This window comes from Nerophis ophidion, linkage group LG08 (genome assembly GCF_033978795.1).
Source record: "Nerophis ophidion isolate RoL-2023_Sa linkage group LG08, RoL_Noph_v1.0, whole genome shotgun sequence".
In the NCBI taxonomy this organism is placed as follows: Eukaryota; Metazoa; Chordata; class Actinopteri; order Syngnathiformes; family Syngnathidae; genus Nerophis; species Nerophis ophidion.
Genome location: NC_084618.1, coordinates 47,355,662 through 47,427,750, shown reverse-complemented (window position 1 = coordinate 47,427,750; position 72,089 = coordinate 47,355,662). Strand labels below are relative to the sequence as shown.

The 72,089-nt window shown below is 38.4% G+C and overlaps 3 protein-coding genes across 3 annotated transcripts in view; 2 read left to right on the top strand and 1 right to left on the bottom strand.

Moving 5' to 3' along the window:
* The window catches only part of reep3b (receptor accessory protein 3b), a 50,199-nt gene extending 32,533 nt beyond the window's left edge, over positions 1-17,666 (top strand). Inside the window, exons 7-8 of the mRNA XM_061908709.1 lie at positions 11,609-11,742; positions 11,817-17,666. Coding sequence (XP_061764693.1) covers positions 11,609-11,742; positions 11,817-11,888 — 206 coding nt within the window. The 3' untranslated portion in view covers positions 11,889-17,666. The remainder of the gene's footprint in view (positions 1-11,608; positions 11,743-11,816) is intronic.
* A 2,493-nt stretch (positions 17,667-20,159) lies between these two features.
* Positions 20,160-39,508, bottom strand: nrbf2b (nuclear receptor binding factor 2b). The gene is made up of 4 exons (XM_061908708.1): positions 39,302-39,508; positions 35,148-35,232; positions 29,630-29,670; positions 20,160-25,362 (listed from the first exon to the last, which is right to left on the bottom strand). Exons 1-4 carry the CDS (start codon positions 39,392-39,394, stop codon positions 24,676-24,678), a joined length of 906 nt encoding a protein of 301 aa, XP_061764692.1. The 5' UTR covers positions 39,395-39,508; the 3' UTR covers positions 20,160-24,675.
* A 223-nt stretch (positions 39,509-39,731) lies between these two features.
* LOC133557850 (NHL repeat-containing protein 3-like) lies at positions 39,732-52,619 on the top strand. The gene is made up of 3 exons (XM_061908707.1): positions 39,732-40,178; positions 40,245-40,444; positions 47,670-52,619. The coding sequence occupies exons 1-3, from the start codon at positions 39,926-39,928 to the stop codon at positions 48,285-48,287; spliced, it is 1,071 nt and encodes a 356-aa protein (XP_061764691.1). The 5' UTR covers positions 39,732-39,925; the 3' UTR covers positions 48,288-52,619.
* The last annotated feature ends 19,470 nt before the right edge of the window (positions 52,620-72,089 follow it).

The window sequence follows — 72,089 nt, the reverse complement described above, 5'->3', positions numbered from 1 at the left end:
ATGATTTTAACAAACACACCTCACAATTTACAACAAAAATGCTGTCATGGATAAATATAATACACATTAAGTTGATCTGCCAAACATAGTGCCCACCTTAGTGACCGTGTGAGCAGCTTTGATCACTCCAAAGCCACTTTTTAACTTCAATTGTACCCCGCGTTCCGCCCGATTGTAGCTGAGATAGGCGCCAGCGCCCCCCGCGACCCCAAAAGGGAATAAGCGGTAGAAAATGGATGGATGGATGTAAATGAAGAGTAATCTGTTAACGTTTTCAGGTTTGTTGTAAGGTCGTTCTATTCCTTCATGGCTTTATATGAAAAGGCTGATTGTGCAAAAGATGTTTTACATCTGGGTACGCTACACTGCCCCCTGGTGGAGGCTCGTGTGTTTCTAGTTGTCACAGCAGATGTAAACTGGACAAAGTGCTTAAGTGGCGCTAGTGCAGTGTTATATAGGATTCAATAGGCCATTTGAATTGATGCTAATCTTTGAAGATTAGATAAATTTAACAATCTATATTTTTGGAGAACTAAACAGTGATGGTGATGTTGTGGTTTTTGGTCAAGGATTTTGAGCAATTGTTTGTCCAAAGTTTCCAATGGCCTCAAAATGATTTTGCTTGCCTGCGACCAGCATGTTCTCCAATAATAAAAATGAGACATATTCATTGCATTAAAATAAGTTTGTACATGTGTGAATTAAGAAGTGCCTGTTTGCAAATGCATTTTTTATCTGAGTTTGATACATTTTGTGTTATTTGCTCAGCTATGTTATTTTTATGTAGAAAGAGTATTTTTCTATTTTATTTATGTTCTGTAGTTCTGTGCTACTTAAACAGTTTTTTTCTGTGCTGTTAATACCCATCTTGACTAACTGGGTTAATAAAAGTGCCACTGACTGTTTACAGTACAGTTGTCATTCAGTTCAATTTCAGTGAATCTCGCTCAAAAATGAATATATTTATATGTATACTTTTACCGAAAAATATATCGAGATCTATATCGAATATTGAGTTTAAGTAAAAATATTTCGATATATACTATTTCTTCCATATCGCCCAGCCCTAGGAGGTTCCACTGTATTCAAAGAAACAACCTAAACATTTTTGTTTATTGAAAGTGTGTATTATCTACACAGTAAGCAAATCACAACTCATGAAAGATACTGTATAGCTAAACATGTCAGGTAAGGTGCAACAATGCTTTCAACAGGAAAAGTAGACAAACTTAAGGACAAATGTGATTTTTTTTTTTTTGTCTTTTCTTTGTTCCTTCCAACCTCCGTTCCCTGCAAGCTTAGACCTGCAGGTTGAATGGCATTTCAATGAAAGCAATCTGTGGGCTTGTGCATGTGTGCAATAGTGGGAGTGTGTGACTTCCCAGCAGATGGAGGGGATGAGATGAGGCTGAGTGGGATGCTGGTAGAATGTCAAACACACACTCTGGCTCAATTCCCTCTGTCAATGTCTCAGACAGCCTGTGAGTCATAGTGAGGGTGTTTGGGGTCAGATGGGAGGAGAGGACAGAGATTAGTGATGTGTTGGTCTTGAGAGAAACAGCTCGTAGAGCAGATTCTTTGACGATCAGAGCTGGCTCTAGCTTGGAAGCCTGAGTTATAGTTTTTTTTGCCATGTTTTTTTTCTGTTAAAGCTTGCCTGGTGATTGGTTTTACTCAGACGAGCCATAAAAACCGTCTCTCTTGAGAGAGACAGAATTCATAATCACCAGTGTCTGGAAAGTATTGACTGCTTCAAAATTAATATCAATAAATCTCCTTAAATTTTACACTCATAATGAGACATAAAGTTTTCTGTGATGTTTGCAAATGTATTAAAAACAAAACTAAAAAAATCACTTGTACAAACATTAGGTAGTCAGTCTTTTCCATAACGCTAAAAATTAATTTGAATTTGTGTGAATGTGACATATAGTGTATAGTGCTTTGGGTATCATGCAGGTATAGTAAAAACACTATATAAATACAGACCATTTACCATTTAGACAATATATTATTGGCATCCTGTTTCCACTGATTGTCTTTAAGATGTTACTACAGCTTAGTTTGAGTTCGACTGTTGTAAATTCATTTGATTGGACATGGTTTGAAGAGAGACACAGGGTTTAGAGTGAGCTATGCTACGAGCTACATAGCTAACGTAAAAACGGAATATATTACTTACTCGTCCATTGCCAAACACAGTAGATCCAATTAAAAGTAGTTTATAGAATAAACATTATTTATTTTGTTAGACGATGGTGAAGCTGTTCTCTTATATTAGATGGCTAAGCTAGCTACACAACAAATCAAGCTAACATTGCTAACGTATTATCCACACATTTCTAACCTACTGTTATTACTTACCGTTTCATTGTCCCCTCCATTGCCATTAACAGTTGGCACATAGCCTTTCATAAAAGTAGTCCATACACCCATTTTTACTGCCTGTCACTTTCAGGTGCGTGGGGGGCTGGAGCCTCTTCCAGCCGCATACGGGCGGAAGACAGGGTAAACCCATCCATCCATCCATTTTCTACCGCTTATTCCCTTTTGGGGTCGCGGGGGGCGCTGGCGCCTATCTCAGCTACAATCGGGCGGAAGGCGGGGTACACCCTGGACAAGTCGCCATCCATCTTTATACTGGCGCAGGTTTGGGAAGAAGCACTTTCGAAGTAGTTTGCTTTGCATACACTCGAAGTGGCTTTTTCACAGTTGAAGGCACATTACCACAAATAATAAAAGTTAAAAGTAAGACACTTTATACCTCAGATGTGGCTGAAAGTTTGTGTAGTGACTTGCGCTGGTAAAAGCAACCATCAAAAGTGCATGTTCGTTCATTGGGTTTTATTGTGGACATGTTATGGACTACAACAGGTCCTACATAAAATAAAAATGGCAGACTCGCGCAAAAATGTTAAGTTAAATTTCTACCATACATGGATACTCCACTGACGTCACAATTGGGGAACATTTCTAACTTCTCATTTTATCAATCAATCAATTCCTTTACTGTCATTGTCATTATAACACAAATGGTAAATGGGTTATACTTGTATAGCGCTTTTCTACCTTCAAGGTACTCAAAGTGCTTTGACACTATTTCCACATTCACCCATACACACACACACATTCACACACTGATGGCGGGAGCTGCCATGCAAGGCCCTAACCACGAACCATCAGGAGCAAGGGTGAAGTGTCTTGCTCAAGAACACAACAGATGTGACGAAGTTGGCAGAAGGTGGGAATTGAACCAGGAACCCTCAGGTCGCTGGCACGGCCACTCTCCCAACCGCGCCACGCTGTCCCAAGTCATACATGTCAATGAGATTTTGTTGGAGCTTAGACTAGCGGCATAGAAACTGCAGTGATGTGCAGGTTGACCGTAATTCCATTACCAGTGTAAAGAAGATAGAGATAAGTGGGTGCGGGGTGGGCGAACAGTCAGATGTCTGAAGAGTGTTATGTCGATGTTTCAGCAATACAATGCCCAGGGCACAACTATTGAGGTGGTGAAGAGTGAGGTATTAAGATGGACGAAGGCTGTAAAGGGGCCGGCTGTTAATTTAGCAGTCTCACAGCCTGGGGATACAGACTGCTAGACATTCTGGTGGTCCTGGCGCAAATAGAGGGTAGCAGGTTGAAAAGGCCATGTTCTGTGGGTGGTGCCTGTTCCTCAGGATGTTGCGTACTCGCAATTTTGGCAAAAGTATGACTGAAAGCAAGATTGTTTTATAAATATCTCTGCAACACTTCCACAGTTTCAAATTTTCAAAACTGATGCAGATTTCCAATACACATAAGCAGGTACCATCAGGTTAGAAAAGTTGTTTTTGCATTATAAGGCCCCTCTAAAGAAGCAAAATTACTAAATGGATCGCATTATATTGTAAATAAACTGTAAGAACCATAATTTGGAACAAGACAAACGCATGAACAATGTGATTGTGACTGGGCTCAACATTAAATGCATGTCTTATGCCAGGGCAGATTGCAACAAAGGAGGTGTTATTCAGATTAAAAAACTCTTGAAGCTGTAATTTCTGCTTAAAGTGCATCATCAAAGTACACAGCAAAGGCTGTGAAGAATGTTTTTACAGCAACTATGACTGTTTTTATTTTTAATTCATTTTCAAAGCTAAAAATAACTTTTCATGTTGTTTTAGGTGTGCTTGATAAGTTCTCTATCTTTTTGTTTAGAATTTTAAGGACAACATTTTCCTAAAGGATAAGACTAGTGCTGTCCAATGTTGGGATTTAATATTGGCACCACCCACCATGTTGTGTATTTGTCACACAAAAATAGCACATGCAACACAGTAAGTGTATGGTTTGCTAAATTGTCACTCTTTTGTATGCGGTGCTTTGATCAGAAAGGTTTTTTTACATGAATGTTAGAGAAATGATAGAAAATAGAAACGGAGGAGCAAAGAGAGTGATGCTTGATAACCTACCGAGAGAAGAAAAAGATATCATGTATTCAAGCTCAGCAGGCCGGGAGAAAGACAAGGATGAGAGGGAAAGTAATTTCTCTTTATGGTTCCTCTGCTATGGTTTGGGGAAGTAGTCTTTTGTGCTTTTGTGTTACGCTCTTTGGCAGCTGAGAACATTGTTGTTGTTGTTGTTTTATCTCCAATTGCTTACTTTGTTTATTGTAAACAGCTCCCATACAGTATGTACAGTTTTTAAGGGGGTGGTTGTGCCACCCTCTTCACTACTCTTGCTTTTGCCTGCGCTCAAAAAACTGATCCAAGCCCCTCTTTGTGGTCACATATTTTAAATCTAATTTTATTAGGTAAAATATATTTAAAACAGGAGGAATGCACCATTCTAATAAAATCCTAATTGCCAAAAATTGCAATTAGCTATTCGATTTGTGATTTTTAGATTTTATTAAATGTATAGAATTGTTAGAAAGATAAGTGAAGGAAGACCTGTTACTTTTAGACTGTTAATCAACATATTCTTCTCTCAAGTTGACACATATTAGAACAATATCCAATAATCCTATTAAAAAATATTTGGGTTTACATATTCAACACCCATGTTGCTTACGCCGTCCTTGGCCACTTATTGTAGCCTCCTTGTTGTCCACCCATTTCTGAACCAAGTTTACAGGCTTCCTACTGCTTTCACCTTTTTGTACTGTCACAAAAAACTTTTTTCAAATACTGTACAGTAATACAACACAAGTGGTGTGTGTTATTAGCACACTAAATGCATTGGCTGCATCACACACAGCGTTGTTTCCAGCAGGCCAAGGGTGCAAAGCTAGACAATTCTGATTCAATTGGAAAATGGAGAGAGAAAGTAAAAAAATCTCACCCCTTTTGCGATTGATAATTGCAATAATTATAACCTCAATGCCGATTAATTGTGCAGCCCTAGTTGGAAATGTATCTTAAGAATAGTTGATTGTGATGTCATCATATCAGGTTGTCCGATAAGTAATTTTGCGTAACAGATTTTATCACATTGCAACGCAGCGCAATGTAGCTTTTTTTCTTTTAGTAAATCCTGATGAACTCGATTAGATGCCATGCTTGGTTGCATTTTGATGCGATCAGCACAACAGAATTTCTATCATGTCCAAAGTATTTACAGTATACAATTGCCACCACGGCCACGCCTTATATCAAATTTAGATGCAATGTAATAATATACTCACTGAGATGTGATGTGATGCTCTCACCACGATAGCTCCACATTTCCCCTACGATGCCAATCGTGGTCAAATGATGAATGTGAAAAGGACATACAGAGTTATTCAGGATAAATGTTCAACGCAAACATATGTCTGGATGGATGGACATACAGTATCTAGTCAACACAGCTGCAGTTGTTCCTTAAGGACACACTGCCCCCAGTGTTTTGGAAGACAAATACAAGTCTGGCGCCACCCCCAACTGAAGAGCTATAACTCAAACAAGGCGCCGTCAGGGGGCGCAAACTACGCTACGCAAACTACGTGACGCAAGAGTATATTAACCCAAATAGAATATGCACACAGGAACGTAGCTGTCCCAACTGTTTCATTTATGTATTCACCCAAAACCTTAAATATTTCCTCTATGTAGGACACAAAAAAACCCTCAACTCTGTTTTTAATCTGCCAGTTAGTATAAACTTATTGAGAGTTTTGCAGGCCTGTGTGATGTCATCACATATTTTTAACTATTATAGGAACTGCACCAGAGGAACGTTGGCCAGAAAGATGCTGATATTTGTGTAGCACAAGTATAAGTAATAAACAAAATTCCTCATTAGGGAAGGTAGCTATTATATTATTGTATTTGTAGGGTTAGCATTAAGGTATTTATCAAATAAGATGGATCATTATTGAAAATAATTAGCATTCGAATTGTGTGGTAGTAGTTGCCTGGGATAGGCTCCAGCTCCCTGCAACCCCAAAAAGTGATGGATGATGTTTGGGTTGTCACATAACAAGAGACAGGAATAAAGCAGAGGGAGCTCTCTGCTGACATCTGCTGGTTGTGGCAAACTCGCTGTAATGCATCTCTACCATGAATGCATTTCTTTTGGGTTTGGTTTGTCAGACTTTTAGTATTCTTTTGAGAAGCCTGCTGTGTGTGGACAAACATTGACGACACAAAACAACAGCGTGTGGAAGAACAGTGATCTGCTAAATGTGTGGCGCATGTTAAGCCGCGCCAACTGCTCCCCTCACCTCCCAGGGGGTGATCAAGGGTGATGGGTCAAATGCAGAGAATAATTTCGCCACACCAAGAGTGTGTGTGACAATCATTGGTACTTTAACTTTAACTTTTAACTTTAGAGTGGGGCCTTGATTTACTAACTTATTTGCAAATGAACTTAAAATCAAAGTTCTCCATAAGACAATGTAAACATGAATAATGGGTTCCAGCCTTGACAAAAGTCCATCATTTAGTAAACGTTTGTACACTTGGCACACGATATGAAACGCTTTATATTGTATATCAACCACATACTGTCTAACAAGAGGGTGATTGATCAAATGTCTATTTAGTAATAAAGTTGAAATAACCAGCTGAACTGTCCATATATGCAGCCAACCACACGCATGCGTGTACACACACACAGTCAGTAGACATGTGGTGCACTCACAGCCTGAAATCATGAACATTTCTTAACTTTAACAGCCAAGTTGCTACAGCGATTAGGAATAAATAAAAGAAAATCCAGTTTTCCCTTGTTGGTACATTTTCTTGGCGTGCAGCGGAAGAAAGGAGTAGGGGAAGGCCGTGTTGACAACTCTGTGGATACGTCCAGAATGTTTCAAACCACACCTCGCTTGTCCGTTGCTTTCTTTGGACTCATATTAAGGTAGCAAAAGCTTGACAAATGTTGTAAAAAGGCTTATATATATTAAAAGCACATAAAGTAACACAGGTGCTAACGACAGCAGCTGCTGTGCTGACTGAATGAGCACTGGGTATCGATTGGCCCGCCCACAATGGCAATGCTGCTGGGCACAAAATGGCTGCACTGTCTGCACACAATGGGTGGATGAAAAGTTTGTACACAAAGACAGAGTTCGTACACCAAGGCATATTTTTATTTAGTCTGTGGTTTGTTAATGGAAAAGTTTGTACAATGAGGGGTTCGCAAATCGAGGTTCCACTGTACATGTTTTGCAACTTTGAGGTGCGTTGGAAAACACAAACCTCACAGAATACACCAAATAGTTTTTAAAATGTATTTAGTAGATACATTCCTGATGATAAATGTTCATAAAAATGGTCTTTATTTACAGTGATATCATAATATTCCCAAATATTTCTGGAATAAAAACATTCCAACACATTTCTAGAATCAAAATACTACCAAAAAGTAATTTTTTAGAGTGGTGATCGCTGTTGGTTTACTTTTTGACTTTTGTGCTGGCAGCAATGGTTCAGTCCCCACCCAGTGGCCTGAGTGTGAAGGATTGTCCTTCTGTACACAAAGTAAAGATGATGGAATCCGTTTTTCATCATTTTCACGCATGCCACCTACATAGATTGAGGTACACCTAGTCAGGGCTCTGCAACCTTTACGATCAAAAGAGATTGCTGCCTCGTCAACTAAATAAATATATTATAGAGCCACAAAATGTATTTGGTTGATTGATTGAAACTTTTATTAGTAAATTGCACAGTACAATACATATTGACCACTAAATGGTAACACCCGAATAGTTGTTTCAACTTGTTTAAGTCGGGGTCCACGTAAATCAATTCATGGTAACAGTTTATAAACTTTTAAAAGTCTTCATATTTAAATTTTTTTTTTTTACTTCACAGGAAAGGCAATCTTTATTTTCCTTATCTCTTTTGGCAAGTATTCATAGTTAGCTTACACAAGGGGTTTGCACACTAGGGCTGCAACTAACGATTATTTTGATAGTCGTTTAGTCTTCGACTATTTTAACAATTATTCGACTATTTGGATACTAAAGCGTACACATATTTAATGGCTCTAATTTTTCCAGTCGATTTCTGAATGCAGCTTAAGGAAATTTTAGGCATGAGCTTACAAACAACAAAGATGACTTATTCGTTCGTAAATATTTATTCATACTGTAACTGTGATGCTCATTCAGCTGTTATAAAAAATTAAATGACTATTAAAATGTTGTCCATTTAAAGCAGGTCTGGGCAAGTATTTTGACTCGGGGGCCACATTTAGAGACAAAAATGTGTCTGGGTGCCGGTATATCTATTTTTAGGAACACGAATACAAAACCTCACAATAATGTCTGATTGAATGCTAAAAACGTTATGACAGACCGCCTTAAAAAACGTAATGGAATTTTACATTTTTATATGAGCGATAAAACACTGAATATTGACAAAATATGAATGTCACGCCCGCTTTCGATCGACATATTTTACAATCAAGTGAAACGCAACAGAAATGCAACAAACAGTGAAATATGAACGCGAAGGGTACAAAATAAACCCACCTACATTCTGATATATTTGATATTTGCTGAATTCCCACAAGGGATCAATAAAATACTTTCTATTCTATTATATAGATAGATAGATAGTACTTTATTTATTCCTTCAGGAGAGTTCCTTCAGGAAAACTAAAGATTTCAGCACAATCCCATTCAAAATCAGACAAACATTACAGGTAGACAGAACAGGATTGCTGACGGGTCTGCCAACTTTCGGCGCCCCTTACAAAAAAGGTGAGATACAGGTAAACAATTGGTGGGGGGATCGGGCGGGCGAGGGCAGAATGGGGGGAAAAAATAAAATCACTAAGCTTTAGAACTTTGTTGAGAAAATCTTCTGCGTCTGTGGAAACCCTTCCCGCCCACACTGCTTGGTGCCTCGTCTGAGCTACTGTGACGTAGATGACCATAGTAACTAATTAGATGACCGTAGTAACTAATTAGATTACCATAGTAACTGGTATATCATACATAGGCGCAGATTCCAACCATTGAAATACTTTGTATAGTTGAAAACTATACTAAGGTCATTAGAAAACACCACTGCACATCATAATGGCAGCTACAGTTTCCATCTTAAACATCTGAAACAATTATTTAGGAATGTCCGGCGGGCCAGATTGAAAAGGCCATATTTGGCCCCCGGGCCCTAATTTGCCCAGGTCTGATTTAAAGGAAAGGCAAGGCAAAGTGTTAAAACAACAATTAACCTTGTTTAGGTATTTAAAAAATAGTTAAAATAACAGCAATGAAAACAAACAACAAAACACAAAATCTAACGACCTCAAAAAATGTTTATATTGTGTGATTTTTAAAGAGTTGCACACTGGTATATTGACTATTGATTAACTCTTGGCAGTTTTAGCACTCTAATAGACTCAATGTGTAGAATTATACGTTTGATTAATTCTTAAAATGTTGGCTATTTAATAGATTGTATGTTTAATCTTATGAAACCTCCGCAGTGGTGCCTGTCTGCGTGCGTGCGTTACGGCATTGCAAAATGACACTGCTTTAAAATGTACTTGAATTGATAAAACAAAAGTTAGTTATTTTTCACACAACTTCGTCTCGCTCTTGTTAGCTAGTTAGCAAAGTAGAAGCTAAAACTCTTACCGAGGTTGAGAATGCATCCTCCCTCCAAATGTCCGACATCTTGCCTTTGCTTTAAATGCTCGCCTAATACAGATGTACTGCCATAAAAACAAGGTCCGCTTTGCAAAATCAGCAAGATATTCATGTTTTTAACAAGAATAAGAGGAACTATCCTCACACTTAAAATGTTAACTCTCGTTGTTTTTGTGTTTTTTCCCGCCCGGTAAAACACGAGAGATGACGTCACGACGATTGCCGACAAATATAATTGTCAGCGACAAATTTTATTGTCGATGTTTATCGACAACTTCAACTAATCATTGCAGCTCTATTGCGCACTCAAGAAGGTGAACGGAACACACAGGCTTCCAGTCTCTTTTACTTGCCTTTTTGCGCCTCAGTACTCAGCCTGAGCGAATTCACGGCTTCACAGACAGTAAGGAAATTACAAAACTCTCTGCTAACTTTTCTCACTCCATGGGTACACAAAATCTGAGAGAGCCACAACAAAGACGCTAAAGCGCCGCATGTACTGTAGCTCCAGAGACGCAGGTTGCAGGCCCCTGCCCTAGGGTATTTGTACATTCTCACAAGTTATACATGTGACAACAAGTTAACCCCTGGGATAAGCAATATAAAAGAAACGGTAATTATACACTCAGGGCTTGATACACTAATATCTAATTACCACGCGCTAAATAGCGTGTGCAATCTATAAAATAATGCAGGGCTGTCAAACTCCTCAAATGTAGGTGTTTCGAGCTTGTGGCATCGTATTAAAAATGACTTGTAATTGATGACGAATGTGAATCAACAAAGTATTGAGCAAAGACTGAATACTTATGTACATGTGATTTTTTTTAAAATTTTTTTTAACTTCAATACATTTTTAAACTGAAAAAAAAACAACACAAAAAACTTTTCACTTTGTCTTTTTGGGCTATTGACTGTAGAATTTTGAGGATTAAAATTAATTATTCCATTTTGGAAAAAGGCTGTAACATAACAAAATGTGGAAAAAGTGAAGCCCCGTGAATACTGTCTGGGTTGCACTGTATGCACCTTACACAGCCCCCAGTAGAAATACTATGTAAATACTGTATATAAATAATATCATTTTCATGTTAAAGACAAAATAGATCCCTTTTTTTCTGCTCCTGTGAGAGAGGGGAACTAGTATCGGTCACCGAGACAATATGTTCAGCATTCATTCATGTTTTATTGCTTATCCTGTTCAAGGACACGCCGAGTGAGCTGGAGCCTACCCCAGTAATGAAATAATGTACAGCATTTACCTTGACGAGTGGACTTCGACGGTATCTCCTTCCAGCCATCAAACACACCATCAGGAAATTTTAAATGTTTGCCTTCTAAAAATGATTTAATCATTCTTAGACTCCTGCTCCACTGTGGTGCCAACGAGCAGTGACACACTCCAACTGCTTGGCAAAGTTAGCGAGCTACACGTGATTTCTTCCTTTAATTCAATGGATATTATCCTCTTACTCTTCTGTGTGTGGGAGCAGTGAGTCTAACACTGGAAAACACCTGTGTGCTTTGTGTTTGCAGAATACTTTTATGACCAGGACGACGTGAGCGACGACGAGGCAGAGCCAACCCTCTCCGAAGATGAGGCTCTTTCTCAGAGAGGACTGAGGCGATCTCAGAGTGTCAGGCTGACACGATCCAGAATCCGCAAAGATGTAAGAGTTGCAATCTTTTGGTAGCAAGAAGGTCAAAGTCGTCACCGCGACTCTTTTGTTTGCTTTCCTTCCAGAATCGCTATGGATCCTTGAAGATTAAAGGCAAGAAGAGACCAGCGCTGAGCTCCGTCAACTACGCAATGTGAACACTCCTCTTGGCACACACCCACACACACACACACACACACGCACACACACGCACACACACACACACACACACACACACACACACACACACACACACACGACCACACTTGTAATTAGATTTCTTAATAGGTTTGCTTCCTAAAAAGGTATTTTTCATAATGAACTACAATTTTTAAGTAAGTCGCTTTGTTTTAAGTGTTTTTAAAGGCCTACTGAAACCCACTACTACCGACCACGCAGTCTGATAGTTTATATATCAATGATGAAATATTAACATTGCAACACATGCCAACACGGCCGGTTTAGTTCACTAAATTGCAATTTTAAATTTCCCGCGGAGTTTCTTGTTGAAAACGTCGCGGAATGATGACGCGTGCGCGTGAGGTCACGGACTGTCTGGAAATATTAGAATATTAGCGCAGCACCATTTGCGGCTAAAAGTCGTCTCTTTTCATCGCGCAATTAAATGGTATTCTGGACATCTGTGTTGCTGAATCTTTTGCAATTTGTTCGATTAATAATGGAGAAGTCAAAGCAGAAAGATGGAGTTGGGAAGCTTTAGCCTTTAGCCACACAAACACACGGTGATTCCTTGTTTAAAATTCCCGGAGGTGAAGCTTTACTATGAATCAGAGCGGTCAAACGAACATGGTTCCCGACCACTTGTCAACTGGCAGGTTTCGGTGAGAAAATTGTGTTAAAAAGTCGCCTCTTACCGGAAATCTGTGGAGTCTGCGCCGTCCTTGTATCTGCCGTGACTTCCCTCAGACACTGGCCTCAAGACACCCATTAACAAACCCCTCCGATTATCAGGTACTATTTAGTCTCACTAAAACACTAGCAACACAATAGAAAAATAAGGGATTTCTCAGAATTATCCTAGTAAATGTGGCTAAAAACATCTGAATCCGTCCCAATGCAATCGCCTCTTTTTTTAAAACTTTTTTTTCTTCTTTTTTTTCTAGTCCTTCGCTATCAATATCATCATCCACAAATCTTTCATCCTCGCTCAAATTAATGGGGAAATTGTCGTTTTGTCGGTCCGAATAGCTCTTGCTGTTGGAGGCTCCCGTTATAAACAATGTGAGGACGTGAGGAGCCCTCACCCTTTTGACGTCATCGTCTGCGACTTCCGGTAAAGGTGAGGCTTTTTTATCAGCACCAAAAGTTGCGAACTTTATCGTGGATATTCTCTACTAAATCCATTCAGCAAAAATATGGCAATATCGCGAAATGATCAAGTATGACACATAGAATGGACCTTCTATCCCCGTTTGAATAAGAAAATCTCATTTCAGTAGGCCTTTAACTCACACAGTAATATTTTTACCATGACTATTATTATTATGAGACGAAGAGACCTAATGCCTGCTGTTGGTCAAAGTTGTGTCATCCAGTATGGAAGGCATTTACTTTTTCAAGGCACATGTGTGTATTTTTCTCAAAGAAGAAACTATTTGAACACTTCCTAATGGCTTTACGAATGGATGGCATATTCTCTCCTGAGAGGTGTCGTCTGGCACCGGAAACACTCCTCATCACGCCTGTGTGGAATTGTCCCAGCCCAGACTTCCCCCTAAGACACTTTTTGGAGTTTGAATGAGTCACACGTGGGAAAAATCCCTTCTCTCTTCGTCTGACATCCTTTCACAGTCAACACAAAGATGACAGAAAATGTAATTTCATGAAGCCCAAATCTCTTTTTTTTTTTTATTAGCTTCGTGCACATTTTAAAAATACAATTCCAAAGAGCAAAAATGAGGGAAAAGAAGTAATATCAGGAGAAAAAGTTGGCATGTCAATGCTAATAACACAAAGCTAACATGTAGGCTGTTTTTTCTTAGCGTACTAGATTATTTTTTACAATATAAACATTCCCCGGCAGTCATTAGATTTTTAAAAAATTGTTGTGTGAAAATGTCTATTTATATATACATTTTTGGGCTGAAATCCAAACTCCATCTCTTCAAAGGTGACTTTGTTGTCAACACCATAGAAATACTTCATTCCAGGTTCTGGTTGTTCCTTTTCAACTTTTCATGCCTATTATCCTGGTTTGCTGTTATATATGTATGTATTCTGTGGCTCAAAAGGGTTTTATGTATAAATACTAGTTATTTTTGTCAATGCGTCTCATCCCAAAGCTTTTTGTTACTGCTGTTTTGTTTGCTGGTCATCTCAGTTTCAGTAATGAAATGTAGGTCACACAGAACAACCTTGTCTTTGATCAATCGTCAGCAATTGATCAATCTTTTTAATAGGGGTGTCGAAAATGTTTTATTTTCAGATTAATCACGATTTTTATACGATACATTTTTTAAAATTTTTTATTTCTTATCTTTCCAGTATGTCCTGTCCAGCCACTCAGATGAATCATATTGTTGATGTAGATCAGAGGTCTCAAACATCTAGCCCGTGAGACGTTATGTTTAATATGAAGGGCGCTTGACAGCGTCATACTTGCCAACATCCCCAATTTTCCCTGGAGACCCCTGAATGTTAGGGCACCAATTCTATCGAAGCCCCTGTGGATATTAACCAGATCAACAATATTCAGGGAGTGCCATAATGGCACTGCCTTTAGCGCCCTCTACATCCTGAACTGACAGTGTCGCAGCCCAGTTGTATGTTGCATCTGGCCATGCAAGACGCACGTGTGGTATTGCAAAATATATTTGATCAACAGCTACACACGTCACACCAAGGGTGGCCGTAAAAAAAACTTTAATAATGTTAAAAATATGTGCCAGACTGTGAACCCACATCAAACAAGAATGACAAACACATTTTGGGAGAACATCCGCATCGTAACACAACATAAACACAACAGAACAATTACCCAGAATTCCATGCAGCCCTAACTCTTCCGGGCTACAATATACACCCCCCCGCTACCACCAATCCCCCACCCCCCACCCTCCCTACTTGCGTCGGTTGAGGTGTTGTATATTGTAGCCCGGGAGACTTAGGGTTGCAAGGTTTTCTGGGTATTTGTTCTCTTGTGTTTAGTTGTGTTAAGGTACGGAAATTCTCCCAAAAGCGGTTTGTCACTCTTTGTTTGGTGTGGGTTCAAAGTGTGGCGCATATTTGTAACAGTGTTAAAGTTGTTTATACGGCCACCTTCAGTGTGACGTGTATGGCTGTTTACCAAGTACGTCTTGCAGCCTCTGACGATGTTCTGCACAAGTCTCATACAACATGTTATGTAAAAGCGTGGGCGATGACATGTAGTGGAGCAGTAGTCCTCTTTTAAGGGGTGTGCGAACCCCTGGAGTAACTTGATGGTATGCAAAGGGACAAGTGAGATTTATTAAAAACGTTCTAAAAAAAAATAGCAGCAATTCATAAATCCTTTATACAAATGTTTCTTGAAAAATACTTCAATGAAATATGAATGTAAGTCCATAAACTGTGAAAAAAATAATACAACAATCCAACATTCAGTGTTGACAGCTAGACTTTTTATGGACATGTTCCATAAATATTGATGTTAAAGATTTCTTTTTTTGTGAAGAAATGTTTAGAATGAAGTTGATGAATCCAGATGGATCTCTATTTCAATCCCCAACGAGGGCACTTTAAGTTGATGATTACTTCTATGTGTAGAAATCTCAATTTATAATTGAATCACTTGTTTATTTTTCAACAAGTCTTTTAGTTATTTTTATATCTTTTTTTCAAAATAGTTCAAGAAAGACCACTACAAATTAGCAATATTTTGCACTGTTATACAATTTAATAAATCAGAAACTGATGACATAATGCTGTATTTTACTTCTTTAACTCTTTTTTTCAACCAAAAATGCTTTGCTCTGATTAGGGGGTACTTGAATTAAAAATTTGTTCACAGTTTACAGTGAAAAAAGGTTGAGAACCACTGTTGTAGAGGACGTTAAAGGCAGTGCAGTCACGGCAGCCCTTAATAATGTCGGCAAAGTGAAAATTGGGACAAATTCGGGGGAATGGTTGCACCGGTAGATTGTCGGGAGGTGCACTGAAATTCAGGAGTCTCCTGGAAAAATCCTGAGGGTTGGCCAGTATATTGCTAGGTCGGGAAAGCCATTCATATAAGGTGAATTCATTAAAAAGTGCATGTTAGATTTTTTTAAGAAATCTTTTCTTGCGGCCCAGCCTCACCCAGTTTCTGCATCCAGTGGCCCCCAGGTAAATTGAGTTTGAGACTCCTGATGTAGAAGATCATATCTGCTGTACAGATTTCAAAAAAGAGAAGTGTTGGGTACTTCTCTTGTTGCCTTATTATTATTAACCAACGCCCCTCCGTGCGTTGGTTGAGATGAGCGGGGTTGGGGGGGGGTTGGTGCTAGCGGGGGTGTATAATGTAGCCCAGAGAATGTTAGGGATGCATGGGATTCTGGGTATATGTTCTTTAGTTTTTATGTTGTGTTACAGTCCCGATGTTCTCCCGAAATGTGTTTGTCATTCTTGTTTGGTGGGGGTTCACATTGTGGCGCATATTAATAAGAGTGTTAAAGTTGTTTATATAACAACCCTCAGTGTAACCTGTATGGCTGTTGATTAAGTATGCGTTGCAGTCGCTTTCGTGTGTTAACAGAGGCCGAATATAAGATGTGATCAGTCCGCACGCAGATCGCGTGGTGTAAAAGCGGGCGCGACGACATGTTGTGGAGGAGGTTAAAGGCATTGCTATCACTGCACACCCTCAATATTGAAGTCCAGGTAAAAATTGGAGAATGTTATCCCCGGGTGATATCTGAGAGAGAGAGAGGCACTAAAATCCGGAAACCTCCCGGAATAATCGTTGGGGTCGGCAATTTAGCAGCTGAGCCACATCAGAATGATCAAAGATTCGGATGCGGCTTCAGAGCCGCGGGTTGCCGACCCCTGCAGTATACCATAGACACTCCAATAAAATGCTAATAAGAGAGCTTTTCCTTGGAATGAATGAAGCATAAAATACATTTAATTAAAGGTAAAACATAGTGGAAATGGTTGCTTTCTTTTTATAACAGTGCTTTTTATTATTATGCTTTTTTGTATGGATTGATAATGAGTATTGTCTTAATCATGTACAGTAATAGACTCGAGGGAGGGTTTTTGTGGACAGTATGTTCTTAAAGGTGAGTTATTTGGTGTGTGTATCTACAAACACAACATTATTAGTCTGATATAAACTGCTAATTAAAAAAATCAAGGTAAAACTTAAAGGACACAATGCAGTCAGTCTCACTTAGGAAGCAACAGTGATGGACGATCATGCTGTTTTGCAAGTGGAATAAACAACAGGTGGCGCTCTCCACTTTGTGTGTGACTCCAAATCCAACATGGGTTCATATATTTGATTTCACTGCTGTGTGATGGTGTTGCTTGCACTTTTAACTCTGTAAAGAAGAAAGTATTTAATAAGAATGTCATTCATTCCCATCTCTGATGTTATTTCAGTGTTCCCTTCATTTCTAAGAGCAGTTGACTAATGAGCACTTTGTACTAACAAGATGTTTTCTTCATCCGCTGAAAACTGGCTTTTGCGGTCAAGTCCTTTCTATTGAAGCTCTGCAAAGCTGGATTATTGTGAACCCAAATACACAACCACGTCTTTTTAAACGTCTGGTGTAGTTGATCTATGTTCAGCTCTGACTTTGAGATGGCACAACAAACCAAACTTTGCATATTGTCATATTTCTGGTCAATGTTCATAAATAATATACACCAAAGTTTTGTGTACAGGATTTGGATGATTGTTAAATGGATTGTGTGGCAATGAAATGAAGATGCCTTGTTCTTCTGTGGCAACAACACTCGTGTCATTGTGTCTTGTCAACTTTTTTTCTACCACGGACCAACTTGTTTGTGTCAAAGCTCTTGATGAACAGGTGATATAAATAGAAGTGCACTCTAGTAGTAGTAATGTTATTTTCATATGCTGATGTTGAAACGTTACCAGGACATTGAATCAACTGAAACAGGACTGTTCCGTTTGTCGTAGAAGATGTTTCGCTCATCAAAGGAGGTTTTCTTAGTTCGTGCTCAGACTTTGTGACCAATGGACTTAGGTTGGTCAGGTCCACAGTGCATCCATTGGCAAAGTGTTCACAGCGCTTCACTATTTTTCCATTTTGTTACAGCCTTTTTTCAAAATGGATTAAATTATTTTTTATCCTCAAAATTCGACACACAAATCTCAAATGACAACGTTAAAATGTTTTTGTTTTGTTTTGTTTTTTGGCTGTAACAGATGCCAAAGGTGCATCAACAAAGTACTGAGCAAAGGCTGTGAATACTTATGTACTTGTGATTTTTTATGTTTTATTTTTAATACATTTGCTAAAAAAAAAAGGCCAAACATGAAACTATCGAAAAAGTGAAGTGCTGTGAATACTTCCCGGATGCACCGCAGTTTGCTACTACTCTTGACTAGATCTGACCAATATAAGTATGAGTCAGATCTGATCTGATAAGACCAGATCTGACAAACCTAAATCTATGAACATGAACTGCTGAAGCCTGCCTGGATGAGCAGTCCTTCGTTTAAGACAAACTGAACAGTTCTGATTAAGTGTCCTGAGAATAACGTAGGCAACAAAGGAACACACAACATCAAATAAAAACAGCGTACTAAACACTCAAAATGGAATCTGACTCACTTTTCCAGAGAGAAGATAATATTGTGGTTTGACGTGTGAGTGACAAACACTTTTGTATGAAATGAAAGTATCAACAAATTCTTAAATGGCCTTGTGGAAAGTTGTTGGTCGTTTGAACTTTATCGAATCAAATCAACTTTACTTATATAGCACATTTAAAATTTACCACAGGGGTAGCCAAAGTGCTGTACAATGGGCAGGTTAAAAACGAGAACCGAGCAAACACAACACAAACAGAACATGTTAAAAAATCAATAAATAAAATAAAATAAATAAAACATAAAAAGAGGTTCACAGCAGGTGTATTATGGGGCGCCATTGCAGGATGGATATCACAGTGTTAAAAGCCATGGAATAAAAGTATGTTTTTAAGAGAGATTTAAAAACAGGAAGAGAGGAGGCTTGTCTAACACTCAGAGGTAGGTCGTTCCAGTCCCAGAGCTTGGGGGCAGCAACAGCGAATGCTCTGTCACCTCTATGCTTCAGCCTTGTGTCAGGGACCGTCAGTAGCAGCTGATCGGCTGATCTTAGGGATTGGGTGGGGCAGTAAGGCTGAAGGAGGTCGGAGAGATATGTTGACAGAAGAACCAATTTTACACACATGTTCATGCCCTGCAAAGACATTCAGGGACGGCGTGGCGCAGTGGAAGAATGGCCGTGCGCAACCCGAGGGTCCCTGGTTCAATCCCCACCTAGTACCAACGTCATCACGTCCGTTTTGTCCTGAGCAAGACACTTCACCCTTGCTCCTGATGGGTGCTGGTTAGCGCCTTGCATGGCAGCTCCCTCCATCAGTGTGTGAATGGGTAAATGTGGAAGTATTGTCAAAGCGCTTTGAGTACCTTGAAGGTAGAAAAGCACTATACAAGTACAACCCATTTATCATTCAGATGCAAGAGAGAAAGCATACTATGAAATATAGTAACCAACTATAGTGGCGACTTGTCCAGGCTGTACCCCGCCTACCGCCCGAATGCAGCTGAAATAGGCTCCAGCGACCCCGAAAGGGACAAGCGGTAGAAAATGGATGAATGGAACTATGGCATAATAACATTTAAATGTAGGCCTAAACACTTTTGGGAAATATTGTTTTAATAGAAAGTACAATGTAGAGGTTGCCCTCTGGTGGGTTCTTCAGACCACCACACACTGCCAGGAGAGCCAGGAATTCTGGGTATACGTTGTTTTATTTTCATGGAAAAGTGCCAAGTCTTTTTCTTTCCAGAAAACTGTCTTTCTCTCCTGCGTCCGCTCAGCAGCAACTCCAACTACTCTCATTACGGCTGCTGCTAATAAAGGCGACAGGTGATTAGATAACAAGGGCCCACCTGGGCCATCTATGCACCTGTCGCTGTCTTCGAGGCCGGTCCTAGCAACACCCTGTTCTGCGCCAGGCCCGCAGGCCACACCACCCTCCACATACAAGTAAGTTAATTTACTCTGTTGTTGGTCGGTGTGGACATAAAGGACATGTGAACAAACTATATAACAAGTTGTTGTTTTTTGTTTTTTTCTGGGGCTGCTGCTAACTTTCCAGGCCAATCAGCAAATGTAACTTTTTGGTCCAAAAAGAGGATTTGTGTCGATTGGAGGAAAATCGATTAACGTTGGAAATGCATTTAAATAAGACACCACTACGTCAATGTATAAAAGTCAAACAAATTTATTTCATTGAATTATATCTTAAAATAATCATATTTCAAAAGTATTTACAAACATCACATGGCTGCTCGGCCATGACATACCTTTTATTATTTCTCACGATACGATCACAAACACACACACGTTTCTGCTTTACATTTCCAGCAGGGTTCGAATATTGTTTTGTAGATTACGTCAGAAGCAATAAAAGAAAAAAAGTAGCGTGGTTTGAGATACTTTTTCACACCAAGTTTGAAATGTCCCGAAAGAATGTATTTTCACTGTGGTGACTTTCACAAACCGCCACCAGATGGCAACATTTGCTTTCGTTAAAGCACTACGCCAGGTACATTTTTAAAGAATACACTCTTCTCAATTTAGCCCATAAGAACCAAAAACTTTTAATAGCTTAAAACGAGCCACGTACATCTCTGTGCATGACTATAATCAGCATAAATCGAGCTATTCATTGTATTCGGGTCCAAAATGACGAAAAAGGAACATTTTGGAGTGATTGTCATGTGACAGTCACGTGACTATAGGGGGCTAGGATTTGACCAACATGGCAATGTTATATATATATTTATATATATATATTTTTTGTTGTTTTTTTGCCATTTAGTTATTTTAAGCCCTTTCAAAAATCCTAATGATATTTCAATGTAACTATCATTCTTGAATTAATACATACAAAAGAAAAAAAGAAAGCCTGACATGACACATTTGTCACACTGGCAAAAAGACACTCAATAATTATGTTTACAATAATAAACGTTTAACAGGTGTGGCACTGTGCACAAACAACTGTCGTTGCTGGTTTTTATGGGCTAAATGTTTATATCGCTGTCCAGAAGCTCATCAGTAGAGAATTGATTCCATTTTTGTTGTGAACAAAAAACAATAAGAGGCTCACAGCGATGCGTTCAAGTGTTGTTGATATGTTTCAAGACGACAAGACAAGAGACACGTTTGTTGATGATGCTCTCAACAATGTCAAGAAGTCATGGGAAAAGAATAACATGAACAATAATAACCTTCTTCTGTTATTTCACTTCAACTTTGGAAGTTCAAAATGTACAAATGGCACAAACATGTTTATTGACCGAATAATGATCATGTTTCAAGGTGCAAGACATTTTTTTTCCAGTTTGTCTTTGAACTAACTTTCATTTCATGTTACTGTAGTTCTTAGTGTAAACTATATTTGAGGTTTAGCTGTTGTTCTGAGCAGGCATATATATATATATATATATATATATATATATATATATATATATATATAAAAATTGTGGTAAAAAGTTTACACACACTTGTAAAGAACATACTGTCATGGCTGTCTTGAGTTTCCAATAATTTCTACAAGTCTTATTTTTTGTGATAGAGTGATTGGAGCACATACTTGTTGGTCACAAAAACAACATTCATGAGGTTTGGTTCTTTTATGAATTTATTATGGGTCTACTGAAAATGTGACCAAATCTGCCGGGTCAAAAGTTTACAAACAGCAACATACATTGTCAATTTTGGTGATGTAGAAAACTATACTATATAATCAAATTAGCTTCATGGCATGAACTCTTAACGTCATGTGAGTGATTATGATTGACACCTGTTGACTTCTCTGAGCTCGTGATGCAGTCAATAGTCTCGGTTACAAATGGACAACGGGAAAGTCAAAGGAACTCAGACATTAACATTGATGTATGTATACTTTTGAACCAGCAAATTTGGTCACATTTTAAGTAGACCCATAAAAAATTCATAAAAGAACCAAACCTCATGAAAGTTTTTTTGTGACCAACAAGTATGTACTCCAATCACTTTATCACAAAAAAACAAGAGTTGTAGAAATGATTGGAAACTCAAGACAGCCATGACATTATGTTCTTTACAAGTGTAAGTGTGTATATATTATAGACATATATATTCATATACACACATATATATATATATGTATATATATATATATATATGTATTCATACACACATATATATTTATTTATATATATAAATAAATAATACATATTTATATATAACCTGGGCCAAGTTTTGAACATTATGTTGTTGGACTGGTTGCTTGATTTTGACACTGTCTTACCTCTGTTTTCTAAAATTACCGTATTTTCCAGGATATAAAGCGCACCCGAATGTAGGCCGTACCCAAAAAGTTTTAGAAGAAAAGTTTTTATTTTTCACATATTACTACCATGAATTGATTAACGCGGACCCCGAGGTCCACGTTAATCAATTCAATCAAATCAGCCGCAGATAGTTACTAGTACGGAAGATTTTGTAAATATTTATTTACATACCATAATTGTGTCCATCAGGGCCTCTCCCATTTCCGTAAAATAAAACAGAAGTCATGGACCCACTAGCTGCAGAAGCTCACTCTCCAATCGGCTAACGAGACTCAATAAGTCCATGGTGATGTTTTGGTAAATCTACTGACGTATTTGTGAAACTGAAACAATACTAAAGAATGTCATTGTAAGTTAATAATACTAACACAGACACGTGTAAATGTGATGGCATATTCGCTAACGCTAACAGTGTTAGCTTGATTGGATTATGATCGATTGATTGAGACTTTTATTAGTAGATTGCACAGTACAGTACATATTCCCTACAATTGACCACTAAATGGTAACACCCGAATAACTTTTTCAACTTGTTTAAGTCTGGGTCCATGTTAATCAAGTCATGGTAGAGAACGTACAAATATGCATGTAAACACTCCTACAGACACGGGACGGTTTGGTAAGTAACGGTGTTTCAGTTATATCGTACAACTTACAAATTTTGCTTGGAGAGATCAATGAATAATCCTTTCGAGCAGAAACACTTTGGATACAAACATAGTGGGTACGGAAAGTATTCAGACCCCTTCAAATTCTTCACTTGTTACATTGCAGTCATTTCTTAAGATCAAAAATGTTTTTTTCTCATTAATGTACACTCAGGACCCCATCTTGACAGAAAAACAGAGAAATGTAGAAAACTTTGAAAATTCATCAAAAATTAAAAGCTCAAATTACATGTACATAAAAATTCACAGCCTTTGCTCAGTACTTTGTTGATGCACCTTTGGCAGCAATGGCGGCCTAAAGTCTTTTTGAATAGGATGCCACACCTACCTTTGGGCAGTTTCTCCCATTCCTCCTTGCAGCACCTCTCAGGCTCCATCAGGTTGGAGGAGAAGCGTTGGTTTTCACCCAGGATGTCTCTGTGCAAGCGTGTGGCATCGTATTCAAAAAGACTTGAGGCTGTAGTTGCTGCCTGAGGTGCATCAACAAAGTATAGAGCAAAGACTGTGAATACTTATATACATGTGATTTTTTCAGTTTTTATTTTAAATCAATTTACAAATTTTTTTTTTTTTCTGTCAAAATGTGGTGCTGAATGTACATTAACGAGAAATAAACCAACCTTTTTTGATTTTCACAAATGTCTGCAATGAAACATTTTAAGGGGCCTGAATAATTTCTGCCCTCACTGATTTCATTGTCGCCAGCAGCACGTGCAGGAAGCAAACTCTTCCAACAGGTGGCGCCATTACACAAACAACAACACCTTTTTAGTGTCTATCAGTGTAATATGGAAACTATTTGTTGACTACAAAACAATATGGCCGTTAGTGAAGAAAAATCTATCCAGTTAGCCGCACTGTTTTATAAGCCGTTGGAAAAAAGTAGCGGCTTATAGTCTGGAAAATACGGTAGTTTAGTTGAGCTTTTAGCAGGTGTTCTTACCACTGTAGCTTATTATTATAGCAACATGGACATAATATTTTATTATTATAGCAACATAGACATAATATTTAAAGTCCAGTGGTTTTAAAAGGTTGAATCTCTCTGCAATTCCATTATGTTGTTTGTCTGGCCAGGTTAGACAAGTAGCACCGACCTAAACTCTGATCTTCCATAAATAACAACCATTCAAACCACATAATTCTTGCATGTTGGGTGTGAAATCAATATATGACCTTATTTGGCCAGAAAGCTGAAGGGAAATATAGTCAAAGGCAAATTGTGTCTTTTAACCAACAATCTTGTATGAAGGAGTTCTTCCAAAGTAATTTTGCTAAATTCGGGATTTATCAGGTTCAATTCCATATTTTATTGGTTGTAGATCTCCTCAAACGGATGCATGGGGTGTGCTCCTGTTGTCTTCCTTTAGGTAACCAAGGTAGAGCAAAAAAAAGATTGAAAGGTAGCGGTAAATATCCTGAGGTATGTTGGGGGAACATGGCTCCCGGCCAAGCTGGTGTAAGGGTCAGTGTGTGTGCATTAATGGCCACCATAAAATAGACATGGAGTTATGATCAGTGGTATACCTGAAGGCTGATGCAGATCTCACTGAACATCACACTGGTGTTTGTGGTTCTTCTCTAGGAAGCTTCTGCTGCATATTAGTGGTAGAACATGTCATGATTCCATTCAACTTGCACACTTTTCTTTGTCGCCTTTTGAATGTGGAGCAGACGTAAAGGACAACAAGGATTTGTTCAACAACGTTTCTATCACAGTTTATCTTTGTCCAGCAGCTCCTCCAATTCATTCCGGATGTCCGTGGGCAGCTCCAGAGGAGGCAGGTCGTCCAAACACAGGTCCTCCTGGACAGGCATCTCCAGCGGGGGCAGCTGAGGGATCGCAATCTCCTTTCTATTTCCTGTACTTTTTCTCTCCTGGCTGCCCCCCGTCGCCATGGCCCCGGCTTGAGGGAGCACCCAGAGCTCGGAGCGCTCCACAAAGTGTGCACCCTCCGCCCTCATGCGGGTGTTTTCGGATTGTAGCCTCTTGTTCTCAGAGGTCAGCCGCTGGTTCTCGTCCATCAAATGGTTGACCAGGCGCCTCAGGTCTTCGATGGTGGTCTGTTGTTCTTCCAGGCGAGTTTTATCATCTTTTGTGGTCTTGGAGCCAGGACAGGGCGTCAAAGATTGGAGGTTTCCTGTTTGTCGAGTCTGAAGCTGGTAGAGTAGAGTGTCGTATTCTCTGTCGCTACCTCCTCTACACGCTACAGCTGAGTTGTGGGGCTGATTTTCATCCGCTGACTGGGATTGTGTGAGGAGAGCCGGGCTGTTGGATGTCGGCACAGTAGCAGGTCGAGCTTTTGTTGCCTCCCGTCGGGTTTCCCTCTTCCAGCGCTCTTGGATAAAATGCTTCTGTTTAATATGACTGTCCCTCTGCAACTCCATGGACACACGAGCCTGTAGCCGCACAACATCAACAGCAGCGTCAACACTGACACAACTTGTACAAAAAGTGACATTTTGTTTTGTTCTTTGTAATGCCTTGATTAACCCTTTAAAGGGGAACATTATCACCAGACCTATGTAAGCGTCAATATATACCTTGACGGTCCAGAAAAAAAAACATATATTTTTTTAACCGATTTCCGAACTCTAAATGGGTGAATTTTGGCGAATTGAACGCCTTTCTGTTTATCGCTCTTTTTGCGATGACGTCAGAACGTGATGTCTCCGAGGTAATACAGCCGCCATTATCATTTTCAACACATTACAAACACCAGGTCTCAGCTCTGTTATTTTCCGTTTTTTCGACTATTTTTTGGAACTTTGGAGACCTCATGCCTCGTCGGTGTGTTGTCGGAGGGTGTAACAACACTAACAGGGAGGGATTCAAGTTGCACCACTGACAAGAAATCTGCCGCCAGACCCCCATTGAATGTGCCAGAGTGTCTGCACATTTTACCGGCGATGCTAAGACAGACATGGCATGGATAACCTGCAGATGCATTTGCAACGATAAATTCAACGAAATCACAAAGGTGAGTTTTGTTGATGTTGACTTATGTGCTAATCAGACATATTTGGTTGCGGCGTGACTGCCAGCTAATGATGCTAACATGCTACGCTAATCGAGGCTAACATGCTATTTACCGGCGGTGCTAAAGCAGACATGGCACAGAGATGTATGGATAACCTGCAGATGCATTTGCAACTCCATTACGTTTACTTCCACCCACATTTAATGCGAAAAAAACACTTACCAATCAAAAAGGATTTAAGTTGCTCCAGTGTCACGAGATGCGAAAGTCCTGATAGTTTGGTCCGCACATTTTACCGGCGATGCTAACGCAGCTATTCGGCCATTGTATGGCTATGAATAGCGTCAATAGCTATTCGCTCAATAGCTTCAGTTACTTCTTCAATATTTTCATACTCCAACCATCCGTTTCAATACATGTGTAATCTGTTGAATCGCTTAAGTCGCTGAAATCCGAGTCTGAATCCGAGCTAATGTCGCTATATCTTGCTGTGGTATTCGCCGTTGTTTGTTTACATTGGCAGCATTGTATGACGTCACAGGGAAATGGATGGTCGCATCGCAAATAGCGAAAATCAAGCACTTTAAAGCTTTTTTTAGGGATATCCGGGGACCGGTAAAATTTTGAAAAAAAATTCTAAAAATACAACAAGCCACTGGGAACTGATTTTTATTGTTTTTAACCTTTTTGAAATTGTGATAATGTTCCCCTTTAATGAGTTTATGCCGATACGGCAGTAGATCCCTGGCTTTCTTTGGATATGGGTGGAATATGGACAAAGCAAAAGAGCCTTTTAGGTTTTGATTAACCTTATGTATTAAAAAAAATAAAAATACACAGTGCCTCATTTTGTTTTTTAGTTAGTTACAGTTTATTTCGAACAAGCATACAATACAATTACAATGTAATGCAGCCTATATTTCCAGGTGTTTCATTACAGCACGTCCAAAAAGGAGTAGGAAGAAGCAGAGCTTATTTAATCCTGCCCCTTTTCATATGATAGCAGTTTTATTCCATTTCTTTGTTCTCGGTTTGTAACACAACACTGAATAAATAAGTAAATGAATTATTATACAATAAGCGAGTACTCAAATAAATGCATAAATTAATATTAGACATATACACAATAAATAAAGTTCTCATAAATAAATAGTTAAGTAATTTATGGTTCATCTAGGACAAGGGTAGAGAACCTATGGCTCTCGAGCCAGATGTGGCTCTTTTGATGACTGCATCTGGTTCTCATATAAATCTTAGCTGACATTGCTTAACACGATAAGTAATGAATAATTCCGCTGGTAATCACAGTTTTGATTGATTGATTGAAATTTGTATTAGTAGATTGCACAGTGCAGTACATATTCCCTACAATTGACCACTAAATGGTAACACCCGAATAAGTTTTTCAACTTGTTTAAGTCGAGGTCTACGTAAATCAATTCATGGTAAGTGTTAAAAACAACGTTGAAAATATAAAACATTCTAATATGTTTTTTTCCGTCCATCCGTTTTCTACCCCACCAGTTCAAAAAGTAGCATTAAGAAGTATTTTATTTATTATTGGTAAGGTTCAGAATAACAATGTTATAAAAAGAATAAGAAACTTATTATACTCTAAAAATGTTGTTCTTACTTTAAAATGCACGCATTTAGTTGTATTCAGTGTTAAAAAATATTATATGGCTCTCACGGAAATACATTTTAAAATATTTGGCTTTCATGGCTCTCTCAGCACAAAAGGTTCCTGACCCCTGATCTAGGAGATGAATGAGAGTATCTTTTTTTATTTTTTAAAAGGTTCAATATGTTTATCATGAATCTTCTTCTTTGTACTCTTTGAACACTTATAGTTTAAACAGTTTCTTAAACTTAATAGTGCTTTGTTTGATTTTTTTGCTTAATCCATTCCATAATTTAATTTCACATACTGATAGGCCAAAGGTTTTAAGTGGTGTACGTGCATATAAATATTTTAAATTAGATTTGTATTCGTTATATTTCTCTTGTTTTGTTGAGAAGAATTGTTGTACAGTCTTCGATAGCAGGGTACAAGTTTAACTGTTTGAGAATGCACCAAGTCGTTAAATATCAATATTTTTGATTAAATAAATAAAATGTATGTTCTCTATGTCCAACAGTATAGCCAATTCTGTGACTCCATCCGCGGTTACGATAACGCGGATATCATACGGCCTAACTTTTTTTGTTGAGTTTCAAGATTATTGATTAGACATACAAGCGCTGTGTCAAATAAAAAGTACAAAAGCCAAAATCCATGAAGTTGGCGCTTTGTGTAAATCGTAAATAAAAAAAGAATACAATTATTTGCAAATCTTTTTCAACTTATCTTCAATTGAATAGATTGCAAAGACAAGATATTTAATATTCAAACTGAGAAACTTAATTAGTTTTTTACAAATAACCATTAACTTAGAATTTAATGGCAGCAATACGTGGCAAAAAAGTTGGCACAGGGGCATTTTTACAATTGTGTTACTTTATATGGCCTTTCCTTTTAACAATGCTCAGTAAACCTTTGGGAACTGAGGAGACCAATTTTTGCAGCTTTTCAAGTGGAATTCTTTCCCATTTCTGCTTTATGTACATCTATACAGGCAGGCCAATCTGGTACAGCACTCTTTTACTACGAAGCCACACCATTGTAACAAGTGCAGAATGTAAACAAAATATCTTGTCTTTGCAGTCTATTCAATTGAATCTAGGTTGAAAATGATTTTAAAATGATTGTATTCTGTTTTGATTTACGATTTACACAACGTGCCAACTTCACTGGTTTTGGGTTTTGTAGTTACCATGGTGACATCTCAAACTTTTAGTAGAGGGCTCTTTTTTCACTCATTCACTCATCGGTTTCACTGTTACAAACAGGTTGCAAAGCCGGCCATTAATTTTTTTTAGATTATCATATTTATATGATTGTGAAAAGCCAAAATAGAAATTGGGAATACATTTCATTAATTGTTAATGTAATTGTCCTAATATTAATTGCTGTGAAGCACATTGGGCATATGTGCCCCCCAAATTGTACATCCCGTCTTTACAGCATCATTAAGAGTCACTCGTTAAAGTAAGTGACCTACTGTTTTTTCTGGTTAAGCTCCATCGTAACATCTTTCAAACGAACCCGATTCTCTCTGTGTGCAAAGAATACTCATGTTAAATACCTGTGCGAAAAATGTGAAATACAAAATCACACATTTTCCACGGTGCATGCACTGCTGCACTAATGTGCAAAAAAAGTGGAATACAGTAATTTTTTACACTCCAGCAAGAAGCACCACCAACTCATTGCCTTGGAAATTATTTTTTGCTGTCTTGCTCATTATCTTTGTGTTTTCTGACTGTGCGGGATCTCAGGCGCATGTCTTATTAAAATATAATTTGCATATTTAAATGGGCAGGGAGTAACTAGCCACTCCCACATGTGCGCTCAATTTTTTATTGAACGGGACGTACAAAAGAAATGTGCTTGGATTAATGCGTGCACTTCTGATTTTTTTGTGTGTACAATGTTTTCTGGATTTGAGCGTACACCATTTTTTGTGTAGGAAATCCACACAGGTCTCTTTTTGGTTCAGAGACCAGTTTTTGGAAGTGAGGACAAATCTTCTACACTGCTGACAAGAACTCACTTAAAACCCCAATGAAAAATGAAAGGTGCTTACCTGCTTACAGTCTGTTGTCTTCATTGCTTCTGTCAGGAGTTCTGCAAAAGACAGAGTAGGGTCAATAACTTTAAATAATCTACAATGGGATTATTGGTACAATTGGCAGGTTATATCCGTGATATTGTAAACTTATGTAACATGAAATCATTACATTCAAAAACTGCAGAATTCTAACATACAATTTATTACATGGTACGATTAGTGATGTAGGTTGGAACAAAGTTGCATTGATATACATCAGGTTTACAATTTAAATAAGTTTATTTAAACTACGGATGGATGATATGGCCTACAATTTTTGTCGCGATATATATTAAATTCTCTTACGGGACCGATATACATCACGATTTATTATTTGGTATATAGACAATAATAGAAGCATTTCAACGAGTGTTGCAAATGCTCCAAATTTAGCTGCTGACATATGCAGTAACAAATTGCTTTATTTCTAGTTGTAATATTTTGTCAAAACTATTATTAATCTACTAGCTAATAGACTGTTAAAATTTGGTTACTTTCTGTTGTAACATGGTTCTATCTACACTTCTGTCAAAATGTACTCAGAACAAATTATTCTGTTGTTTGAATACTTTACATTAGATTTGGGCAATAGTACATACTTGCTATCGATCCAATACCAAGGAGTTACAAAGGCAGTATGGGTGATACCAATACTGATACTGATACTTAATGATCATTGAATGATTACATTTTTGATCACAGTTAGACTCAGACAAAAACACAAGATACTAAAACACAACAATACCTATTAAATATTAATTTTTTATTACTATTGGATCTGATCTAGATTATATGATCGTTGCCTTTAAAGTCCTCCTGTGTCCAGGGACTTATTTCCCGAGTTTATAAACAATAACAAAAATGACAAAAACATTTTTTGATGGTAAAAATATCGATTTATTGGCCATATAATAATATTATACTAACAATAGTTCTCTCAATCAGCCCAACTTTGTCAACATTTAAGAGTGCTAGCTTGCAGTTGGCGGTTAGCTTATTCACTAGCTATTCCTTGTCCTCCAGTAATAATGATTCTTGCAAGAAACATTATTTGCTGCCATGAAGGCGAGGACTACTGACTTAGAAGTGGTTTAGCACTGTGGAGGGTCGTTAGCCACTAACAAGAATTATACAGTGTGTTGAAGAAGCGTTTGTTAACTTGTCACTGTCAAATTTGCAAACAGACTTACAATGTGTCATTACCAAGCATTATCATAATTTGGGATAGTATTAAAAGCTCTGTCGTCAGCACATATTTATATAATTTATATCATATATGGACTATATTGCGTAACCTTAATTTAATCCCCCACCTTCTTTGGACTTAGGTTGGTGAAACCTGGATAATAATGTACTGCATTATAATATCGTGTAAATTATAAGAATGTGAGTGTTAATGTTGTCTGTCTATCTGTGTTGGCCCTGCGATAAGGTAGCGACTTGTCCAGGTTGTACACCGCCTTCCGCCCCATTGTAGCTGAGATAGGCGCCAGCGCCCCCCGCGACACCAAAGGGAATAAGCGGTAGAAAATGGATGGATGGTGTCAAAGGTATAGAAGTTTAAATCTACTGCAACAACTTGATTTGTACATATTTTTTTTAAGTTTCCCAATTTGTTTTTGAAACATGTGCCTTCAATATAACTAGTTTGGTTTGACAGACCGAAAAACACAATGAAGCCTTAGAATTGCCATTTCAAATTTGACAGTTACACTTCAAAAGTTGAGTAGATGATTGAAATCCTTGGTCAAAGTATTCACTTACTCCATGCAAACAAAACTCCCTGGCTACTGACACTGTATCCTGTTTTTCAAGACAGTTTTATAATGATTGTTTGTAAAAAAAAAAAAAAAAAATTAAAAAAGGGTCCAGCATGCACCTGTTTTAATTTGCTTCATTACGCAGCACTTCCTTGTCTTTATGACAAAAGCCCACCCATCAAGCAACATAAACATGTTCTCACAATTTCATGTGTCAGTAATCATTATATAATCAATAACCATTGCCACAGCAGTCCAGGTAAACCATTGTCTTTTGGGTCAAGTGAGGTGTCAGTCAAAGGTTTACAGTTCAGAGTCTATTAGGTAACGTGACGTTGCTAATGCATCCAGACTACATGAATTAACTATCAACACGATGTGGAAATTATGCTCATATGACAGTAATGCTAGAAATGTGCAGCAGCGGTTATTGTTGTTAATGCATGTAACTTAAATGTGCATTTGGGATACTGTGAGGCTTTGAAATGGGAGTTGCATTCATGTTTATGATAAGTCCAAGCATTCTGTTCACTGAACATGCAGTTATATAATGACGTACAACCTGCCTTGGAACGCAAATATAGAACAATGTAAAATAGTACCAAATGGTGGGAACAGCAAGGGGAGAACTTAAGTATATTTTTTATTTTTGCAACTGTCATGTAGTGATCGTGTGCGCGAAACTTTGACCCCAACATAATGCCAAAGTCTTTCTATAATATTTTTTTAATTAAAATAAACCCCTAAGCATTTACATCAATTTCTTTGTAGTTATTTACAAAACTTTTTTGTAATGTGTTGACTAATTTTCTTCATTCATCGTTGCTTCCTAAAGTTGTTGGTCATTTGGTTCAGCGCTGTCCACGGACTAGTTCTAGGCCAGTAGTTAGGGACCTTGCTTTCGAGGAACAAAGCTCAGTCGTTGTTTCAGGATGACACAAAGTGCTCAAAGTGGAATCCGTCACTGATATTAACACTTTAGAAAACAAAGATCCAAAGAGAACGCAATGCCATTTCTCAATTGTGAAGTGCAAGAAAGGATGGATGGAAGCCTAAACATTGAGGTTCTACAGAAAACCTACCCACACAGACTAATCCCCCACTAGAACTAAGTGGGTGTTTTGGGAGCTAAACGTTGTCGGAACCCATAACAACATAGCACAAATGTTCCCAACCATGAGGACAATAAACAGAAAGAGCAGACAGACATAGCAGAGGCTCTGACTACCTCCATGTTAACCTGACTCTCGCCAGATCCTTGTGGTTCGCTGAGCTCCACACAGGGATCTGGGATTGAGGGAAATGCAAACTAATTCTAGATCAGGATCACCAGGCGGGATTTCATAGATGCGACTGTTTGATTCAAACAATAGCGGCATGGAGTGTGCTGACATTGATTGTGCTATTGCAACTATTTTGTCAAAACTATCGAATATTAATTATTTGAAAGATGAACACAGAACGGTTTTGAAGGCATTTATTGGTGGCAAGGATGTTTTGGCCCTTCTTCCAACCGGGTTTGGCAAGAGCTTGATTTACCAAATCGCTCCACTGGTGGTGAAGGAAATGGGACGAGTGCAGAACCCAGTCGTTATAATAGTCTCCCTGCTGATTGCTCTGGTAGAGGATCAGATCCGTGAGGCTGGATTATTTGGGGTAACAGGCATGCAGCTGGGAGGAAGAAACAAGAACGAAATCCTCCAAGGACATTATTTTCTTTGCACTAACGACATCGATCGTCTACTGACATTGCTGCGTTGTTTCAGTAAAAGTTATCTAACTTTTCGCTCGATCGTTATCCAAATATGTCGGCTGTTCTGTTTTGTATTTCCCAGCGTCGCTCTCGTCAGCGTCACAGGTCGATTTCGATGTGAGTGGTTGAAGTAGCATGTCATTCAAGATACCTGAGAAGTGGTTTATCCAATCACATAAAATTATTTTCTTACAAGGCCCCGCCTTCTGAAATACATCTCCTATTGATAAGTCCTAGATCCTTGTGTGGAGCTCAGCAAACTACAAGGATCTGGCGAGAGTCAGGTTACCTTCCAGGTAGCCCGACTGGGTCTTTGTCAATTTGCCCAAAAAACAAAAAGCCTCTAAACCCAACCATTTTCTACCGCTTGTCCCTTTCGGGGTGGCGGGGGTGCTGGAGCCGAGCCGGGTACACCCTGGACAAGTCGCCACCTCATCACAGGGCCAACATAGAAAGACAGACAACATTCACACTCACATTCACACACTATGGCCAATTTAGTGTTGCCAATTAGCCTATCCCCAGGTGCACGTCTTTGGAGGATTGAGGAAGCCGGAGTACTCGGAAGGAACCCACGCGGTCACGGGGAGAGCATGCAAACTCCACACAGAAAGATCCCGAGCGCAGGATCAAACCCAGGACCTTAGTATTATGAGGCAGACACACTAATCCCTTGGCCACCCAACTAAGATAAAAAAAAACAGAAGGTTGATTGTTGTGAACCTGTATGTACCAGGTTTGTCAGAGAAACAAAAAAAATATTTTCTCCAAACATAGCATCCCAATGCACTTCAACTCCAACATCACTGTCAGACAAAAAATGGTACACCCCAAGGTCCGAATCCTGAAAAGAAAGCTCAGAAATTTTGTTTATGCAGTGCAGTGGAGAATTCAGTGGCCTGTCTCTACATTTGGGAGACCAAGCATCTTCTACAGCAGTGGTTCTCAACCTTTTTTCAGTGATGTACCCCCTGTGAACATTTTTTTAAATCAAGTACCCCCTAATCAGAGCAAAGCCTTTTTGGTTGAAAAAAAGAGATAAAGAAGTAAAATACAGCACTATGTCATCAGTTTCTGATTTATTAAATTGTATAACAGTGCAAAATATTGCTCATTTGTAGTGGTCTTTCTTGAACTATTTGGAAAAAAAATAAAAATAACTAAGAAACTTATTGAAAAATAAACAAGTGATTCAATTATAAATAAAGATTTCTACACATAGAAGTAATCATCAACTTAAAGTGCCCTCTTTGGGGATTGTAATAGAGATCTTTCTGGATTCATTAATTTAATTTCTAAACATTTCTTCACAAAAAAATAAATCTTTAACATCAATATTTATGGAACATGTCCACAAAAAATCTAGCTGTCAACACTGAATATTGCACTCTTGCATTTCTTTTCATAGTTAATGAACTTACATTCATATTTTGTTGAAGTATTATTCAATAAATATATTTATGTAGGATTTTTGAATTGTTGATATTTTTCGAATATTTAAAAAAAATCTCACGTACCCCTTTGCATACCGTCAAGTACCCCCAGGGGTACGCATACCCCCATTTGAGAACCACTGCTCTACACCACTTGTTCCCAAATGGGGGTGTTAATATCCCTGGAGCGTACTTGAAGGCAATCAAGGGAATACATGAGATCAAAACTATTTCGCGGACAATATAATTATTTGATCTTCTACTGTAAATTTACTCCGTTAAAAAAAGATCGAGCAGTCCAAAACGTTTGTAGTATGTGTACTGTAACTGACAGGCAGAATGTAAAAAGAAAAACCTATTTAAGAATAACAAGGAGTTTCAACTTGTGTGCATTGCAATGATCTGGATGGCGGAAAATCTACACAGAAATAATGTTGGATTATGCTAATTGTCAAGAAGTCTTTGTCAGTGAGAGTGGAACACATTTTCCTACGCTACTAACTAATGACAAAAAAGTCTTTGTCGCTGTCATGACTTATAAAACCTACCCGCTGCTTTCCCATGGCAAGAAATCGCCTCTTCATACTTTCCAGCTGCAAGCAAGCGATCTGCCTTCCTGCACTGCTGATGGGCCTAAAGAAACACATAGATACATGTGAATGCTAATTCAGTAAAAAATAAGCAATTGTGATGCAATGGAACTTAAGTGGCAAAGCTGCTGAACAGCGATGAGCTGATGAATGTTTACAATATGGAGGTGGACTATACATTTTCTGGCAAAAAAAACTATGTGGATAAAAAATTGCAAACGTATGTCACAAGCTTACAATTAATTCTCCGTTCATTCTGAATATGTTTTGACATCAGCATATTGTGCGAGACCTCAATGTACTTTACAAGAGCCTAATTCAGAGGGTATCATAACTCTGGGTGTTTTTTTATTTTTTGGAAACATATTCCAAAACAAAAAATGGTATTACAATAGGTGTCTTTTGCGGTTACATGTGAGTGACAAATAAAAAAGTTAGAGGCGTGAGGCATCATCTTCTCTAAAATAATGAGTTAACTAATGTGATTAATTACCCATAATTGTACAGTAATCATATGCACATGCAGATTAATCACGCTATTTATTTTGATCATTGTCAGTAATGCATACCCCCAAAAGTACGATATAACGCGGTCGGTGGGGTCTATAAAATACTGATCACATTATTATCAAGATCGCTTTATGTACAAATACATTTTTTTTTACCTTTTTCTTTTCCAAAAAGTTATGTGCTGTAGCTTGGGTGCCTAAACCTGCTTGGTGGATAGTGCCCCCACGTGACGTGAATCGTGGATTGTGCTCCCATGTCACAGAATGGGGCGGACACTATCCACCACTAGGTTTGGACATCACCCGGTCAATATTTTGTTTAGTTATTTTTTAGAATTTCTTCTTTTTAGAAACTTTCATAAACATTTACTGTGTAAGTGTTATGATCAGGATGTTGTGTCTTCATGAATGCAAAGGACGGCAGGAAGCAGCATGCAGGTAAGAATGCTTGTTTAATTCCAGTACGAGGCACAAAAACATACAGAGTATTAGGCTAGCGTGACGTTAACTAGAACTCAAATCGGACGACAAGAAATTCGAAGAGTAGCAATGAAGTAATTGTCGCAAAGAGTAAACCAACACAGGACATGAGTGGGAGGCACCGGTCATGACAGTACGCTTGTAAATATGCGATTGACTATGGTGGGAAATAAATGGACGAAAATTCAGGATCAATGGCACGATCGCATTGTATTACACCGCATTATAGCAAACTTTGAGTGTATGTCATGTGCTCACTGACAAATTTCACTCCAAAATACACCCTCCTGGACTTCAGATAATTATGATACCAAGTAGGGCTGGCCGATATATCGATTAAATCAATATATCGGGGGCCAGGTCCAGGACGGTGCCCTGGTGGGGGGAAAAAAAGGGGGCAACACCCCCCGAAGCTCCTGGTTTTTCACCAATTTAACATGCTAAAATTAACAAAGACAGCACCATTTGAAGAAAATATTTTAGTGTTTAAAGACATGAAAACATCATTAATAGAACATACATACCCCAATTATCCTAATGAATCACTGTATATGGTTCAGTCCCAACAGTATTTAGTCACTAATATTTACATCTTGTGTTCATTTCACATCCACAGGTGTCACATTGATCAGTGTTATTATCTACAGTTTATTTACAGTATTACCACATTACTTCAGTACACTTCACACATTTACTTGCTCGGAGAGCCCTAACATGAGCTTTCCTTGCAAATTTCTGAGCAGCCTTCATTTTCCTTTTGGTCTCTGCTTTTGTAGCTTCTTTTTTAGATTTCACTGCCAACTTCTGCCTCTAGTATTATATGCAAATTTATTTAAAATAAATTGTTAACTGGAATCAATAATGCCACTCTTTGAATTTCTGTAATTTCATAATATATTTTCACGTGGCTTTTTATTTTTAGAAAAACCCATATATATTTCGCAAAGCAATAATTGGTTAATATTTAAAACAAGCATGCGTATTTCGCAAGCAACTATTTTTTAGCTTACCTCATTATAAACTACCCTGTCTGCAACTGAAGTGGGTTGTTTGGGTGGATCTTTCCTCTCAATGTCTACGGCAGTTGTCGATGTAAACAAAGGATGAAGTCCGTAAGGTTTGCTCACTTTCGGTTGACATCCAAAAGTACCAGCTAGAGAAAAGTTTGTTTTCCTTGCTTCAAGTTGTTTCATATGTTTTTGGCGCTTCGCATGTACTTCCAAAGCCTTGAAACCTCGTGATCCATTGTCAATATTATCATTACACCACGTGCACAAAACTTTTCCTGGACGATCGATTTTCCGAATAAAATCGCCGAACAAAGTCGTAACTTTCTTCTTCCCAACAGTATCAGTGATTTCTCTTTCCATCCAGTCCCATCGAAACTTATTTTTGACATGTTTATCAATTTCTTTGACTCGTGAAGCGTCTTTTCTCTCGAGAACCGACATCGTTTACATTTGGAAAATAACGTCATCATTCATAACAGATGTCCTGATTGGTCACAAGGAACATATCGACCAATCAACTACGGCGTACTATTATATTACACCGTAGTTGATTGGTCGACACTGTTTTTCCCCCCGAGATTAAAAAAGACGAAAATTCCGACTTTAGACGGAAAAATCACATGCCTGCTCAGTCAACTGTGCATCAGCATTTTAAAACGTGTTATCCATGACGGTAAGTCAGTAAAAAGTCAATTGCAGTGATTCTCAAACTGTGGTACGGGCTCTATCTCGTGGTATGCTAAATCAGTGGTTCTCAACCTTTTTTCAGTGATGTACCCCCTGTGAACATTTTTTTTAATTCAAGTACCCCCTAATCAGTAGCAAAGCATTTTTGGTTGAAAAAAAGAGATAAAGAAGTAAAATACAGCATTATGTCATCAGTTTCTGATTCATTAAATTGTATAACAGTGCAACATATTGTTCATTTGTAGTGGTCTTTCTTGAACTATTTGGAAAAAAAGATATAAAAATAACCAAAACCTTGTTGAAAAATAAACAAGTGATTTAATTAATAATAAAGGTTTCTACACATAAAAGTAATCATCAACTTAAAGTGCCCTCTTTGGGGATTGTAATAGAGATCCATCTGGATTCATTAACTTAATTCTAAACATTTCTTCACAAAAAAAGAACTCTTTAACATCAATATTAATGGAACATGTCCACAAAAAATCTAGCTGTCAACACTGAATATTGCATTGTTGCATTTCTTTTCACTGTTTATGAACTTACATTCATATTTTGTTGAAGTATTATTCAATAAATATATTTATAAAGGATTTTCGAATTGTTGCTATTTTTAGAATATGTTTTAAAAATCTCACGTACCCCTTGGCATACCTTCAAGTGCCCCCAGGGGAACGTGTGGCCCCATTTGAGAACCACTGCGCTAAATAATCACATGGTTACAGTAAATAGTTTTTAATTATCCAATATTCAAATACAGTGTTAAAGTTCAAAATGACTGTAGGATTACAGTGGCCACAAACATTAAATATACTTTTTAAATAAAACGCCCGCCTTGTTATTAATGAATATTTAAGGCTATTACACTATTGTAATATCATTATGATGGCACTTGGTTAAAAAGTTTGAGAACCACAGTTCCATGTTAAACCTCGGTTATAACAAATAAAAATAAATGATGCTGTGTTTTCTTGAAAATGACGAAATTGCAGGAGAAAAGATTCGCAATGTTTTTTTAAAATGTCCTAAATAAATAAATATTTTCTTGCAATACAGAACCGCATTTCTCGCGCAGTTTTTTTAAATAATCAGTTTATGGTTTTTTTAGGTGGAACAGAAACACGATCATATTAAAACAAGCGAGGTTTTATTCAGTTTGTGAGTTTATGTACTCGTGGCGAACACATCGGTCCAATAACACAACTTGTACACTGTAGCGACAACTGTACGATAAAACCACAGAACCCACCACGTTATCTGGAGGAAAACAGCACGATATGTCAAAGCTGCCGGACAGCAAATTAGTGAACCGCGATAAGAAAAAAAAGAGTGTCGCAAATGCCCGGAGGGGTGAGGCTAATGTAGCTTACCTTGGCGATCGGCAGTAACGTTAGCATGTTATTGCAACATCATGACCGAAACTTACGAGATTGAGCGGACTGTCAACGACCTCCATGCAGCCAATTCGTCGATGATTTTCACTCCATGAAGGATGTCTCTGTCCCGCAAGGACTGTCATTCGAATTGAGACACAAAATGTGGGGCGCAAAAAGAACGAGAAGACATTTACTGTCGGTGCGGTGGCACGGTCGCTTCCACCGACTGGGCTGCGTAAAGACGTCGCAACGTCATAGTTACGGCAATCGGAAGTAGAATTTGTTTCCCTAGAAAATAAGATCATTATGCCATAATGCTTTGGCAGTCTTTGCACAAATAATACACATACGAGCTTTTATGTATTAAAAAAGTTGTCATTGTGTGTTTTGTCTGTGAGTTGAATAAAATAAATGCAAGATTGGACCATCGTTTTTGCGGAGTCGCTGTGTGTTATGGATTTTAAGCGGAAACAGGATATAAGCACATTTTAAACTTTACACTAATTTGTTTACGTCGTGGGCTGACCAGGAAGTGGATACTAAATGCAATTCGATGACAATATTGGTCATAAATCACCGGATTGTATATTTTTAACGCTTTGCCAATTTTTTTTCGTAGCGAACTGTGCAACGTTATCCAGTGTTAGTGAGTATTTTGTGTGTAAACCGCATCAATGAACAACAGAAGCCATACGTGTGTGATAATGACCAGCCTGGCCTCAGTAGTTTTCCTTATGATGGTGTTATATGGCGTCTTTGGCACCCAGCAGGCTAGCAGCTTCATCTTCCGCCAGGACTACCAGCTGCTGGGCCGGCCGTTGTACAAACTGGACCTGAGCTGGCCCAAAAATCCTGAACTTTTCACTGGGAATGTGTTTGGAGTGGCTGTCAACCAGTATGCTGGTGTGGTCTATGTTGCACAAAGAGGTAACTCCTGACCATCAATCTGGACTGATGTGTGTTATTAACATGGCGTTGATTGCTCCTTTTTAGGTGAGAATGTGCCCAAGGTGCTGGTATTTACATCAGAAGGCGACTTCCTCATGTCCTGGAACACAACCACCTTAGAAATGCCCCATGGTATATTTTTAGCAGATGCCTTGTCAAACCCAACTATCTGGATCACAGATGTGGGAAATGGTCCGTATGGCCACACCGTGAAACAGTACTCGCCATCAGGGAAACTTTTACAGGTGAACCATTGATCCACAACTGTTGATATGTATTTGTTAAAGGCCTACTGAAACCCGCTACTACCCACCACGCAGTCTGATAGTTTATACATCTATGATGAAATATTAACATTGCAACACATGCCAATACGGGTTTTTTAGTTTACTAAATTACAATTTTAAATTTCCCGAGAGTTTCATCTTGGAAACGTTGTGTAATGATGACGTGTACACAGGACGTAACGCGTCTTTAGGAAGTATGAGCGCTACTCACACACAGGTAAAAGTCGTCTGCTTTATCGGCATAATTACACAGTATTTTGGAGATCTGTGTTGCTGAATCTTTTGCAATTTGTTCTATTAATATTGGAGAAGTCCAAGTAGAAAGATGGAGTTGGGAAGCTTTAGCCTTTAGTCACACAAACACACGGTGATTCCTTGTTTAAAATTCCCGGAGCTGAAACTTTACTATGGATCAAGCAGACATAGATCCCAACCGAATGTCAACCAGCAGGTTTCGGTGAGAAAATTGTGGTTAAAAAGTTTTACCGGATATCGGCTGAGCTTGTGTCGTCCGTACAGCTGCCGTCGACACCCGTGAGACATGGCGTCAACACACTCGTGGAGGTACACCTCCGACTATCAGGTAATATTAAACTCACTAAAACACTAGCAACACAATAGAAATATAAGGGATTTCCCAGAATTATCTTAGTAAATGTGTTTAAAAACATCGGAATCCGTCCCAATGCTATTGCGTTTTTTTTTTTAACTCGTTTTTTTTTTTGTAGTCCTTCGCTATCAATATCCTCAAACACAAATCTTTCATCCCCGCTCAAATCAATGGGGAAATTGTCGTTTTCTCGGGCGGAATCACTGTTTTTGTTGGAGGCTCCAATTATAAACAATGTAAATATGTGAGGAGCCCCCACACGTGCGCTATCATCGTCTGCGACTTCCGGTAAAGGCGAGGCTTTTTCAGGAAGTACCAAAAGTGGCGGACTTTATCGTCGATTTTCTCTACTAAATCCTTTCATCAAAAATATGGCAATATCGCGAAATGATCAAGTATGACACATAGAATGGACCTGCTATTCCCGTTTAAACAAGAAAATCTCATTTCAGTTTTTTAAAGGCCTTTAAAGGCCTACTGAAACCCACTACTACCGACCATGCAGTCTGATAGTTTATATATCAATGATGAAATATTAACATTGCAACACATGCCAATACGGCCGGTTTAGTTTAATAAATTGCAATTTTAAATTTCCCGCCGAGTTTCTTGTTGAAAACGTCGCGGAATGATGACGCGTGCGCGTGACGTCACGGACTGTCAGGAAATATTAGCGCACCACCATTTGTCGTCTCTTTTCATCGCGCAATTAAACAGTATTCTAGACATCTGTGTTGCTGAATCTTTTGCAATTTGTTAAATTAATAACGGAGACTATAAAGAACAATGCTGTTGGTGGAAAGCGGTGTATTGCAGCTGTCTTTAACACCAAGACACAGCCGGTGTTTCTTTGTTTTTAACACAGAGCGGTTGAGCGAACATATTTTTCTACGTCAACCAGCATGTTTTTTAGATGGGAAAATTGTGATATATATCTTACCGGAGACATCATTGGATTATTCGTCCTCCTGCAGTAGCTGTTTGAAAGGCAGCTGTGAGCTTGGCACCTCGGCTTCTCTCTGAGACACTGCGTGTTCACCGCAGCCATCCGACCTCGAGGTATGTCTTTACAATCTCACTAAAACACTATTAAAACAATAAGCAGATAAGGGATTTTCCAGAATTATCCTAGTAAATGTGTTTAATTACATCTGAAACGCTCACACTGCCGCCGCCCAGAGCCGTCGCTTTTTATTCATTTAAATAAATAAAAAAAATTCTAGACCTTCGCTATCAATATCATCATCCACAAATCTTTCATCCTCGCTCACATTAATGGGGAAATTGTCGTTTTCTCGGTCCAAATAGCTCTTGCTGCTGGAGGCTCCCCTTATAAACAATGTGAGGACGTGAGGACCCCTCACCCTTGTGACATCATCGTCTGCGACTTCCGGTAAAGGCAAAGCTTTTTTATCAGCACCAAAAGTTGCAAACTTTATTGTCGATGTTCTCTACTAAATCCTTTCAGCAAAAATATGGCAATATCGAGAAATGATTAAGTATGACACATATAATGGACCTGCTATCCCCGTTTAAATAAGAAAATCTCATTTCAGTAGGCCTTTAATGACCTCTGCTAAGAATGATTCCATTGTTTTCAATCAATCAATCAAAGTTTATTTATATATCCCTAGCACTTTTTTAAAATAATGTGGTTTGATTGTCTCATTTTGGCTAAAATCCACATTTAATACGTAAATAATTACTATATTAAATACATTTCTCCATTGTGTTTCATAACAGGAAAGTAAATCAAAATCATTAAATTTGATTAAGCTGTAAGGACAGAAGCTGGAATAGAAAACTGTGTTTGGCAGGAATTTAAACTCCCTATTCCACTTGTTTGCTTGTTTGTCTGTCAGACCTCATCAGATCCATAAACCATTATATTTTGGTGATGATCCAACTTAATTTGCCGATGACATTCATTGGACGTTTTCCTCTCACAGTCCTTTGGGATTATGGCCAAGTGGAGCACTGAGGACTGGAGTGGAACAGTTGTAACTCGGGGTGTAACGATTAGTTTCAACGATTCGATTCAGAATTGTGGTTGCCAATACAGTTTAGGGATATTTTTCTTTTTCTTTAGAACAATACGATCCGAAATGATTCAATAAGTTGAAATCGATTTAGTAATTTTTTAGCAAACAACATTCAAGGCCTACTGAAATGAGATTTTCTTATTTAAACGGGGATAGCAGGTCCATTCTATGTGTCATACTTGATCATTTCGCGATATTGCCATATTTTTGCTGAAAGAATTTAGTAGAGAACATCCACGATAAAGTTTGCAACTTTTGGTGCTAAGAGAAATGCCCTGCCTCTACCGGAAGTCGCAGACGATGACGTCACATGTTTGATGGCTCCTCACGTATTCACATTGTTTTTAATGGGAGCCTCCAACAAAAAGGGCTATTAGGACTGAGAAAACGTCAATTTCTCCATTAATTTGAGCGAGGGTGAAAGATTTGTGTTTGAGGATATTGATAGCGACGGACTAGAGAAAAAAACAAAAACAACGGATTCCGATGTTTTTAGACACATTTACTAGGTTAATTCTGGGAAATCCCTTATCTTTCTATTGTGTTGCTAGTGTTTTAGTGTGTTTAATATTACCTGATAGTCGGAAGGGTGTCTCCACTGGTGTCTTGACGCGCAGTGTCTCAGGGGAGTCGACGGCAGCTATGGACGGCACAAGCTCAGCTTTTCTCCGGTAAGAACTGACTTTTTAACCACAATTTTCTCACCGAAACCTGCTGGTTGACATGTGGTCGGGATCCATGTTCTTTTGACCGTGCTCTGATCCATAGGAAAGTTTCACCTCCAGGAATTTTAAACAAGGAATCACCGTGTGTTTGTGTGGCTAAAGGCTAAAGCTTCCCAACTCCATCTTTCTACTGTGACTTCTCCAATATTATTTGAACAAATTGCAAAAGATTCAGCAACACAGATGTCCAAAAAACTGTATAATTATGCCGTTAAAGCAGACGAAGTTTAGCTGTGTGTGTGCGTAGCGCTCATACTTCCTAAAAACCTGTGACGTCTTGCGTACACGTCATCATTACACGACGTTTTGAAGACGTAACTCCCCGGAAATTTAAAATTGTAATTTAGTACACTAAAAAGGCCGTATTGGCATGTGTTGCAATGTTAATATTTCATCATTGATGTATAAACTATCAGACTGCGTGGTGGGTTGTAGTGGGTTTCAGTAGGCCTTTCAAGCAAGTCAAGTCAAGTCAGCTTTATTTGTCAATTTCTTTACATGTGAGACATACAAAGGAATCTAAATTTTGTTTCGCACTCTCCCATGCGTAGACAAAAAGAAAAGAAAACACAACAGTAAAGTGCAACATGACAATATATATAGTTCCTGTTGTTTTTAAATAGGATATGGCTGTAAACAATGAGTGTTTCATCAGTAGTGCAAATACTTATGAAACAGCAGCAGATGTGTGCAATTTTGCATAGTCATTTTTTCTGTGGTTCATGAGGTTTAGAGTTCAGGTTGTGATTATTATAAGCAGTGTGTTGATTAAAAAAATACTGTATACAGGACACTGCAGGTGAATTTTCCTTTGGTCCTGTTATTTCTTGTAAAATAATTAGGTATACAAAAATAATTGTTTTTGGAAACTGTTGACGTCGTGTCCTCCGGAACAAAGAGGAAAAGAACCATCCGAATTGTTATAAGCGCAAAGTTCAAAAGCCAGTATCTGTGATGGTATGGGGGTGTTTTAATGCCCAGGCATGGGTAACTTACACATCTGTGAAGGCACCATTAATGCTGAAAGGTACATACAGGTTTTGGAACAATATATGTTGCCTTTCAAGCAACGTTATTATGGACGCCCCTTCTTATTTCAACAAGACAATGCCAAGCCACGTGTTACAACAGCGTGGCTTCGTAGTAAAAGAGTGCGGGTACTAAAATGGCCTGCCTGTAGTCCAGACCTGTCTCTCATTGAAAATGTGTGGCGCAATATGAAGCCTAACATACCACAACGGAGACCCCGGACTGTTGAACAACTTAAGCTGTACATCAAGCAAGAATGGGAAAGAATTCCACCTGTAAAAACTTCAAAAATTGGTCTCCTCAGTTCCCAATCGTTTACTGAGTGTTGTTAAAAGGAAAGGTGATGTAACACAGTGGTGAACATGCCCTTTCCCAACTACTTTGGCACTTGTTGCAGCCATGAAATTCTAAGTTAATTATTATTTGAAAAAAAAAAAAAAGTTTATGAGTTTGAACATCAAATACCTTGTATCTGTAGTGCATTCAATTGAATATGGGTTGAAAAGGATTTGCAAATCATTGTATTCTGTTTTTATTTGCCATTTACACAATGTGCCAACTACACTGATTTTGGGTTTTGTATGTCTCTTCATCCTTGTTGATGGTGTTGGCCCCTTTCTTCCTAATTTCCATAACCTCCTTGATCCATCTCTTATATTCATGTTTCTGATTAAATGACCTTTCCTTGACTGCCAGTTGTTGTGTTGTTGCTCAATGTTGTTGTGTTCTGGAAACTGATGGGTCGCCGTAACCTGCTCCGCTGTCACTTCCGTTGTGTCAGTCGCGTTGTGGCTTGAATTTGTGTTAATGCTTAACATTATTGTAATGTGCCGTTTGTCCTTGTTGTGGCTTTTGCACTTGGGCTGCAGCTGAAAGTTTTCGTGTTGTAATTAATTATATTGTTGTGTGGCGTTTGCGTTTGTTATGACCTTTTTTAACCATTGTAGCTATCCGCCATTTTTTGTTTTGATTGGGCAGACAGAGTTAACATCTAATCTCCTTATCATTGAAAGTGCTTAACTCCATATAAAGTCTGGAGTTCTTAAATCCAATGTTTTCCTTTATATGGTATCGATAAAATCGACTGATTCCCTTTTTAAAACAATCTTGGATTGACACCTATCTTCCGGAAGGTAAACTTGCTGAGCACTAATCAATGTACAGTAGTTGAATCTAAGGAAAATACAACAATATATCGATTAACCGTCCACCCCTTATAATAACCCACGTAGTTTCTTTCAAACATGCGTACAAGGTCATTGGAGTAGATCACTTGTTTACAGGTCACAATTCAGCATGTTTTAAAAGGAGTTGGAAGAAGGCAATATTATTTAACTAGGGCTGCAATTATCGATTATTTCAGTAATCGAGTATCCGGTGGATTGGTCGTTTGATTAATCAAGTAATTGGTTAAAAGATACTTCAGTAATTTAATGCGTGATTTAGGGGACATACTTGAAATAACAATGATCTACTTTCCATTACCTTCATTCTTTGTTCTAATAAATGCAAATCATCAATATTAAAAACCCATTTTAAAGAAAAACTCTGTACTGTAAGCCGCCACACAGTTCACAGCATCCACACACCACTCCTTTAATGTGTGTTGTGTTGCAACGGCAATAGTGGAAACTATGTCCGCGTTTTTAAAGCTACGGGCAGTCGGGCACTCCATGCGGTCCTGATTTTATCAATGTGTATTAAACGATTAATCGAAGCAAGGGAATATTAATCTAAGATTTTTTTTGTAAACGATGAATCGTTGCAATGCTGTATTTAACCCTACCTCTTCTTCGTATCCCATCAATCACTAATATATGCGTGCGTGTTCAATATGTAAATTAATTTTACCATAAATTTACCATGAATTGATTAACGTGGACCCCTACTTAAACAAGTTGAAAAACTTATTCGGGTGTTACCATTTAGTGGTCAATTGTACGGAATATGTACTGTACTGTGCAATCGACTAATAAAAGTTTCAATCAATCAGTCAATCAATAAATATATTACTCACAAAAGGCTAGGCTGCCCAAATATGAACACTATAAGAGCAAGGCCACACCCATCATTTGACTTTGCCATTGCAAGGCTCCGGACCGGGTGTGCCCAAAGCGCCACAGAGAATTATTAGCTGATGTTGTGTTCCCTAAACACCCTAAAATGAGCAGCCAAACACATGCATCCATTCCAAGCCCACCAGAAAAGGCCACAGCGCATCCCACGTTCATTTAGAATCCCACCGTATATGCGAGTAATTTAGCATTATAGGTACATTGTAGTCAGTTCCATTGAAAACTAGTATATATGCAGACATACATTTTAATGAGTTTTGGCAGCTGACATACATTATGCAGAATGTCAAAAGAAATATCCCAATTTCCATCCAGAACAGGCTTTGATAAAAGCAGTTTTGATTTATGTGTTTCTGGTTAAATCAGTTAAAGTTAGTGTTCCTCTTCAACGCACTCTTCCAATTCTAGCACCAGATAGAGAACGTTCTGAATGTGCAAATCATGATTTTTTTTAATCAAACAAATCACATGGACATGTTCAAGATCGTTCTGCTGTAGGTACAATTTGTTCCCTTGCACCCAAAAGACCCCATCTCTAACTTGATTAAACTCACTATTTAGTATTTAAGCCCTCAGAGCATCGTTGTTCAGTCATTGCTATGACGTATGTATATATATATATGTAAACCTTGGCAGAAGGCAGTGTTTTTGTTTATATGCAAGTCTTATAAAAATCAATGTATTCCTGCTTCTATTTGTCAGGTGCTTGGTACGTCAGGGGAAGCTGGCTCTGGGCTCAACCCTTTGCAGTTTGACCAGCCTGCTGAGATCTTCATCCACGAATCTGGAGAAATGTACATAGTGGACGGTGACGGCGGCATGAACAATAGACTCATTAAACTTTCTCCGGACCAGGAAGTATTGTGGGTGCATGGAGAAAAGGGACAAGGTCTTGCTCAGTTTTACATACCTCATAGTGTAACTGTGGATAACGCTCAGAGGGTGTGGGTAGCAGACAGGGGTAACAAGAGGATCCAGGTCTTCAACTCAGTTACAGGGGATTGGCTGGGGTCATGGGGAAGCTGCTTCACTGAGGACGCGCCTTACTCAGTCCGCCTGACTCCTAATAAGAAGTACTTTGTTGTTGTTCAGCTCAACACTAATCAGATTTCTCTACTGGATGCACCACCGGTGGGTTTAATTGGCCAGTGCAGGGTGGTCAGTGTGATTCAAATGGCTGATGAGGCCAAGCCACATCTGGTCGACCTGGACCTACAGTCAGGGGTTCTGTATGTGGCTGAGATTGGAGCCCAGCAGGCGCAGAAGTTCATCCCCTTCAGTCTTGGTGGAGAGACACTGCGATTCAAAAGGAGTCAATGACTAACCACTTTGCTCCGACACTTTAAACACCAATGAAGTGGTTGACCACTGATAAATGTCTTTAACCATTTTCTCAGCTACTTGAATCAACAAAGTGGTTAACCATCAATTGGCCACTGCTGTTGTGGCTGACCATGACACTGACCATTTTGCTCAGCCATTTTAAACACCCACTGGTGGTGACCAATCTATTGTTTGTATTATAAACTATATATATATATGTGTGTGTGTGTGTATGTGTATATATATAGATATATATATATCTATATATATACACATATACAGTCATAGCCAAAAATATTGGCACCCCTGCATTTCTGTCAGATAATGAACCACTTCTCCCAGAAAATTGTAGAAAAAAAGCCAAATCTGATATTATTTTACACAGAACACCAAAAATGAACTGGACAAAATTATTGGAACCTATTCAAAGAAATAATTCAATTCTAAGCATGTGATGCTCCTTTAATTTGTAAGTAAACTCGCCTGTAGCAAGTAACAAGTGCTGGCAATATAGAAATCATACTTGTAGGCAGTTAAATTGGAGAACAGTTGTGTTGTTTGTACCACACTGAGCATTGAGAAAAGAAACAAGAGCAAATAACTCTCAGAGGATTTGAGAACCAAGATTGTGGAAACGCATGGAGAATCTGAAGGCTGTAAGTCCATCTCCAGAGATCTAAATGTTCTTGTGTTTACTGTGTGCAATGTTATCAAGAAGTTTGAAGCACATGGCAGTGTAGCTAACCTCCCTGGATGTGGGCGGAAGAGAACAGTTGATGGTTGACTGCAACAAAGGATTGTTAAATTATTATTATTATTATTATTTTTTAATGAATTTATTAATCAATCCAACAAAACAATACATAATAATGTAATCAAATTCCAAAACCAAACCCGACCCAGCAACATACAGAATAGTAATAAACAGAGCAATTGAGGACACACACACATGACACTGTACAATCTAAAAGTAGTGAAACAAAAATTAATACTATCAATATTAGTGAAAATTTCAAAATAGATGTGATTAAAAATCCCTAATTGATATTATCATTAAAAACATTAATAAAAAAAAAAAAAAAAAAAATGAACAACGCATCGCATTTCATAAGCTTGATAACACACTGTGTCCAATATTTTACACAAAGATATAATAAGTCATATTTTGGTTCATTTAATACTTAAAACAAATTTCAATAATGGATCCCATATTACAATATACGACTCATTATTATCTAAACTAAATGCAGTTTTTTCTACTGATATCATTTCCATAGCTTGTGTATACCAGTCAATATGAGTTGGACTATCAACATCTATCCATTTTTTTAATATTACCCGTTTTGTTATTATGCATATTGAAAGAAATACAGTTTTACTCTTTGATGACACGTTAATAAATTGATGGAGATCCCCAAGAATACAAGTTTGCAATGTCATTGGGATGTTTATATTAAGGAATGTGACTGCTTCTTTTGTTGTTTTCAACCATAACTCTTTTATTCTCTGACATTCCCACAATAAATGAACAAGAGTTCCCTCAGCTGCCCGACACTTCGTACATAACTTGCTATCTACTACACCAATTTTAAACAGCTGAGAAGATGTAAAATACAATCTATTCAATATCCTAAATTGAGTCATCTTATCTTTAATGTTTTTAAAAGGGCTTATTGGCATTTTTCCAAATATCATTCCATGATATGTCTCTTTCATCTAAAATGTTTAAGTCGATCATCCATTTCCGAACACATGCATCATTTGCATTTCTAGTGTGGTGTTCATTTATTATTCCATAAAATAGTTTAGTTAATTTCTTAAATTTATCTTGATTAAAAAGTGCATCTTCCAGTTCATGACTATTTAAAGACATACTTTCAGAGGATATGCATTTATTTACAGTGTGTTTTAAAGAGATAAAATTTAAAAAATGATTTCTGGTTACATTATATTGATCAACTAAATCATTGAACGGTTTAAAATATTTTTTATTAATAATATGATGAGGTTTAGTAATACCTCTGTCTTTCCATGTTGTCCATTTAACCACATTTTTATTAATTATGATATTAGGATTGTACCAAAGCGGTTGATATACAGATGTCATTGGGTTGATTCCTAGTATTTTCTGACACAGTTTTAGAATGTTAAAAGTGTCTTCTAATGGGCTATGCCTCAATTCGTTAGGTATTTTTTAAATATAACATAAACTCCCCACATCAATGTCCAAATTCATTAACATATGTTTTTCTATGTCGATCCAGTCCTTATCTGCAGAAGAATGAAATAAGTGGCTTCCTTCTTCACAACCGAAGGAAATATAATAATGCAACAAGTTTGGTAATTGTAGTCCTCCTTTATCTTGTGTACAAGACAACCTTAAGTATGAGCATCTGGCCTTCTTTCCACACCATATAAAATGTGATATCATTAAATGTATTTTTTTAAACCAACTTTTATTAATTAGGACAGGCATCATTTTCAGTATATGATTAACTGCTGGCAGTATACTCATTTTTACTATGTTCACCCGACCCCAAAGTTAGACATTTGGATAAAGAAACTCGATCCACTTCCAAAGAATTTCAACCTGACCTGCAGATACAGGGTACAACAGTGTCAGCTCACACTGTCAGTCGCCATCTCAATGAAAAGGAACGCTATGGTGGAAACCCAGGGGGACCCCACTGCTGACACAGAGACATAAAAAAGCAAGACTGGAGTTTGCAAAAACTTACCTGAGGAAGCCAAAATCCTTCTGGGAGAACGTCCTGCGGACAGATGAGACTAAAGTGGAGCTTTTTGCTGAAGCACATGACACTGTGATAAAATGAGGCCTTTAAAGAAAAGAACACCATACAGTACCTTAAGTCAAACATGGTGGAGGTTTACTGAGGTTTTGGGGTTGCTTTGCTGCTTCTGGTATTGGATGCCTTGACTGTGTGCATGGCATCATGAAATCTGAGGACTACCAAATAATGTTGGGGCATAATGAAGGGCCCAGTGTCAGAATGCTGGGTCTCCTTCAGAGGTCATGGGTCTTCCAGCAGGACAGCAACCCAAAGCATACTTCAAAAGTCACACAAAAATGGCTTAAGACAAAGCACTGGAAAGTACTGAAGTGGCCATCAATGAGTCCAGATCAAAATCCTATAGAACATCTGTGGAGAGGTCTAAAACAGCAGTTGGGAGAAGGCAACCTTCAAATCTGGGGGACCTGAAGAAGTTTGCAAAAGAAGAGATATCCAAAATTCCAGTAGCAAGGTGTAAGAAACTCATTGATGGCTACAGGAAGCCATTGCTACCAAATATAAAGTTGAGAGTGCGAGTCCATTTTAGGAGTTCTGTGTAAGATAATATTAGCTTAGTTTTTGTGTGTGTTGTTTCAATGCAAACAAACAAACAATTATGTGAGAGAAGTGCTTCATTATCTGACAGAAATGCAGGAGTGCCAATATTGTTAGCCATAACTGAGTGTGTGTGTATATATATGTATGTATGTATGTATGTTTGTATGTATTTATACCATGAATTGATTAACATGGACCCCGACTTAAACAAGTTGAAAAGCTTTTTTGGGCGTAACCATTTAGTGGTGAATTTTACGGAAGATCTACTGAACTGTGCAATCTACTAATAAAAGAATCAATCAATCAAGATGTTGTATATATATTTATGTATATATATATATATATATATATATATATATATATATATATATATATATATATATATATATATATATATGTATATGTCTATGTATATATGTATATGTGAATATACATTTGTATGTATATGTATATAAATATATATGTGTATATATATATATATATATATATATATTATCTTGGGGTGTCCCACGATTCGATTCAATATCGATTCTTGGGGTCGCGATTCGATTAAAAATCGATTTTTTTCGATTCAACGCGATTCTCGATTCCAAAACGATATTTTTCCGATTCAAAACGATTCTGTATTCATTCAATACATAGGATTTCAGCAGGATCTACCCCAGTCTGCTGACATGCTAGCAGAGTAGATTTAAAAAAAAAAAAAAGCTTTTATAATTGTAAAGGACAATGTTTTATCAACTGATTGCAATAATGTAAATTTGTTTTTACTATTAAACGAACCAAAAATATGACCTATTTTATCTTTGTGAAAATATTGGACACACTGTGTTGTCAAGTTTATGAGATGCGATGCAAGTGTAAGCCACTGTGACACTATTGTTCTTTTTTTGAATTTTTTATAAATGTCTCCTGATAATGTCAATGAGGGATTTTTAATCACTGCTATGTTGAAATTATAACTTGTTGATAATATTAATTTTTGTTTCACTACTTTTGGTTTGTTCTGTGTCGTGTTTGTGTCTCCTCAATTGCTCTGTTTATTGCAGTTCTGAGTGTTGCTGGGTCAGGTTTGGTTTTGGAATTGGATTGCATTGTTATGGTATTAATGTGTATTGTTTTGTTGGATTTAAAAAAAAAAAAATTGATTTTTAAAAAATGAAAATCGATTCTGAATCGCACAAAGTGAGAATCGCGATTCAAATTCGAATCGATTTTTCCCCACACCCCTAATTTATATATATGTATATGTGTATGTGTGTGTGGATATATATATATATATATATATATATATATATATATATACGTATATATATATATATATATATGTATGTATGTATGTATGTATGTATGAATATGTGTGTGTATGTATGTAAAGTACAGAAATCAACTTATATAACTTAAATTGATGTTTCAACAGTTAGATTATCATTAGATAGTTCTCGATATTTGTTTGCTTCAAAATAAAAGATTTAGATTGGCAAATGGTTACAATTTTTTAATTTTTTTTGTTTTATTTTGCAGGGGAAAAAAATAACACCCGAACGGTTTTAAAGGTCGGACTTTACCGTTAAAAAAGGTTGATTGGTCCACGGATGCGCAAATTCTACGTAACTTGCTTCAACTTAATTTGGCAGTTACGTCCGTGCACCTTGTCACTTTTACCACGATTTAATTTGTTTTGTAATAATTATTATTTCAACAACAATGCACTATAGAACCTTAAATACAAAACAAATTATATATGTTAACGATGCAGTGTTTAAAAATGATCACTGTTGTCATGGTGACAATTGACCCTTGCTACCAGATCCTTAAGGGGAACTGCATCGTTTACAATCATCATGTGAGACAAGAACACATGTATATTTTGTTTGGGGGGGGGATTTGAAAAGCTTAGAAGATGCGGCTAATGGGAGTCATGGTTGTAGCCTTCAAAAGTTTCTAAAACAACTTCAAAACACTCTGTTTTATATACACACACTGCAAGTATACTTATAATGTAGTAACACACTTTCATAACAATGTGTAATATGTACAATATTTTTACGTATTTTAGTCATTTTAATTATTGCCAGAACTAATTTTTCGACGCAAGTCCGACAATTTATGTTCCTACTACCGGATACAAAACGCTTGTGTGTGTTTTAATCATGGCAGACTTGGTAACAAACAACTGTGACAACTATTTTTGGACAAATGTGGACTCACAACCTTATCTTTTTTAATCTGAATTTATGGAGGATGAACTACTACTTTTAGACGTGAGCAAAAAAGGAAGAGTGCGACGTTGGAGCAGACTGAAGCCGAAAGAGTGAGGTAAAAGTGAATGGAAGTTGCAAAATGTGGAAGTTGAAGCCAAGGTATTTCGATAAAATAAATGGACTGCTTACCCGTAATTAACCGGAAAAAAACTGCCATAGCCAACTGGACCAAACAACTGTCCATCGAGCGAGTCACACGTCATGCGTGTATCACCATAGACGCATACGATGTCTCGCTGTGGACAAACAAAACATGAAACGTGGGCTAATATTTTACAGATACTGTAATATGATTACAGATACTGTAATATAATTGTTCATTTTGTTCATTTCAGTCAGTACTGATTGGTGTTCTATCTCATTGTGTTGTGCATTACAAAATCAAATGTGTTTCGTGCTGACGTAGAAGCTGGCTCATCTCTTGCCATAGTTATCGTTTACGGCTAATTCCGTAGGACGTCGATGTGTTAGTACGCTAGGAAAACAGTTCCTTAGTGTTCGCTCTTACAATAACAATGTCGCTAGAGTTTGGTTATTATGCAGTTCGCGGAACGTAAATGGAGTATTGTTGACAATTTTTAATGCATTTTTAAAGTGATTTAGTGGTAGAATTGATTGTTCCCATTAGCTGCATTGCTAGCCACTAAGAACGAGCCGATGTTTATGTTAGAAAGCAAAAGAAACCCAACCTTTTTTTTCTTGTCTCTCATGATTGTAAACGATTGGCAGAATACATTTTTAAAAATGCCGTTCCCCTTTAAGAAAACTCACTTTTAAGTCCAATAATTGACAAATTAATCAATATTTTAAAAACATATTTTATCTACATACATACAAATCCATTAAATCACAATACTGCCAATTGCAAAGTCTATTTACTGTGTTAGCTGGCAGATATAGATTCAAGAGAAGTTTCTCTTGAAAAATTTACATTTATTAAACATTGACTTGGAATTCGGATGGGATTTTTTTAATCTACACCTTGTTCATTTTGTCATTATTGTTCTCTCTTTTTGATATGCATGCTTGAAACAAAACTCATGACTGCATTACTGAACATAGTTGAAGTGTACCTACATCGTAACAGTTATTTTTGCAGTATTTATATAAATAAAATATTAAACTATAATCACTTTATCTAATTGCAGCTTCCAATTTACTTACTCTGCAACTATTTTAAGGCCAGTTTTGGTCAACTATGTTGTGAATACTAATTGATGTTTTACTTGTAGAAATGTGTTAATGTATTTGAAAACATATTTGTTCAACAGCTTTCTATTAATGAGATATTGATGCTCTCTAATCGGCTAATGAAATCAGAACAGTAAGAATAATTCTTCTCAAGAATCTGAACGTTTTTTTTTAGTAATTTTGTTGTCTACATACTAGGTCTATATTTTATGCATGTGTCTATATACGGTTTATCATGCTTTTTTTTGTAAATTTAAAAAAGATTTTTGACAAGTTTGTGACAACTGTATATATGTAAATGGGAAAATATTTGCCTAACTTTATATTTTTGATTTATTTATTTTCATTCTCTTCTAATAAAACAACGCCCCTGTTTTTGAATGTCAAAGTACTTCGCGTAGTGGTTTGCTTGTACAGTTGCTATGACGATACCAGTAATTTCGCCTACCAGTAGTGGTTGACCAGTACTCTGCGAGTGGCCATTTACCACAGAAGTCAATATTGGCATGAAGGGAAACCTTCACAAGACAACTTCAATGTATTATTTACATTATTTATTGCAACATGCATTATTTATTAAAAATATTACAAAGAAGGAGGCCAGGCCTAACTAGGGTGGTTGTAACAACGCATATGAAAACATAAAAAAATGGCTCTGTATGTTGGGGGCTGAGTGACCCATCTCTTGCTACCGATGTATTATTTATTGTCACTTTAGCATTATTATTATCATTAGTGTTACGTTGTTATGTTGGCATTGTTGGCCTGAACCCCGGGACGCAGAATCGGGAAGGCACCGTGAAGGCACCAAGATGTCAGTTTAATTTGGGAAAACACAGGTAGTGCAAAACAATACTAGTGCAGGATGGAAGTGAACAGACGAACACTTCTCAAAGTAAAAAAAAACACAATGATCAAGCACCGACAAGGACCAACAGGTGAAATTAAATAGGCTAAACAATGGAAAACAAGTGTGCTGTCAGAAAATAAGGAAGCAGCAAACCTAGGAATCCAACAGTAAGTAGAACCAAAATAGGAGCAGGAGAACATGAAATGATATAACACACAGTAAAAGAGCAAACAAACTGTCATGTGTGATGCTGACATTCAGTATGCTATTACAAGTAGTGTAACACTAATGGAATTGTCACATAAGCCCGGTGACAATCTCTGTTATCATACTATATAAATGTCTTCCATAATTCTCAAAAAAAATATATGTATTAACCAAATGTACTGCTGGTTGGGACTCAAAAATAAATGTCATTTATAAATGTTATAATACATACAACATATTATAATATGAGATAGGCGCCAGCGTTCCCCGCGACCCCTAAAAAGGGAATAAGCGGTAGAAAATGGATGGATGTATGTATATATATATATAACATTATATATATATAACATTATATATGTATAACATTATATATATTATAAAAATTATGTTGTGCAAAAATAAACTAAATTAAAATGGCATATGTTTCTTAACTAAACTGTCTGAAACTGCTCTATGTCTTAAGCTCCAGATTCCTTGTTTGTTTGATATTGTCATTACTGCCACAAGTGGTGGAAAAGTGTATTACAACTGAGTACTGCTGAGAAAGCTCTTTTTGGGGGACGCTATGGGGCGCTTGCGGCCCAACAATGGGTCTCCTCCCTATGGTTACGAAACACTCATCTAAGTTATGTATTATGATTTTAATAATAATGATAATAGTGGTAATTATTGTTACCGTTCTGTGTCAATATTACTATTGTTATTATATAATAAAAAGCTGTAATCATTACGGACAGTATCTTGTTATTACTTTTACTATTATTGATCTTTTTTTATGATGATTATTGGCACAAATGATCTATAGCTATTTGCTGATTCAGTCCTGTTGTTGTTGTCAGGTTTTTGATGTTGCGTCTCTTTGTCTTGTTACCACAATCCCCTCCTTGTCTTATTTTCTCTCCTTCTCTTTCCGCTAAGGGGTACGCTCCAGCCTCCCTAAACATAGAACAGAATAAAGAAGCAAAATTTACACCCAATAAATGCAAAATGAGAAGTATCTCACACTTATCTCCTGCGGAGAAAATCTGTACAGCACATAGAGCATTACAATCAACAATACTACTTAATGGCTGGTTAAATAAAATGTTGGTGCATAATGTAAACTGAACATTCTAGAAATATTGTACTCTCTTTCGACAGAACTCTTTTACTTCTCGTGGATTATTTTTTCATCGAAGTTTGGTCTTTTTAATAGAAGACTTGATAACGTTCAAACCACTTGGCAAAGATTACATAGTTATAAAGCTGTGGGTTGTACACTGAACACAAATGTAAACACAACACTTTGGTTTTAGTTCCCATTGTTCATGAACTCAAAGATCTAAAACTTTTACTATATACAGAAACGACCTATTCCTCTCAACTACTGTCCCCAAATCTGTGCTAGTGAGCATTTATTCTTTGCCGAGATAATCTATCCCACCTCACAGGTGTGGCATATCAAGATGTTGATTAAACACCATCATTATTGCACAGGTGTTCCTTTAGCCCCTGTTTATCCGTGTACACACACAACAATCCCACCGTTTAAGACCCCCGTCCCCCTCCTTCCGCCGGCCCAACGCGACCAAGTATGCATGCGCGTAGAAAATAATTTAAATAAGAAAATTCACCTGAGCTTCCATCTGCTCCAAGCGCTCCAGTAGATGACTTTACTTCACTGTGAAGTTATCTAAAAGAGCTATATTGTAAATAGTTTGCTGTGCATTTTACATTTGTTTGCTGTGTTTTGTGTGCAAGTTTTTAAATAAAAATTTATCTTCTTTGAACAATATCCAGTGTTGTGGTATTTCAATTAACTAGTGTGCTGTGGGGCCTTATTGTAGTGAATCACACCTGAGCCATCATTAATTAATCAAATCTTGAATTGACATGAGAAAGTAGACAATGCAATAAAGAACATTTTACAACAAATACAACAATTAATCTAGACAGAGAATACCCAAAGTATTGTTGTTGCGGATTATTACTTCGTGAGATATGGTGTTAGGGGATAAGATGGGTCACCCAAAATAAAAAAGGGACCTGGATCTTCACCTTCCAGCAGTTGTTTGGGACAAAAGGGGGTGGTTCCATCTTTCAGCTGCGCGCTAATGGCAGAGTTAGCGAAGATGCGGGCATCATGCACGCTACCTGACCATTTCACAGTCACATCCATAAAGCAATACTTGCAGCCGAACACTGCTTATATGACATCCACGGGAGGAAGTGTCCAAGTTTTTTGCTAAGTAGAATCACAGCTGACCCGCACATTTGAAAGTTCTCTTGCCGTCTGAAAAGTGTTGTATCCGAAATAGCTGCAATCGCCCGTTGCCTTCTCTCAAGGTATTGATTTGTGATTTCCAAAAGCGCCTGTACATGTAAAAGAAGGAGAAACACGAGCATGTCTGGACAATCCGCCTCCATCTTTGTTATGAAGCTGGCTATGGTGCGTGCTCTCTGATGTCTACACCTGTGTGGGGCGCAGTCTTTCTGACGTCACTTCCTGTGTGGGCGCGGTCTTTCTGGCATCACTTCATCTCCAAACTCGGTTTGTAAACGGTTAATGAGACCAGGCAAAGCTAAATACCATAGATTCAAGAAAGCCGGCTGACTTAGCCGTGTAAAAATTTGGGTGGTGTTTGGCTCCGTAGGACCCGTTTTCATTTTTTATTAAAATAAAAATGATACAATTAATAATTTTTCAAATTGAGACTCATTGTCTTTGGCTCATTTTCTGCGAAGAACATATATCAGAATACATTCAAACTCAACTCAACTCAACTCAACTCAACATATTTAATGACCACACAACATACACCCCCCTACACATTTCTATTCCATATAAGATGTCCGGTATATATAAGAAGTGGGGAAATTGATGTTCTGTGTACCACCCACACACACACACACACACACACACACACACACACACACACACACACACACACACACACACACACACACACACAGCAGGCCTAGACAGGAGGAGGACAGAGTGTAGGTACACAAAACATCAGAGGGTCAAATGTGCGAGAAAATGAGAGCAGACAGTGTTGACAAACAATGTTGCAACGTTGTGTGGGAACCGCAGGTGCAGAAACACAAAAGAAGAAACCCTGTGGGATGGCAGAGAAATTTTCAGTGCAACGTTCATATTGTTGTTTCTCAGCGAACGAGCAATGTGTAATGAACATTACGCAAGGGTTAAACACTGGATTAGTGTGGCTGAAATAGCGCCTAGGCTAAATAATTATTTGTTTAAGGGGTTAAACGACTTAGTGTAGAAATGGCCTTAGGCTGCCCACAATAAAAGGCCACTCTGAAATGTGGATTTTTATCACTTAGCACAATGCCACTGATGTCGCAGGTTTTGAGGAACCGTGTAGCTGGCATGCTGACTGCAGGAATGTCCATCAGAGCTGTTGACCGTGAATTTAATTTTAATTTATCTACCATAAGCCGTCTTCACAGGCATTTCAGAGAATTTGGCAGTACATCCAACTGGCCTCAAAACCGCAGACCACGTACAAACACACCAGCCCCAGACCTCCACATCCAACATGATTGTCTGAAAGAAGCCACCCAGACTGCTGCTGCAACAATCGTTTTGCATAATGAAAGAATTTATGCACAAACTGTGAGAAACTGTCTTGGGAATCTGGAAGCTCGTCGACCTGACTGCAGTTTGTCGTCGTAGCCGACTTGAGTGGGCAATTGCTCACATTCGATGGCATCTGGCACGTTGGACAGGTGTTCTCTTTGGCATTGAATCCCGTTTTTCATTGTTCAGAGGAGATGGTAGACAGCGTGTGTGGCGTCGTGTGGGATGGCGGTTTGCTGATGTTAACGTTGTAAATCGAGTGAAGTCGCACAAACTAGGGTCTGTCAGACAAGTAATCAATGATCCAGGAGACATTTTATGAACTGACACCCATCCTGAGCAACTTGTCACTCACCAGAATTGGCTGAATGGTGTTAAAGGCACTGGATGAATCAAAGAACATGATCCTCACAGTGCCCTTCCCACCATCCAGGTTAGAGTGAGCATGATGCAGCAGGTACTGTAGATAACAGAATCATCCACTCCTACATGGGGCTGATATGCAAACTGTAGAGCAGGGGTGCCCACACTTTTTCTGCAGGCGAGCTACTTTTCAATTGACCAACTCGAGGGGATCTACTTCATTTATATATATCATTTATATTTATTTATTTATGAAAGAGACATTTTTGTAAACAAGTTAAATGTGTTTAATGATAATACAAGCATGTGTAACACATATAGATGTCTTTCTTTCACAAAGACAAGAATATAAGTTGGTGTATTACCTGATTCTGATGACTTGCATTGAATGGAATCAGACAGTAATGATGATAACGCCCACATTTTCAAATGGAGGAGTAAAAAAGTTGTCCTTTCTGTACAATACCACATGAAAGTAGTTGGTTTTTGGCATCTAATTCATCCAGCTTTCATACACTTTACAAAAAAAACATTGGCGGCAAATTTCGTAGCTTGCTTGATTGACATTCACGGCACCCGAGGGTCTTGTGAGATGACGCTGGCTGCTGCCAGTTCATTATTATGAAAAAATGACGGAGAGGAAGGCGAGAAACACTTTTGATTTCAACAGACTTTCGCGCCGTCCCTTCCGTCAAAACTCTAAAGGCCGACTGCACATTTCCTGTCTTCACAATATAAGGCCTGCTTCATGCTGCCTGCGCTAACAAAATAAGAGTCTCTTTCTGAGGGATCGCTTGTGCACGCCAGTTTTCCGAGACTCTGTATTTAGTTAGCGCAGGCAGCATGAAGCAGGGCTTTTATTGTGAAGATAGGAAATGTGCAGTCGGCCTTTAGAGTTTTGACGGAAGGTACGGCGCGAGAGTCTGTTGAAATAAAAAGTGTTTCTCGCCTTCCTCTCGGTCATATTTTCATAATAATGATCTTGCAGCAGCCAGCGTCATCTCACAAGACCCTCCGGTACCGTGAATGTCATTTAAGTGACGTCTTGGTGAAGATTGATGATCACTAATTTTTAGGTCTATTTTTTTTAAAAGCGTGGCTGGAGATCGACTGACACACCCCCCGCGGTCGACTGGTAGCTCGCGATCGACGTAATGGGCACCCCTGCTGTAGAGGATCCAGGGAAGGAACCACCATGGGTCTCAGCTGATCCTGCACAAGTCTCTGAAGGACCTTCAGGACATGGGAAGTCAGGGCAATAGGTCTGAAGTCGTTTAAGCCTAATGGGGTGGGCTTCTTGGGCACCGGCACTATACAGGATATTTTCCATAGCACTGGTAACCGTTCAAAGTTCAGACTCAGGTAGAAGATGAAGTACAGGATCTCAGTTAGCTGAGCAGCACAAGTCTTCAGGACCCAGGGGTTGACTCGGTCAGGGCCTGCTGACTTGGCTGGATTGCCTCTCTCCTGTTAAAGTCTCACATGTCCAGGTGTCAGACACACCGGGCTGGCTTTCTCAGTGGGGGGATAAGAAACAGCGGTGGCAGGTAACAGTCAAGGAGCTTGTGTATAGATGTTCAGGGGAGGTGTGAGGACAGGAGTAGTGGGGGGAGGGCCACTAAGGGATGCATTGCTAAATCTATTGAAAAACAAATTCAGCTTGTTGGCTCTATCTACACCCCCATCCAGCAGTTTGGCTTTGTTGTTGAAGCCTGTGATGGTTTTAATGCCCTTCCACACATCACGAGTGTTGCTTAGTTGGAGTTCAGCCTCTATTTTCCTTCTGTAGGCATCATTACCTTCATGCAGCTGAACTTTAAGCTGCCACTGAATCCTCCTCAACTCGTCCCGATCACCGGATCTGAAGGCTAGTTTCTTTTTATTCAGTGAGGCTTACAGAGTACTTCCCAGTCAGTGGTCTCAAAGTAGTCCTGCAAGGCAAGACAAGATTCCTGGTTCCTCCTCTGCACTGATTTTGTTGGGACGGGCTGCCTCCTCACAGCAGGAACATATTGAGGTGTTAAAAGTACCAGATTGTGATCAGACCATCCCGGGGGGCAGTGGCACTGTATGCATCTTTTGATTTAGCATACGGTAGGTCCAGAGTTTTATTTTCCCGCGTTGCACAGTGCACATATTGATGGAAAGTGGGTAGAATAGAGTGAAGTGAAGTGAATTATATTTATATAGGGTTTTTTCTAGTGACTCAAAGCGCTTTACATAGGGAAGGAAACCCAATATCTAATTTTTTTTACATTTAAACCAATGTGGGTGGCACTGGGAGCAGGTGGGTAAAGTGTCTTGCCCAAGGACACAATGACAGTGACTAGGATGGCGGAAGCGGGATTCGAACCTGGAACCCTCAAGTTGCTGGCACGGCCGCTCTACCAACCAAGCTATACCACCCAAGTCCAAAGAAACAGGATCAAAGCCACTCAAAATGAGAATGAGGGCATCGGGATGTTTGGTCTGTTCGCAAGCATCAGCCTCGTCAGCAGAAGGAGGGACATACACTCTGATGAATATTATGGAAGTAAACTCCCTTGGCAAAAAATGTGGTCGAATTCCAACAGCCAGAGGTTCAATGTCCGGCATACAAACACACTCCTTAACAGTAATATGTCCAGGATTACACCACCTCTCGTTCACCAAGATGGCAATGCCACCGCCTTTTTTCTTACCGCTCAGGAGTGTGTCTCTATCCGCCCGTGAGGTTGTGAAGCACATGATACTGCACACGGCGTACTCCTTTTGAGTTCGGACGAGCCCAAACATTTCGTCCATTTTATTCGCCAAAGACCGCACGTTCCCCATGAGGACTAAGGGAATTGCAGGCTTAAATTTCCTTCTCCGCTCCCTCATCTTTATGCCGACACGGCGTCCCCTGCGCTTTTTGCGTAATTCCACGGGAAGGTCCGGCCGCGATCCCCATAGCGCTGGCAAACAGCTCCTCGCGTGTGTAAACAAAAGGCCTGCTGCTCCGCTAATCAAAGCCAAACGCAAAACGGCCCGAAAATAAAAATAAAAGTAACGAAAACACAAAAAAGCGCCCAAGAACCATAATTAGTGGTTTATGACAAAGAAAGTGATTGAAAAAAATAAAGCAAGAAAAGTCAAGAGTAATTCCAAAAATAAAGTAAAAAAATGAAAAGAATTTAGAGGAGCTACTGTGATATGCTGCCACTCTTTCAGGCGCATGTGATTATATACAATAACTGCAGTGGATTTTTACACTATTACTGTGGAGAGACGGAGCCGACGAGCCGACAGCGGGACAGGGCAAATGGTTGTCCTGACCAAGATGGCGGCCAGGAGGCGGGGCATGCAGCAGAGCGGAGAGGCGGGGCACGCCTGGAGCAACACTGCAGCCATCAGCGTCAGGTGCGTACCCAACACACCTGCGCTCAATCATTACATCTTCTGCTACAGCATAAAAGGGGTGAAGGAGGAACACTTGTGGCAGAAGTAGGAGAGGAAACGCACGACAACAACAACGACCACGACGAGCGAGACACAGATCCAGATGACCCCCCGCAACAGACGCAGCCCCCGGACATCGAAAGGTGTGCCGCGACAAGCAGGAAGAGCCAGCGAGCCAGAAATTGGCGTGACAGACTGGCAAGACATGATGATTATTGAAAGAATAAACACAAGTCAAACCTGCTATGATGCGTCTTGTGTCGATCGGCACTGCAACCCACACGATCTGGGTAGGACACCCGTCACAATTACATACAAGAACATGTTATTAGTACCTTGTTACATACATTTGAATATCAGTTTAAAATTAACTGTGCACGCTTGAAGAGATGTTTACTGTATTAGTCCAAAATCTCCTGCACAGAAGTACACCTAAGTTTCTTCAACTAAAGTGGTACCCATTTACAGATAAAGATACAGTACATTGATTGATTGATTGAAACTTTTATTATTAGATTGCACAGTACAGTACGTATTCCGTACAATTGACCACTAAATGGTAACACCCGAATAAGTTTTTCAACTTAAGTCGGGGTCCACGTTAATCAATTCATGGTAAAATGTACATGTACAACACTGTGAATATTTATCATTTGTAGCTAACCAAAAATCCTACCTATGTCACTTAATGTTACGATGCTATGCTAGCAAGATTGTTTAAAAGACCACCACTATTTGTTCTTTCCTAAAAGTAAACACATTTTTCCTCGAACCAAAAAGCCACGCATATGAAACTAATACCACCACCGTTTACCAACAGAACATTTGGTATACTGCATAACACGTATTTATTAGGAATATTTACCTCCTGAAGCTACAAGTTTATTCAAAAACTCACCGGTTAATTTAAAAAAAAATAATCTTACTCATCTCCCCATATGAAATTAAACTTACTTCAACGAGTGTTATTTATTTATTTATTTATTTTTATTGTGATTACCTATGGAGTATATTGTGAATAAATTGAGGACAGAAAGGGAACAAAAGTTTTAGCAACTGTTATGTAAAAGAAAAGGGGTAGGATTAAATAAGCTCTGCTTCTTCCTACTCCTTTTCAAACATGTTGAAAAGAGAAACTGGAAATTGTGATGTATCATGTTGCATGCTTGCATGTTCAAAATTAACTCAAACTCAACTTAACGCAACTTCCTTTTGGTTGGCTTTCATTCAACTCTCACCTCTTTGTTTTTTTTAATTTTTATTATTATTATTATTTTTTTCCAACCCTCACTTCTTAGCTTTCTTACCACTTTGCAAAGTTGCAGACACACCACAATTGCCACACTGACCTCTAGCGGTGTTCTCTCGGAACTACATTGTAAAATGCCTTTTTTCCCCCCACCGGTCAACATTCTATTTGTCACTTTAAAAAATACGAGTTTGACCTGAGTGGGGTGGGTGGCTCAAAGGATGGGGTGTGAAGATTTTACTGACTTAAAAATTGTACTGCTTTGACTTGCACTCTTTTCTCTTTTTTTTTGAAAATGCAATAAAAAGAATTGGAAAAAAAAAGAAAGAAATACTGAGGATATGACCTCCGTGTCTTCAATGGTAGTTTATTAGTTTATCAACTAACTTATTATTAGTTAGGGCCATGTGCTGAACCAAATCTGATCAGATAAAAGATCCAAAAGTTGTTTTTACTCCTCTCCTTTAGGAAACTTTTGTTTTGGACCGATTGGCCTAGTGTGTGAATGTTAAGTTAAAGTACCACTGATAATCACACACACTAGTTGTGGTGAAATTACTCTCTGCATTTTACCCATCCCCTTGTTCCACCCCCTGGGAGGGGAGGGGAGCAGTGAGCAGCAGCGGTGGCCACACTCGGGAATCATTTTGGTGATTTAACCCCCAATTCCAACCCCTGATGCTGAGTGTGAGTGTGACTGTTGTCTATCTATCTGTGTTGCCCCTGCGATGAGGTGGCAACTTGTCCAGAGTGTACCCCGCTCCCGCCCGAATGCAGCTGAGATAGGCTCCAGCACCCCCCGCGATCCCAAAAGGGACAAGCGCTACTAAATGGATGGACGGATGGATGGTTCTGCTACATCAGTGCCTCTCAAACTTTTTATGTTATCGTGTCCCTAGGAAGAACAACATGTTTGCGCCCCAGGATTTAAGAAAGATTGTGATACATTTACATTTAACAATACAACAAACACAGAAAACACCACAGTATAAACTGTTTTACATTACATTACCCACCACACACACACACACACCTAATTTTCATTTGACAGACAGAGGTATACATGATTTCTTGTACGGTTGTGCCGGCACAAGGGCACACTTGGAGTTCAACAGTTCATATCCAGGGTACAGGACATGTGTCAGGTCAGAGAGGATGATCCTGCACTGCACTGTCTCCTTCAGCCCCTGTAGGCCAAGGGGGACACGCGTATCCAAGATTTTTCCCATGGATTTGAAAAAGTATAGTATTTTTGTTTTTGGATTTAACCAGTAGCTTTCCAAACCAACAACCTAATGGAAGGTCCGTAGACAACGAGCATGATCTTTTTGGAGACACCCAATAGTCTGAGTCTGTGCATGAAGTAAAGGCGCTGATGTATTTTTCTGACCGTAGAGCTTGGCTCACGATGACCAGCTGTTCTGGGGTCAATAACAATCTCAGCTGTTTTTTTCCGAGTACCGGGCTTAGTGCGTGTGCCTCACAATACTAAAGTCTTGGGTTCGGTCCTGGGCTCGGAATCTTTCTGTGTGGAGTTTGCATGTTTTCCCTGTGACTGCGTGGGTTCCCTCTGGGTACTCCAGCTTCCTCTCACCTCCAAAGACATGCACCTGGGGATAGGTTGATTGGCCATGAATTGATTAAAGTGGACCCCGACTTAAACAAGTTGAAAAACTTATTCGGGTTTTACCATTTAGTGGTCAATTGTACGGAATATGTACTGAACTGTGCAATCTACAAATAAAAGTATCAATCAATCAATCAATCAATCAAAAAACACCCAAATTGGCCCTAGTGTGTGAATGTGAGTGTGAATGTTGTTTGTCTATCTGTGTTGTTGGCCCTGTTCTGAGGTGATGACTTGTCCAAAGTGTACCCCGCCTACTGCCCGAATGCAGCTGAGATAGGCTCCAGCACCCCCTGCTACCACAAAAGGGACACGCATAGAAAATGGATGAAATCATTAAATTATGTGCATCACACCAGTATCCAAAGTTTTCAACAGTAGCACTGAGTGTGTTTGGATTAGAAGTCCTCGTCTTCAGAGGAAGTAAAACTGTATCGTCAGAAAATTTTAAAATGTACTGCAATGGTTCTGCAAGAATGCCATTTTCTGTTCTACTAATTATTTATCTATTTGATTGTTACTTTTTCAACAATGGAGACCCACAGACAGGCCGCATCTAACAGTGAGAACTGTTATTACACAATGTTTTTTTAATGCATTTTATTATTATTTTTTTTTTAAACGAAAATGTAAAAAAATATGGTAGATTGCAATAACTTCACCTCAAAATGTAGTGTATATTACTGTAAATAGAAAGACTACTGCTGTTTTTATGGTTAAAAAAAAGGCAGCTCAGTTGACAGAATTTTACTGTAAAATGTACATTTGTTTTTTTTACTGTAAAAAAAAGAATTCAATTTTACAGTAAAATTTTGGCACCTGTTTGTTTTGGGGTTTTTTTAATCGCAAATCAAAAACTTTAGATTTTTCTGTGTAGTACTGTAAGTGTATTACAGTAAAAAAAGTACAGTTTTTTTTTTAATTTAGAGAAAATGCTGTAAAAACCACAGTAAATTTCACAATTTTACCATGAAATCTATTGCTACTTTTGATGGATAACTTGCTTTGAAATCATTATTATTAATATTTATTTATATTTTGAATGTTTGATGATATATCTTTGCATAATTAGACAATATTTAAGTTGACATAATTTGAGATTACATTAAGTACTTATTTTTTTGTCTCTCCTAAAATAGAAATAAAGAATACATTTAGTAAGAAGAGTTCTAGTTATTCATTGATACATATTATTTCCAGGCTTTCGAGGGCCAAAGAAAATGAAGTGGCGGGCCACATCTGGCCCCTGGGCCTTGAGTTTGAGACCAGTGGACTAGTTCAACCTGAAGTCAAAATAAAACCAACAATTGGAGAGTGAATGTTGGCACTTAATTGTGTTGTTTGGACTTCTGCCAGCTTCACGGTGGCAGAGGGGTTAGTGCGTCTGCCTCACAATACGAAGGTCCTGCAGTCCTGGGTTCAATTCCAGGCTGAGGATCTTTCTGTGTGGAGTTTGCATGTTCTCCCCGTGAATGCGTGGGGTACTCCGGCTTCCTCCCACTTCCAAAGACATGCACCTGGGGATAGGTTGATTGGCAACACTAAATTGGCGCTAGTGTGTGAATGTGAGTGTGAATGTTGTCTGTCTATCTGTGTTGGCCCTGCGATGAGGTGGCGACTTGTCCAGGGTGTACCCCACCTTCCGCCCGATTGTAGCTGACATAGGCGCCAGCGCCCCCCGCGACCCCGAAAGGGAATAAGCGGTAGAAAATGGATGGATGGATGGATGGATGGACTTCTGCCACATGGGGGAAGTCTTTTCACATTTCCAAGATTTAGCTGCTGATGCTGAAAGTACAGTATGTGATCTTCTGATGTTTTGCTTTTGATTCAAAGTATTGTATGGATACACTATATAAGTCAGCATAGCTGTTATAAACTAATTTCGTTATTATATTTAAGTACATGTAAATATCTACAAGATTGCACATCACTCATCAAAGCTTTAGAATGCTTAACTATTTTTTGTCTAATAGGTAAAAGGTCTCATAAGAGAGCCAACATGCTTTGTATTTATAGTAAAACATCAACAACAACAAAAACGTATGTACAGGTATATATTTAAGGCCTCTTGTTTCTCCATACCTATTACTGATTATTCATTCTGCTGTTGACACTTAATTTATATGTTTTATATTGTATCAATTAATTGTTCAGTTCCTGTATTGAGGAGGCAGAAATCGGGCAAAAGATGAGTTTTGATTTCGGATTAATGTTGATCGTATCAGCTAAGAAAGCAAGAAATGCCGTTAACAAAGTAGGAGCAGTGTTTTGCAACCTATCAGAAAGCCACAAAAAAAAAAAAAAACACCATTAGAATGGATATAGAAATATGTCCATCATATTCAAGTAGGTAAATGCAGTAACAATAGGTTATTTCAGTAATGTATGAGGAGAGGTGATAACTAGTGAAAAGCCTCACAGATGTCAGAGAGGAACCTTGTAGGCGTCCATGCCAACGGCAGAAAAATGTGAGTTGGGCAATGGCCTACTAAATAAAAGTAGAGTTGACAGAGGAGAAGCGAGAGCTGAGAGCGATTAGAAGAAAGAAATGCTCTATGACAAGTCATCGGCCAGAAAGAGAGAGAGCAGGGCCAGATTAAGCAAGAGGTGAATGGGAATAAAACAGAACGCTGACGAGCACAGCACCACCATCATTGCCAGGAGTACTAATAGAGGGTCAGTCAGCAGGCCAAGATGGGGTGATTTTTTTTTTAATAGTTGCTGAGATTTGTTTAAATCTTCCACAACTCTATAACTCCCCGTCCTCTGACTTGCGTTCTGTGCAAGTCTGATCTTTCTGTGCTATAAATCTTAGGATGGCTTGAAATTGGACACAAATAGACATCATCTATTGCAGCACTTATGACATTACTACATTTCTTTGTAAAGCAAGCTGCCGAATAGACATCAATAAAAGACAAAGATTTAAAGTTGTAAACATACAGTAGATATATAGATGAGGAGTTTTTCGATGCAACTTTTCCACTTACGATACAATGCCAATATTAGAGCCTTGAGTATTGGCTAATACTGATATAGGATATCAGCACAAATTATGCCATGCTTATTAATAATATGTTTACTTTTAATAATAATACTGTAACGTGTTTCCTGCCGTCATCGTGTGGGGTGGAGTGTCGATCGATACAAGACGCATCGTAGCAGGTTTGACTCGTGTTTATTCTTTCAGCAAACATTTTGTCTTGCCAGTCTGTTGCGCCAATTTCTAGCTCGCCAGCTCTTCCTGCTTGTCGTGGCACACCTTTCGGTGGCCGGTGGCTGCGTCTGCTGTGGGGGCTCATCTTGCTCGGGGTCTCTCTCGTCGTGATCGTGCTCGTCGTTCGCCGTGGTCTTCTCGCCTACTTCTGCCCCGAGTGTTCCTCCTTCGCCCCTTTAATGGTGCAGCAGAAGATGATGGGATTGAGAACAGGTGTGTAGTTTACGTACCTTACTCGGCTGGCTGCAGCGTCGCTCCGTGAGCGCCCCGCCTCTCTGCTTCACTGCATGCTCCGCTTTCTCGCCGCCATCTTGGGCCGGACCATCGTTTGTCAGAGCCTGCTGTCGGCTCGTCGACTCCGTCTCTCCACAAATACTAAAAGTGGTCTGCTAATAACCGACAACAGTGATCATCTACTAGTTTTCACAAACTATGGTGGAAATTACAGGAAGAGTAATTATAATGACAAAAAAATATTTCAAAGATTATACATAGAGCTATGTATAATGATCAAGAAAAGCAAAACTGGGATAATGTTTACAGAAAAAATTACGTAAAATGAAGCATGTGGTGATCCTTTTAAACCCTTTCATAATGCTTTATGACAAACTTTGTCCACGAAAACAACTTTGTAAGAAGCAAAAGAAAAACAATGGATGACAAAGGGACTAAAAGATGCTAGCAACAAGAAGAATACAATATATGGATTATAGAATTTTTTTTTAACACAAAGACCCACATAGGGCGAAAAACAAAACAAAACGTATACAAATAAGCTAACTAACATACTATACTACTGACATCCATCCATCCATTTTCTACTGCTACACCTTTTGGGGTCGCTGGAGCCTATCTCAGCTGCATCCTGGACAAGATGCCACCTCATCACATCATACTACTAACATGTAGAAATAATACCACAGTCATTTTAGACAGGAACAAAAACAACATGAGAGCAACATGGAGTATCCTTAAAAGCATAATTAAAAATGGTGCTAATAAGGATTAACCTAAATTATTTGGTAGTTTGTCATTATCGCCGATGACGCCCGACACAAGGGTTGCTTCTGAGGAAATGTTATCTCATATGGCTCCAGACACCAAACTCACACATAGTTTTCCACAAACAGAACAGCAAACTCCAGTCCCCAATCTTTGTTGTTGGTATCGTTGGCAATGGTGGCGTTGGCGGAGAGCTTCTTTTTCTTGGGTGCGGCTTGTTTCGAAGGAGTCCATGCCACGAGCACATATGTCATGCACAATAAATATGTCAGTTGCAAGAGATTCAAGGTTGGCTGCTGGGACGTTACATTGCTTCAAGATGGAGTGGAGATGGTCTTTGCAGCGTGGTTTATGTCCACCACGACTTCTCCGTTTTTTCTGCAAAGTTCACCGTATAGAACTTTACGTGGCAGACGGTTCCCGGGCATACGGATTAGGTGATCAGAGGAGGTGCTTTAACATTAAAGCTTCTATGCTGATGGAACCTGTGAAGCACAGTATCTCACTGTGAGGCACTTGGTCTTATGTTAGACCAGGGGTCACCAACCCGGTGCCCGCGGGCACCAGGTAGCCCGTAAGGACCAGATGAGTAGCCCGCTGGCCTGTTCTAAAAATAGCTCAAATAGCAGCACTTACCAGTGAGCTGCCTTTATTTTTTAAATTTTATTTATTTACTAGCAAGCTGGTCTCGCTTTGCTTGACATTTTTAATTTTAAGAGAGACAAAACTCAAATAGAATTTGAAAATCCAAGAAAATATTTTAAAGACTTGGGCTTTGATTGTTTAAATAAATTCATTTATTTTTTTACTTTGCTTCTTATAACTTTCAGAAAAACCTTTTTAGAGAAAAAAATACAACCTTAAAAATGATTTTAGGACCCATGTACCTTTTTACCTTTTAAATTCCTTCCTCTTCTTTCCTGACAATTTAAATCAATGTTCATGTAAATTAATATGTTTTATTGTAAAGAATAATAAATACATTTTAATTCAACTCTTCATTTGAGGTTCTGTTTTTTTCGACGAAGAATATTTGTGAAATATTTCTTCAAACATATGATTAAAATTCAAAAAAAGTATTCTTGCAAATCTAAAAAAATCTGTAAAATCAAATGTAAATCTTATTTCAAAGTATTTTGAATTTCTTTTAAATTATTTGTTATGGAAAATGTAGAAGAAATAATAATTTGTATTTGTTAAAAGTATAGCTTGGTCCAATTTGTTATATATTGTAACAAAGGGAAGTTTGGATTTTAACCTATTTAAAAAATGTCATCAAATTTGTAAAATTAATCCTAATTAGGAAAAATTATTAATGATGTTCAATAAATATTTTTTTTATTTTTTTCAAAAAGATTTGAATTAGCTAGTTTTTCTCTTTTTTTGGTTGAATTTGGAATTTTAAAGAGTCGAAATTGAAGATATAAACTATGTTTCAAATTTAATTTTCTTTTTTTTTCGTGTTTTCTGCTC

Excerpts from the sequence above, each read along its gene's own strand:
- nrbf2b (XM_061908708.1), bottom strand. The coding sequence starts at position 39,394 with ATGACAGTCCTTGCGGGACAGAGACATCCTTCATGGAGTGAAAATCAT. Across the intron at positions 35,233-39,301 it reads TTGACAGTCCGCTCAATCTC|GCCCATCAGCAGTGCAGGAA; the intron begins GTAAGTTTCGGT and ends GTGTTTCTTTAG. Across the intron at positions 29,671-35,147 it reads TTGCCATGGGAAAGCAGCGG|AACTCCTGACAGAAGCAATG; the intron begins GTAGGTTTTATA and ends TGTCTTTTGCAG.
- LOC133557850 (XM_061908707.1), top strand. The coding sequence starts at position 39,926 with ATGAACAACAGAAGCCATACGTGTGTGATAATGACCAGCCTGGCCTCA. Across the intron at positions 40,179-40,244 it reads GGTCTATGTTGCACAAAGAG|GTGAGAATGTGCCCAAGGTG; the intron begins GTAACTCCTGAC and ends GCTCCTTTTTAG. Across the intron at positions 40,445-47,669 it reads CATCAGGGAAACTTTTACAG|GTGCTTGGTACGTCAGGGGA; the intron begins GTGAACCATTGA and ends TCTATTTGTCAG.